This window comes from Telopea speciosissima, chromosome 9 (genome assembly GCF_018873765.1).
Source record: "Telopea speciosissima isolate NSW1024214 ecotype Mountain lineage chromosome 9, Tspe_v1, whole genome shotgun sequence".
NCBI classification, from domain to species: Eukaryota; Viridiplantae; Streptophyta; class Magnoliopsida; order Proteales; family Proteaceae; genus Telopea; species Telopea speciosissima.
Window position 1 is genome coordinate 42,665,029 of NC_057924.1, and position 72,089 is coordinate 42,737,117.

The 72,089-nt window shown below is 42.6% G+C and overlaps 1 protein-coding gene, 1 long non-coding RNA gene and 1 pseudogene across 2 annotated transcripts; 2 read left to right on the forward strand and 1 right to left on the reverse strand.

The window, feature by feature from the left end:
* Positions 1-6,813: 6,813 nt before the first annotated feature.
* On the reverse strand, positions 6,814-20,999 carry LOC122638925 (annotated as a pseudogene).
* A 10,565-nt stretch (positions 21,000-31,564) lies between these two features.
* LOC122639505 lies at positions 31,565-53,659 on the forward strand. The gene is made up of 4 exons (XR_006329520.1): positions 31,565-31,717; positions 48,016-48,018; positions 51,617-51,621; positions 53,649-53,659. It is a non-coding gene; the product is annotated as an uncharacterized LOC122639505 (long non-coding RNA).
* LOC122639504 (putative UPF0481 protein At3g02645) lies at positions 36,174-37,508 on the forward strand. Its single transcript, XM_043832371.1, has one exon. The coding sequence runs from the start codon at positions 36,175-36,177 to the stop codon at positions 37,471-37,473; it is 1,299 nt and encodes a 432-aa protein (XP_043688306.1). The 5' UTR covers position 36,174; the 3' UTR covers positions 37,474-37,508.
* Positions 53,660-72,089: the final 18,430 nt, after the last annotated feature.

Below are 72,089 nucleotides of genomic sequence, written 5' to 3' on the forward strand. Positions count from 1 at the left end.
AATTAGAAGACATAAGCATACACATATAGTCCATGAATGCAATACGCATGGATGCATGAATGAGTTCATTTGAATTATCCACCTAACAACAAATGCTAAGTTTGGGGGTAAAGTACTAGTAGAACACACTAGGTAGTGTGCTTAGTCCCAGAATCGTCCATCGGTCACCCAGCGATATCAAACTCTAGTTGCGAACAGGAGCCTACCGGTCTCCAAATGCGTCATGGGTCTCCCAGCAAGCCCTAACAACCTCGTCTTGGAATTCATTCCCGGAATCATCCATCAGTTACCCAAACTCAGTTCGCCTCTAGCAATAAAATCACATCATACCGTGGAAATGGTATCTCAAAAAATCTCATCAAGTCTACCATAGTAGGTTGTCCAACATCTATCGCCTTGTTGGTAAGGATTTGTAGTACGGGGTTGTTCCATCCTAACCAGCATACATCTATATGACATGAGTCGCATGCATACATATATGTATAAAGGCCGAGATCATAGTACCGGAATCATCCATCGGCCACACCATCCTCCCGTCTCCCCTAACATAGACATACCTATACTAAGAGTGCGACGATTACAGTACTGGAATCATCCATCGGCCACAAAGCAACCTTTGTCCAAGCTTAGTCTAGAATGCAATGTATCTAGCTACCACATCGTAATCACGGGTCTGACATTATTCTCGGCTCCCGGATCCCATTTCTTATACATAATGCATTTTCAACCATAGCATAATTAAAATCACGCATGAATACAACTAAATTAGGCTATCATTCATGTTAAGAAAGCATTTAAAATGATAAGACAACAATAGAGTTCAAGCATGCATAGTTAGTATCATGCAGATCATATGGAATCAAACATAGCCCTATCCCTTAACCAAGATTTGGGCTACACCTTCAAGGTTCTCGGCCTTTCACAACCTAGGTGGCAACTCCCTTTCTTTTATTTTAAAATTTTCATTCCCCTATCACCGGTTAGTAGAACCACATTCAAATATTGAGTCATTAGAAAAGGATACCAATCCCCAGTAAGTCTTGTGGCTCCTGCCAAAAGGTGCTTCATCGACACACGTTGTACCTACAGTGGCGACTCCGCTGGGAAAAGTTTATGGTCAAGCTATCAATACTAGGTGCTTCTTTTGTTTTATATACATAGATTATTCTTTCTCATATACTGGTTTGTGCGATAATGTGCTTGTTTGATAACTTTGTTTGTACCATGATTGTACTAACTGCAACATGCATCATCCTCAGAGTGAAATCAAATGACGAGGGTACACTTTGTTGTGTCTCTACCCCTGGGGAGGTGTGACACATCATAATAGGTACTCTGAGATCAAATGATAGCCGCTTTTTGGACAAGAGTATTTGAAGTGACATTAGGCGACGAGGATGTTCCCAGTGGACATTCTGAGATCAAATGATAGCTGCTTCTGCACTACACTCATTGCACACACACATTGCATGGAAAACACTCAGCCATGTGGTTTATTCATTGGACCCCATGTGAGTCATGAGTATTTCGTGACTAAGTCATACCCCTTGATCTTTATTGTACGAGTTAGAATCATAAGCAAGGATGGTCACTAGTGTGCTGTGGAGTACATTTGATACTCCAAAAAGACACTAGTTTGATCATTCTTAGACTGACTGATCTATTCCCCAGGTATATCAAAGGAACCACGTACCCATGACTCGCTTTTATAAACAATAGGTATATCGGTTCTGTTAAGGGTGACCTTTTATCTCCTATCAGCCTACCTATTTCATGCATCATATAGAAAATTAGACCATACATGAATAGGATTCACCCCAAACTAACTTGATAGATTGTTTATGCGACTCTGATTAGAATCTTTATTGGTAAACTATAGTTATTGTAGCGTGCCTACAAAAGAGAAGCTTGATTAGTCCCGCGGTTAAAGGCACCCTGCAGTAGCATAGAGTTAACCACCAGGATGTTCTTATCAAAGCCACTGGGTGTTCTCGTGTCACACCCTGCCTAGGAGGACTAGTGTGACGGATGTCAACTGACACCCCAACAACCACATGATCACTAACACAGTACTACCACTCAAACAACCATCATAATACAAAATCAAATGCAGTAGAAAGGAAAATTTAGTTACATTTATATATACAGTCTATATTAGAGTTCTATGTGGTATGTCTACCTTAAATACACAAGGTCCAGAAGTTAAGCTTTACATCTCGGTTATAGTAAGGTTAATTACACAAAAGTAAGTAAGTTAAGCTTTATAGACCAACTACAGTAGAATTTATCAACTCAAAAAGATTATCCATATACATCAAAAAGGGGAAGAGGCCTGATCCATCAGGTCTAGTCACGAAGACGCACATTAATTACATACACAAGAGGGGTCATGCCCCTTGGGGTCCATATCTATATAGTCACTATCACCATCAATACTTAGTCTGATATTACTCTCCCGTATAGGGTTAAATTAACCTGGAAAATCATCTAAAAGAGGAATTCCATGAGGGTGAGCTCCACTGAGCCCAATGAATGAAATTAACCATATAAGCAGTCGCATTACATATGAATTCTAATGCATGTGATTTAATTCTGACTTTTTATCCACCTAACAAATAAAGACTAAGTCACTAGGTAAGAATGTTCTACTACAAACCCCAACACATGTATCCTTGGTATGGGCTTCTAACCCTTTCCCGACATACACCCATTGAGTTGTTGGAGAGGACCAGTCGACTCCAGCATACTCTCCATGGTCAGCCTGACCAGCCCTCTAAATTACCACTATGCTACCACCAGCCCTAATGACGGATGGGTCTACGAACCGAGCAGTGCCCTTCCAAGACACTGGCCTCACACATTTTTGTGCTACCACCATGTCCTAATGACTATGATGGGTTTATCGACCAAGCAATGCCCTTCCAAGACATTGGCCTCACACATCTATGGTATCCAACACCTTGACCCCTGTTGATAAGGGTTTGTAGTACGGGTTATGTTATTCCCTAATCGCATGAAATTCTACATGGAATAGTATGAAGTGCACAGTGCTACCACATCCCATACTATGACACACCATACCTTTCATTTCCAAGCCGACTACGACATCTATTCTATCTCTGATCCATTTATGAAATTCAAACAAACAACATTAATCCAACATGACTAATGGAAAAGTAGTCATGCATGAATATAGTAGAATTAATTACAAAATCATGTGTTAATTATGCATGATAGGCATACAGTGAAATAAATCTAACATTCCATAACCTAAACAGTAACATTATTTCTTCTACACCTCATCAGTACACCATAAGCAAGTATAGAGAAAATGGATAACATGCATTTAAATAATAAAAATTATCTCATTATGCATGTATGGCAGATAAGATAGATTATTAACAAACATTCCATAAAAAAAAGATATCAGTGTTAATTCCACTCACCCTGATCTGTCCAGTATTCCAACAAGATTCAAGGTCCGAACCTCGATAAGCCTCTCTGCTTGTAAGTGTTCCTTCCCTAGTTTACTGACATAATAGATTAATTAGGTCATTCATGTAGTTTAGGGTAAATCCCAGTAAGTGTCTATACCTTAGTTTAGTTGTACAGGGGTTAGTTGCCCAACACGGGGTTTAGAACCAAAACCTAGCATGACTGGGTAAAACAGAGCCTACTATGCCCATCGGATTGTTAGGTACATCAGGGACCGGTCAACCACTATGGGTCAGGCCTGATAGCCCGGTGGTGCTACTGAGCTAAGATTTTGGGGTTTTTGCTTTAAAATGCCCTCTTTATGTTCCAAAAATTGAGGCTAACATATGAGGGAGATTTGTAGTATAGTAATTGGGTTAAAATTAACCTAATTGCATGGCCAAAGTGAAAGTTAACAACCTAGATTGATCTATGTCAGAGTTTGAGGTCTAAATGAAAATTGGACAAGAACCTAAGTTGTTCATGCTGTCCCTGAGCTTGAATCTCACCAATTATGTTAGATTAAGCTCAGGTATGGTTATTATGACCATGCATGCATGATCTAGAGTGCTAAGGAGTTGGATCATCACATGAATAAAAGAATTCATCAAGGAAAAAATAGAAACTAGGGTTAGGAGCTCTTACCTAGGGCTGGATTTTCAGTAGGTTACCTAGGTAGCAGCAACACAACAAGATTTTCTCCCAAATCTTGCTTCTCTTCTTATCTTTCACTTCTCCAGAGCAATTCTGATTCTAAGAGTGCAATTGTGAGAATGGGTTTATGAGTTGGATTGTATTATTAGGGTCTGTTTGGTTGGGCTTATAAGAATTAAACAAGGTATATGGCCAATTGTTCCAGGTGGGGCCCACAGTCGTGACCCGGATGAGTGTTTTAGATCATAGACAAAAACCTGATCAAAATGATATATGGGTGGTTGAACACAATGGGGGTTATGCGGGTCCCACCAATAAAATAATATTAAATAAAAAAAGATAGCACTGTGACCCTGTTGGATGGTGACAGTCCTGTGATCTTAAATCCTCTTCAAGTATACTTGTATGATTCAAATCTCATGGGTTAGGTTGCATTTGGTAGACTAGAGGGGGAAGTCACTTACTATAGGTTGTACATCTGGGAATGGACTGTACAGTTGCATAGAGAGGGTACTTGTCCCCTTACTGGTGTGTAAGCCATCACCCCCCCGGGGAATTTTCACCTCAAACCAACACTTGGTCAATACACCACATGGCACAGGCAACCGTGACTTTTGTTTCAAGACCTACAAGGATTCAATATTTATCGAATTTGTAAAACCCACCTCTAAATCAAGCCTAATTTGAACTTGTGTAATGCCTACTTCAAGTTCAACTACTATATATGCCCTCGCAATATGGGCATTGTCTGTTGAGGAAATGGATCAATTCCCCGTCTCACTAATACCAGACTCTGAAGAACCATCTAATATAGCCCTTGTGGAATCTGCAAAGCCTGGAGAAACCTCACACATTACCCTTGCATGCGAAGAATGTTGGATAGAACACATGCTAGGTCTATCCATTTTGGATGCCGAACAATAGGTAGTAACTTTGTTTAAATTATTTCGGTAAACCGTTGATTGTAAACAAGCCTATCAGCCGTACCGACCGGACTGCCACCATGGGATGGTCATACCGGCTTAAAAAGTCATTTCTGCCCCTATGGGACCCACATACTCCAGTTATGTCACAATTACCTGTACTTTACATTGATCGGATTCCCGAACATAACACGGGATATTTTCCTTGGTCTTGGTTCCGACTTCCACTAAGCTAGAATCACTTAAAATTCTAAAATTCATTCCTATCTACCTAAACAAAACGGACCCTAAGGTCTTCACTATATAAACCTAAGACCCGCCTCAAAATTCATTTCTACCAAAACTTGTTATGCTGTTTTGCTCTGGAGAAGAAGGAGCTAGGAGAGTGTCTGGAGAAGAAGAACTGTGTTGCTAGACACTAAATTCTTCTGTACTGGATTACAAGGGTAAGCATACATATCTACACAGTCCTCTTTTCCTTCTTCTCTTGTTGAAATTCTACTATTCAAGCTAATTGTTAAGAATTCAGCCTAAAAACTTGATTTGATCTTAGATTAGGATTTTAATTCTTTGATCATGCATGCAATGGTGTCAAAATGACCCCATTGCAATGCTCACATCTTCCCTCTCTTCAAAATAATTAACCTGTTTTGTTCATAAGATAGAATAAAGAAAATAAACTACAATGTCTAACATCTAAACAACACTCTAAAATCCAAACAACACTCTAAAAATCCATACAATATTCTAAAATCCATATAAAAAAAAATTATGTTTAATAACTGGGGAAGGGGAGAAGGCTAATTCTCGCCGCCAAAGGATGAAGCCTCGCTATCAGCCTCCGAGATGAACTCATCATCATAACCACCATCATCATCATCATCATCACCTTGTGCCGTGGATGGCGATGGAAAGAGTCCTGCACACCCTAGCTGCCTCCAAAGGTGCATGTTCTCCTCAGAATACCGCTGACAGCGATTCTCAAAGTGGTCCCGTGATTCCTTCATCTCATTGAGCTGACCGCTCTAAAAGGGAAAATATATGAGATTACTTCCAAAAGGGAAATGATTCCAAAGAAGGGAAAGGAAACGTCAAAAGACACAGAAGAGGAAGTACTCACCAACCATTGGATGTCACGTATCCGCTCTAAGAACTTGGCATCCATGCTCGCCTGCATCTGGCGCATATCAGCGTATCTTTCAGCACTAATCTGTTATGATGATACCAAGAAGAGGTCAGAGTCAAGACCAAGGAATTAATCATAAAGAGAAAGAGAAAAAGAAGAGGTAACATGCCCAGTCTAGAGACTGATATCAAATTGGGAAGGGATGCTCCATCCCTTGTACCCTGGATGAGGTCACCCATTTGCGGGATAGGCAAGCTAGCACCGGCAGCATGGGAAGGGTGAGAGCTCACACTGCAGTCACATGAAGGAGGCAATCCAAACTCGTCGGGAATTAGACGGCGGCCTAGGTACTGTAAAAAAGAAGGAAGGGAAGAAGAGACTAGATTGTCAATCTCAAAAAAATAGAAAATGTCACAAAGGGAGAGGAGGTTCAAGAAAATACCATGGGACCCTCCCGGGTCAAGCGAACACAGACTGTCTCCCGATAAAGGAAGTCCTGGTAATTTTGATCTACCACAGTCAGCTCCGAAGCTAAGATCCCAGCCCTCATGACCTCGATATCAGGAGATAAGAGAGGAGCATGCATATGAGAAGGAGGAGGTCAAGGCACCATCTGAGCAGAATGCCATTGGAGGGTCACCCTCTCCCCAAGATAGAGCTCAACTCGGAAGGACCCTCAAAGGCTATCCACTTTTGGACAAGCCCAGAGACATACCGATACTCCTCCTGGTAATCAAGATCATCAATCTGCTCCTCATCATAAGGTTGCCAACGGATCTGCCAACAGAATCGATTCAGTTAAACTAAGCAAGGAGAACCAATTCAGAAAAAAGAAGCTTAAAGAAGTTTCTTTGATTACCCGGTAGACTGCCAAATCATTGATGAAATTCAAAAAAATTAGATCCATAACATCTATGTTAGCTTTTCTGTCTGAATGCGTCCAAAACAACTCGCTTTCTAGATGATCCTTCTAGATTATAACAATCCTTCTAGTTACTTTGTTCTCTATTTCTACTTCTAGTTGAGAGAATCCTAAGGAAAAGCATTTTGTTTCCACCGAGCTGAAACAATATGTCAATAGATCTAGTAAACTAAAGTCATCATTTAATAGCTATTTGGCTTCGACAAGCCCAAAGACATACCGATACTCCTCCTGGTCATCAGGATCATCAATCTGCTCCTCGTCGTAAGGTTGCCAGCGGATCTGCCAACAGAATCAATTTAGTTAAACCAAGCAAGGAGAACCGAGTTAGAAAAAAGAAGCTTAAAGAAGTTTCTTTGATTACCCAGTAGACTGCCAAATCATTGAGGTGAAGGCGTACTTGCAGCTCATCGATAAAAAAACACCCGGCCTTCCCCCAACGAGTTGCTCGGGGAGGAGCCGCTTCATCAGGGAGACAAGGGGCATGAATCCCCAAAACCTCATAACACCACACTTGTCAAAAAGAGAAGAGAGTAATATCAAGAACCAAACCAAGATTGAAGGCTAAAAAAAAGGGGCCAGGGGAGTGAAGCATACCCAAAGAACATAGGCACAGCCAATCAAGCCGGGCATGCTAAAAACAAGATGATCTAACATCTTCAAGAAATGGGCGTAAGACCCGCCCCAGTCAAAGGACTTTGCCTCCTCAAAATCTTCAAAGAAACAAGCAAGAAGAGTATCTGTGCGGCCTCGTCCATCACAGAAGAGGACATTGGAGACAAGATAGAGGAGAAAACTCCTAGCAGCCTAATCAAATAACTCCTCAGGGGAGCTATCATCAATCACTCGATTGTCCCACTCTTTCTTCAAGGTGGACAAAAGAATGACGTGGGAAGTCACTATGAAACCTGGGAGATCACTAATCTCCCCAAGGGATTTCGTCTGAATGGAAGGAGTCAACGAAACAGGTCCACTAGAGAAGGGGATCCTCGTAATCATAAAGAAGTCTAAAGGGGTGACGGTTACCTCCTCAGCAGGTAGATGGAAGGTGTGGGTTGACGGCCACCAACGGCCCGTAAGAGCATGAACTACAGGTGTATCAAGCTTGGGTGAAACTACCTGAGCAGTACGACCCAGGCCTGTCAGGTCCACCCTCTCCCTCACAGCAGGATGGAGTCGCTGGTACAATGACAAGACATCATTAGTATGGTAGTATTTCTTATAGCTAGGGGAATACAGCTCCTACAAAATAATGGACAGAAATCAAGTATTGAACAAAACATGCACTGCATAAAAAAGAAGAGAAGGCAAGCACCACTCACCATTTTGAGAGCCTAACCCAAGATGGAACAACATTTGTGGAGGGCAGTGTCCACCAAAATGCTGCCAGGGTACCACTCCACCTTTAGATCGCCGGTCACCTCAGAAGAAGAAGATGATGGCCTACCCCGCTTTGATGAAGACATGGCAGAAGGCCAAACTAAGAAGAAAGCAAGAAAAACACAAATAAGAGAGAGAAAGAGGAGAGAGGACCGACCCCTAATGGAAAACCCAAGCCAAGAAGAGGGAAAGGTAGGAAATGAGCATCACTCGCCCTATTTATAGAAAATGGAAGTCGGCGGTGCCGCTTGACCATGGGTGCGTGCCTGGCGGGGCCTCGCAATAAAGCAGTGACCTCAGCTACGGTCCCACGTGGCACTGCTGCGCAGGCCCGTGGCCCCGCATGCCAATGCCCAGCGCAGAATAGTCGGTCCTGCATGGAAGGGTCGCAAAAAAAAATCTTTTTTTTTGGGTTACGATGCCACCTCACCGTACACTTTTCCGAATGAGTCGCGATGCCATCTCATCATACATTTTTCCAAATTGGTCGTGATGCCATCTCATCGTACATTTTTCAAAAAACTGGTCGCGATGCCATCTCATCATATATTTTTCAAAACGGTTCGCGATGCCATCTCATCGTACATTTTTCAAAAAGTTGGTCACGATGCCATCTCATTGTATGTTTTCAAAAAATTGGTCGCGATGCCATCTCAATGTACATTTCCCAAAAATTTGATTATGATGCCATCTCATCGTGCATTTTTTAAAAACTCGATCACGATGCCGTCTCATTGTACATTTGAGAAATTCAATCAAAATACCTTCCCAGTCGAGCGTTGCTCAAAATAAAAAATTTGTTGAACGTCGCTCAAATTCTAAATCCTTGCTGAGCTTTGCTCAAAATCAGATTTTCAATCGAGCGATGTTCAAAACCAAAAATTCCTGTCGAGCGTTGCTCAAAAACAAATTTCCAATCGAGTAATACTCAAACTCAAAACTTTGCCGAGCGTTACTCAAAGTCAGAACGTCGCTCATAAGTCAAAATCTAAAGAAGCGTCGCTCAAAACTGTTGCCCTTTTTGATTTGTCGATCGCCCATTGTCATTCGATCATTATATCGCCCGTGGCCATTTGATCCGTCGATAGTCCATTGTCATCTGATCTTTGGATCACCCGTTGCCATTTGATCTGTTGATCACCCGTTGTCATCCGATCCTTGGATCGCCCGTTGCCATTATTCGCTGTCATCCGATCTGTTGATCACCCACTGCCATCAAATCTTCGATCTCCCTTGGACATCTGATCCTCTGGACCAGCGGATTAAGCGTCCGTTTCTATCAAACTATTTCTCGAAATAGGTTTTATCATTCAAGATAATAATTTTTCATCGGACAGTTTGCCGAGATAGGATTTATCATTCAAAACAAAAGATTTCATCAGACGATTTGCCGAAATAAGTTTTTCATTCCAAATCCCAAAAGTTTTGCCGAATGATTCACCAAACGATTTTGCCGAATTAGGTTTTATAGTTCAAAACATCGTCACCTATGAGCAAAGTGGTGATAGTAGTTGCTCAACCCGAGGAAGTTTATCGGAAGGTTTACTAAGGGACCTCCATTACCTTTGAACAAAGTGATGGAGTAGTTGCCCAACCCAAGGAGGCTCACTGAAAAGTTTGTCGAGGGAACACCGTCGCCTATGAGCAAAGTGACAGTAGTAGTTGCTCAAAAGATTTATTGAATGGTTTACCGAGACAAAGTTTTATCGTTAAACTTTGCCACCTATGAGCAAAGGGGCAGTGATGCATGCTCCTGGTGACAAAATCAAGCGCTCTTTTGTATCTGCCCTTCGGCTGTTGGCACAGGTCTTGGCCAAAGAGGGGCAAACTGTAGACACTGAATTTTGCCACCCCCCAATGATGACGACAATCTGACACAAAAGATTGACAATGCCCTTTAAATCCTCTTTATCTTTGAAGTGACTCGGACACCCCCTATTCCACCTCGTCTCTACCTACGGTGCCTCGCATCCCCAGTAAGACCCAACACGATGCCCCTGCCTGAAACCATAACTTGACGGCACCACGCATGGCCGTGGCACTTCACGACAGCACTGCGCCCTATTGCGGCACTGTGTGGCAGCACAGAGGCACCGCGCGGCAGAGCCGCGCCAACTGCAATGCCATGTGACAGTGTGCACCCATCTAATCCATGACCCTGCGACGCCGTGAGGCAACGTCCGGTGCTGCAAGGGACCCAAAGTTAAATTTTTTTTATCCGTCAGCGCTGCAGGTTTCGCCGTAGAGCCGCCAGATGGAAATTTTACCTATAAATACCCCCACCCCTCATTTCAGCAAGTTCCAAGTTGAGGAGAGGGGGGACCCCCAAAGCTCCAGTTTTCAATTTTTTCCTCTTTTTCCTAGTTTCAGGGCCTTGCCCCAGTCAAATTTTGGGCTTTCGAGACACGTCCCTCTGTCCGGAGTCCGACTCCCCCGGACTCGCCTTTCCTAACCTGTTTTTGCCCAAAACCTCAAAGCCTCCCATGGCCTAGTCACCCTGCCCGATGTCCTAACCCCTAGTTTCTGAAGCTTTCCAACGTCGTTATTTTGTCTGCAGTCGTAGCACCCGACACCCGTGTGCCTTTACTCTGCCTGATATCTGAGAAGCCTAGTTTCTGAAACTTTTTGACCCCCTTATTCTGTATGAGGTCTTAGCACCCAACACCCGTACGCCGTTACGTTGCCTGACATTCGGGTGCTTGATTTCCAAAAATTTTTTGATGCCATTATTCTGCCTGATATTTAGGCAATTGCTTTTTGACAGTGTTACTCTGTCCAACGAAGGACAAAGCGAGTCTTTTGCCTCCACCTGAGCTGGGGGACGCGATTTGTCCCACATAATTGTATTGATTTAAGGCATACAGGTATTTAATCCTTTCATCGAATTTTAATTCCGTAACAATGTAGACTTTTAAATTATGCCCGTGTAGTGTACAGTAGTTAATTTAATTAAACAATTTGTGCATCATTTTAGCTATATGTGTGGAAATAGGATATATATATGAAGGAAGAATATTCAAAAACCAGCATCTAGTAGAAAAACCGATTTACCCAGGCGAGGTGGGTGGCTAACACCTTCCCACTCTCGTAACCTTATCGCTTACCTCGAATCTCTGACCAGACCAAACGAAGACTTGTATCCCTAACAAGGCTGCACCAATGGGTCCTAGGCCCTAACCCTCGGTGGTGACTCCATTTTATTTAATTGTATGACCCCCATCCCCAGATAAATCCTAACCTTCGAGAAGACGCATTCCTTCTCTATCCAACCGAGGAGCATTGCCCCAACCCCGTCCGAACCAAGCGTTGGAACGCGCAGTTCCGAAAAGGAACGGATTCTCACAGAAGGAAAAAAAGTGACAGAGTAGTTAAGAGATTTAGTCAGTTGACTCACAGATAGCAAAATTAAGGTGATTGGGGAACATGAAGAACAAAAGACAAATTCATAGTGGAGTAGAGGATACTATACCATGACTAGTGACATTAGTAGTGGAACGATTAGAAAGTATGACATGCGAAGAGTTAGACACATGTGATAACAAAAAAAATTAGTTCTGACTTACCAGTCATATGGATAGAGGCACTAGAATCAATGATCCATCGGGTGGAAGAGGATGTAAGGAAGATAGATGTACTTGTGTGGGTCGAAGTGGCTATGGAAGGAGAGACATCAATGAACGGATGGAGATTCTGAATAAGCTTTAATAAGTGACTGTAATTATTGGAGATACTAGAAGATCCTTAGAAGATCCTGCAAATCACATGTTCCACATGTGATAATATAGCTTTTGGATTGATAGAATTCTACAGCTATTAGATTGATAGACTCCCTGATTTTATTCATTCTTTCCATATTCCTTTTATTTGATTTTCTTACCTTGTATAGATTCATTCTATCTTGTATAAATGCACAGTCATATCAATGAAACACATAGGTAATTCACACAATCTGATTCCAATTGTAACATGGTATCAATTACCCAACCTGGAGCCGCGCCATGCGCATGGCTCTTGAGGCCAAACATAAGCTGGGTTTTATTGATGGTTCTATTCCACAACCTGATGCAACCTCCCCTCAGTTTCTTCTCTGGAAGCGTTGCAACAGCATGGTCCTTTCATGGATCGCAAATTCTCTGGACACCGACATTGCACACAGTGCCCTTTATGCCTCTTCTGCCCATGAGGTTTGGGTCGACCTTCACGATCGCTTCTCTCAAAAGAATGCCCCACGCATCTTTGAGATCCGTCGTGCTATTTCCAACCATCGCTAAGGCACGTCCTCCTTGGCCACTTACTACACACTTCTCAAAGGTTTTTGGGACAAGCTTGCGCCCTATGACTCTTATCCAGCATGCACCTGCGGTGTTCTTCAACACCATTCTGAACTACTTCAGCGCGATCGCCTTCTTGAATTTTTGATGGGTCTTAATGATTCATACACTTCGATCCGCAGCCAGCTACTTCTGATGGACCCGCTGCCTTCCATCAACCATGCATATTCTCTATTGCTCCAAGAAGAACGCCAACGCTCCATACTGGCGGCACCTGAACCATCTCTTACTCAATCGGCCCTTGCTGCCCAGGGCCGTCCCAACCATAAATCTGGCCGCCCTAAACCTCATTACCACTGTGATTTTTGTGGTCTTGATGGTCACTCTGAGTCTCGTTGCTTCAAGAAACATGGTTACCCACCGAAGAACTCCGCTAAGGCTGCCGCGCCTACTACATCCAACCCAGTTCGCTCTCTGCAGGCCTCCATGGTCGATGTTCCTACTATGCCTGCTCCTACCTTCACCACGGATCAGTATAATCAGATCCTTGCACTTATTCAATCTGGTAATATGACTCCCTTGGCCAATGCCGCAGGTAATATTGCTCATTCTAATATTTGGATTATCGATTCGGGGGCCACGCACCATATGGCATCTGATTTCTCTCTTTTTTAGTCACACACCATCAAGCCTTATTCCTCTCCGATCACCTTGCCCACTGGGCATCGTGCTTCGGTCACCCATATTGGCACTTGTCTTCCCGTTCCTACATTGCCATTACAAAATGTTCTTTTTGTTCCCACTTTTAATTTTAATCTCCTCTCTGTCAAACAACTTGTTCAATCTCTTAATTGTTCAGCCATATTCACTTCTACTCATTGTTTTTTCCAGGACCTACAAACGAAGGAGACGATTGGACTGGGTAAGGCTCATGGAGGTCTATACATCTTGGATGACGCAAATACCCCACCCCTTGCCGCTTTTACCACTTCCCCCACCCCAAGTCTTTGGCATTATCGCCTTGGACACCCCTCCAACGATGTTTTCCAGCTTTTAAATAACATTGCCCCTAAAATAACTATATCAAATAAACATGTTTGTCATATTTGCCCTTTAGCTAAGCAGACCCGTTTACCTTTTCCAAGGAGTGTGATCTCATCGATTAAATGTTTTGACTTAATACATTGCGATATTTGGGGGCCATACGTTGTTCCCGCCCGATGTGGTGCACGTTTTTTTCTCACCATTGTTGATGATTTCTCTAGGTGCACTTGGGTTTACTTACTAAACCATAAGTCTGATGCTTGGCCACAATTGCAGAATTTTTTCTCAATGATACACACCCAATTTGGGAGCCAAATCAAACAGATCCGATCCGACAATGGTCGGGAATTTTTTAACCATGCTTCCCACCAATTTTTCAACACCCATGGAGTTATCCATCAACATAGTTGTGTTGGCACCCCTCAACAAAATGGGATTGTCGAACGCAAACATCGCCACCTCCTCAATGTTGCTAGGGCCCTCTCTTTTCAAGCCCACCTCCCACCGGAATTTTGGGGTGACTGCATCCTCACCGCCACACATCTTATTAACCGCTTACCCACCAAAGTTTTACACCACAAATCACCCATTCAGGTCCTCACCAACAAACCACCAGTTTACAATCACCTTCGGACTTTTGGGTGCCTTTGCTATCGCCACACCCACAATTCGATCAAAAATAAATTTGATCCACGAGCCTCTCTGTTTGAGTTAAAATAAAACCGCAAGCGTACGGGTCAATCGTAGCTACGGGTCGAACACGAGGAGATATACGTCACTCTATTTAACTAACTTAAAAGTAATGCAAAATGAACCAAATTAAAGTGTTAAATTAAACTAATTAAACTAACGAAAATCAATGCATCCTAACTCATAAGCATCTAACAAAATTAAGGGATTAAATCGGCGTCCTAACACATGAGCATCTAACCTATCAAACTAAAGCGAATTGAAAGGAATAAAAATGCAGCCACACATACTAACCACATAAAAAGAAATAAGGGAATAAAAATGCATCCATAAACCACAACCATATAAAATTAAAATAAAAGAAATAGAGGGGGAAGAAGAAGAAGATAGAGAGAGATAGAGGAGATGGAGAATGAGATTGAGAGTTTAGATAGTAAAACCTGGATGTGCTTGCATGAATGTAAATGAAAAGCTTGAATACTTGCATAAACTTACCATGGCCTCCTCTTCTAAATCTTCAAGTCTTGTCATCAACTTAAGAACTTAGACTAGAAGGCTTAAAACCTAAACTAGAATTAAGAAATTACAACCCAATTGAAGACTTAAATTGAAATTAAAGCATAAACTAAACCTATTATAACCATTAACTAAAAATTATAAAAGCAAACTAGAACTTAGAAAAGCCAAAAATCACAAATTAGAAGGAGAAGAAGAGAAGAAATTTCATTAAGTGAACGAGCAAATTTTTACAAGAAAGGTAGGGGGTATTTATAGGTGGAAGAGAGGAGAAGAGAGAAGATGGAAGTGTAGGAGAAATATTCCCTAAGAAAAATAAACTTCCAATTCTAACAAGTGCTTCCTTTTCTTTGTAGATATCTTCTCCAAGCAATAAAATCAAAGCATCTTTGATTTTTCAACCTTCCATAGATGAGAAAATATAAATCTATCCCAAGTAGAATTCCAGAAGTGCCCTTGAGAAGTTGGAAGAAAGAGAGAGTAAGGGTGATGACTAGGATTCCTTCAAGAATAAATAAAATACCCATTCTGTCCTTCAGAAAACGTGGAGCATGGGGTGCTTATATAGGTCTCACCATTGTCTTCCTCGCAAAAAATCACACAAAATAGACCCAAATTTCATCCAATTCGGAGTTAGGGAGCCCAAGATATCTCAAGTTGAAGTTGGACTGTCCAGAGCCTTCCAAATGGAATCTTTCGGGTACAGTAAAGTAACTTTTGATAATTGCATTAAGGCCCCTAAAATCCGAACTTCCGCTTCACTTTGTCCCCATCCGACTGTCAATAATTATAAATAAACCCCTATAGACCATTTTCATGCGTCGTTACGGAAACGGCCATAACTTCTTCGTTTCAACTCGGAATTAAGTGCCGTTTGAACCATTGCGAAGCTGACTCGATGGGCTATGCATCCATTTACACTTCTAAAAAGCTTAAAAACATCTCCTTAGCATCATCTCCTTCATTTTCACAAGAATTCACCTAAACCCTGAAAAGCACAAGAAAGCACCGAGTAACTCTGTCCAATGTGGTAAAATGTATAATTTATGCCCTAAAATTTCACACATAAATGTGCTCATCAGATTCTCCCACACTTGAACGTTACTTGTCCTCAAGTAAAGCAAAAACAAAAATTAACCTAGAATGCAGAAAATCCTAACTCACTTTCGTAGGAATCACGGTTGCACTTAGCATGTGCAACAAGCCTTTAAACCCCTAGGTTACCCCTATTGGACGAGTTGTGTCTCGTGGGTGTTTGCAGTGAATATACACCCAAAATTCAATTGTAAATAAATGCTGTAAATTTTAATCATGGCATAAGTAGGACAGTGCACATAATCCCAAAAAGTGTTCAACTAAAGATCAAGGAGCCAAAGGTTCCCCCACACTTGAATTTTATCACCCCACATCAATTCAAGTAATAAGCATGCATCAAGTTCAAGGGATCTCCTCATATTTTCTGAACACTACTCACCTTCAAGTAAACCCCCCATAGCATCGATGGAACCAAAGACTTAGGCATTGAGTATTGTTGACCATACTTTTTTTTTTTTCAGGCATTAAGGCAAAAGTTTTTTTCTTTCTCAACCACAAACTCTATTTCTACTCCACTACTATTCTCTGAATGACATGGTGGAGCATACACCAGACACCCAAATACTTGGTAGCTTCGCTTTTTGCATATATCCATAAGACATTGAGACATTGATGCAAGAGTTTTTTTTTTTTTTTTTTTTTTTTTTTTGAGTTTCCTTCCAAGGAATTTCGATCAAGTCACCCCCGCTTCATGAGGCACGTGCCTGTCTAGTCCTAAGGAATTCCACTTTCTTTTCTGTTCCTTGTTTTTTTCTTTTTCTTTTTTTTTCATTCACTTCCACTTTCATGCCTTGCCTTGCCACAAACAAATTGGTCTCAACTACTAGCCAAAAGATCAAAGGGGTCCATAAACACATAGAGGAATCTAACCATCACATGAAGTAGCACTCATATTTTCAAACTCAATCCCCATCACCGGATACAAACCAACTAACATCCTTGAAAAGGGATTTTTTTATTATTTCGCATGCTAGGAGGGCACCTAATTCCCTCTCACTCTTGCTTTTCAATTTGAAGAGACTTATGCACATACCCAAAAACTATCGCCACAATCAAAATTCACAAAATTCAAAATTCACAAAATTCACAATTAAAGTCCAACACACCCCCCCACACTTAATTCATGCAGTGTCCTCAATGCATGCAGAAAAGAAAGAATACGGACAAGGGAGGGGATACATACCAGGATATCAGGGGTCAAGGTAAAGAGGCTCATGGAGATTCATGACCTCTTCGTCAACTGGAGTAGGCATCTCTATGTACGGCTTCAATCTTTGGCCATTGACCTTGAAAGTAGCTCCTGTACTTGGATTGAGGACTTCAACAGCCCCATGAGGATAAACTTTTTGAACAATATAGGGCCCATCCCATCTAGAACGCAGCTTACCTGAAAAGATATGCAAACGAGAATTGTACAACAAAACATTCTGGCCTACCTCAAAAGATTTTCTCAAAATGTGCCTATCATGGAAAGCCTTGGTTTTTTCCTTGTAAATTCGGGCATTCTCATATGCCTCATTCCTAAGCTCTTCCAACTCAGATAGTTGGAGTTTCCTATGGGCACTGCAGGTGCGTAGGCCAAAGTTAAGCTTCTTGATAGCCCAAAAGGCCTTGTGCTCAATCTCTACAGGTAAGTGACATGCCTTTCCATACACCAGACGGTACGGAGATTGACCAAGATCGGTCTTGAAGGCTGTCCTATGGGCCCACAACGCATCTACCAATCGGTTAGACCAATCCTTGCGGTTCGGGTTGATGGTTTTCTCAAGAATTTGCTTGATCTGCCTATTTGAAACCTCAACCTGGCCACTGGTCTGGGGATGGTAGGGTGTGGCCAACTTATGGACGACACCATACTTTTTCATGAGGGCCTCAAAAGGCCGATTACAAAAATGCTTGCCCCGATCACTAATGAGAGCCCGGGGAGTACCAAAACGGGAGAAGATGTTCTCCTTCGAAATTTCACAACCACCTTGTGGTCATTGGTCTTACAAGCAACTACCTCAATCCATTTGGACACATAGTCCACGACAAGTAATATGTACAGTTACCAAAAGAGTTAGGAAAGGCCCCATGAAATCAATACCCCATACATCAAACACCTCAACCACGAATTGGGTTGAGGGGCATCATATTTCTCTTAGTAAGACGCCCTAAGGATTGGCATGAAGAACATGCCCGCAATAAGTAAAAGCGTCTTTAAACGACTAGGCCAATAAAATCCACACCTGTAAAACTTTGGCCTAGTCTTATTAGGCCCAAAATGGCCTCCACAAGCCTCGATCATGGCAAAAGATAAGACAGATTGTTGCTCATGATCGGGGACACATCTCCGGATTACTTGATCCGGGCGGTCTTAAAAAGATAAGGATCATCCCAAAAGAAATACTTAACTTGTGAAAAGAAACGATTCTTATCTTGGGTGGACCAATGTGCGGTGTCACACCAGTAACCAGATAATTAACAATGTCAAGCAAACCAAGGTTCACTAGACACGCCATCGGATACTCATCGGAAAATTCTCGTTGACTGGAGAATCAACGATCAAGGAATTAGGCAGCCGGGATAGATGGTCGCAACCAAATTTTCACACCCTTTCTTATCCCTAATTTCAAGATCAAATTCTTGTAACAAAAGGACCCACCTAATGAGGCGAGCCTTGGCATCTTTCTTTTGCACAAGATATTTGATAGCTGCATGGTCAGTATAAACAATCACATGTGATCCAACCAAGTAGGGCCTAAACTTCTCTAAAGCAAACACAACGACTAAAAATTCTTTCTCGGTGGTGGTATAATTAAGCTGTGCATCATTAAGAGTCCTACTTGCATAATAAATCACATGGGGCAATTTATTGATTCTTTGCCCAAGAACAGCCCCTATAGCAAAATCAGAGGCATCACACATAAGTTCAAATGAAACTGTCCAAATTGGAGCTTGAATAATGGGGGGCTGAAGTCAACGTTCTTTTCAATTGCTCAAAACTATCATGACACTCAGAAGAGAAATCAAATGGGCAGTCCTTTGCCAAAAGAGAGGTGAGAGGTCTAGCTATCTGGCTAAAGTCCTTGATGAATCTTCTATAAAAACCTGCATGGCCAAGAAAAGATCGAATGTCCTTCACACTCTTGGGTGGTGGTAAATTGGCTATAAGGTCCACCTTAGATCTATCAACCTTGATCCCTTCTTTGGACACAATGTGACCAAGAACTATACCTTGCTTTACCATGAAGTGGCACTTCTCCCAATTCAGGACCAAGTTCTTTTCTATGCATCTTTTAAGAACCAAAGAGAGATGATGCAAGCAATTAGAAAAAGTAGAGCCATGAATAGAAAAATCATCCATAAACACCTCTAGGAAGTGCTCTACCATATCAGAAAAGATACTCATCATGCACCTTTGGAATGTAGCAGGGGCATTGCAAAGCCCAAAAGGCATACGCCGGTAAGCAAAGGTTCCATAAGAGCATGTGAAAGTGGTCTTGTGTTGGTCCTCTAGAGCAATAGGAATTTGGTTATAGCCTGCATAACCATCAAGAAAACAATAATATTCATGGCCAGCTAGTCTCTCTAACATCTGATCAATAAAAGGTAAGGGGAAGTGGTCCTTCCAAGTTGCCGCATTCAATTTCCTATAGTCAATGCACACTCTCCATCCTGTTTGGATACGGGTTGGAATCAACTCATTTTTAGCATTCTCAACTACAGTGACTCCTCCTTTCTTAGGCACAACCTGCACAGGACTCACCCATTGGCTATCAGAAATAGGATAAATGATGCCATGATCCAAGCATTTTAGGATCTCTTTCTTGATTGCCTCTTTCATCACAGGATTAGCCCTCCTTTGGGGTTCCCTAGAAGGTGTGGAACTCTCCATCAGATGTATATGATGTTGAACAATGGAGGGGCTAATACCTTTGATGTCAGACATGGTCCAACCTATGGCTTCCTTATTATCCTTTAGAAGCTTAATCAACTCTTCTTCCTGAATAGAAGTCAAATCAGAAGCAATAATAACAGGAAGAGTATGATCATGTCCTAAGAAGACATACTTGAGGTTGGAGGGCAATGCCTTCAACTCTAATGTGGGGGGCTCAATAATAGAGGATTTGGGAATGGAAGTGGATAGGGGTCCAAGGGGCTCCAAAGGTGGTTGGATGCTCCAGACCTCAGATAAGGGAGTATCATCAACACACTCCAATTCTTGCATACATTCTTGAAATCCCGAATCAAAATCAATCTCAAAGAACGTATCAATATCATCGGGAAATCCTTGAAGCATATGCACCTCTTCATCCATGTCAGGCTGCTTGCCCAATCTAAACACATTGAAGTCAACAGAAGTATTGCCAAAAGATAATTTCATGAGACCATTCCTGCAATTGATTAAAGCATTACTGGTAGCTAGGAATGGTCTACCCAATATGATTGGGATTTGGTCCTTGAAGTTGGCAGTGGGTTGGGTATCTAAAACAATAAAATCTACAGGAAAAATAAATTCCCCAACCTTCAACAGGACATCCTCAATCATTCCCTTAGGAACTTTAATCGACCGATCTGCAAGTTGAAGAGTAATTTTGGTCGGTTTCAGTTCTCCCAATCCCAGTTGTTGGTAGACATGAAAGGGTAAGAGGTTCACACTTGCACCAAGGTCCAATAAGGCATGATCAATAGGTAGTATGGCCTATAGTGCAAGAGATGGTGGGGCTTCCCGGATCCTTATGCTTGGCTGCTACAGGCTGTGAGATTAGAGAACTAATGTTAGCAGCCAAGAATGCCTTTTTGGGCACATTGGTGGTCCGCTTTTGGGTGCATAAGTCTTTGAGGACTTTAGCATAAGCGGGGATCTGGGCAATAGCATCCAACAAGGGGATATTCACCTGAACCTGTTTGAACACATCCAATATCTTCTCCACAGAAGGAGACTTCTTGCTAACCAACCTATTTGGGAAAGGGGCAGGTGGGGTATAAATTCTTTCAGGGTTGGTCTTTTTAACTTCCTCAACAGAATCCTCTTTGGTTTCCTCAACCAAATCATCTGGTATATCTTTAGGTTCATCAGATGAACCTGAAACAGTAGGCACTTCAATGGCCTCTTCAGAAGGGGGAGAGTCAACAAGAGTATGAGATGATAAAGACTGAGGTGCACTAGCCTGTTGATACTCACGGCCACTCCTTAAAGCATAAACAACATTTACCTGTCTGGAGGGCCCTTGGTGCTGTTGGCCTTGTGCAACATTGGTTGGAGGAGCTTGGGTACCTTGCTGAATATGAACCTGATGCCTAGGATTTGGCTCAGGCTGGCTAGGTAACTTCCCTGTTTCCCTCTCATGCAGGATTGTGACAAGCTGGTTGAGTTGTTTTTCCATGTTATTGTGGCTTGTCATGAGAAGAGCTATCTTGTTGTCCATCTCATTCAGTCTTGTTGCCTCTCCTATATTGGTAAACCCTGGGGGGTTGCTGATAAGGTGCAAGGAGAGGAGGCCTAGCAGAATTAATAGAAGGTCCTGGATGAGGACGAGGGGGAAAGGGGTTAGGAGACATTCCTTGGCTTTGTGGTGCATAGTTGGTCCTTTGGGCACCAACCTGGCCTTGATGGTTAAAGTTGGATGGGCTTGCTTGGTTCCCTTGATTCCATGAGAAATTGGGGTGATTTCTCCATCCTGGATTGTAAGTATTGCTATATGGGTTATTTTGGTAGAGAGCATTTACATTCTCAGTGCTGGAATTGCCCACCAAGGTGTTGGGGCATTCCTCAGAAAGGTGTCCAGGGGTTTGGCACCAACTGCATACCGACACATGGTTGACCTGGTTGACCGGATTAACTGGTATAGACTCTTTAAGAACTATGGACTCCAACCGTTTTATGAGGCTATCAAGTTTGGCCTCCTTGGCTGGCATACCCTCAATGAGATACCCCTTAGTGGTCCTTTCAGCCTCTTGGGAAGATTCTCATTCCCTAGTCTTATCAGCCAAGTTGATTAAGAATGTCCTTGCATCATTCTCCTCAGAAAAAGAAGTAAAGCCTGCTGGACACATAGACTCTACAAGTTGCTTGGTCTGATAATCAATACCCTCATAAATAATTTGGCATAGCTGCCACAAGTCAAAACCATGGTGAGGGCATTCTAAGAGGAGGTCCTTGAATCTTTCCATGAATTTAGAAAAGGACTCATGTGGTTTCTGCCTGAACTGGAGGATGTCACTTTTAAGCTTATTGGTCTTGTGAAGAGGGAAGAATTTTCTCAAAAAGACAATGGTGAACTCATCCCATGTATTGATGGAGTTTGTTAGCAGTCCATAGAGCCACTTCTTGGCCTGGTCTTTCAGGGCAAAGGGTATAAACCTAAGCCTAACTGCATCATCAGTCAAATTCTGGACCTTAATTAGAACACAGACCTCCTCAAATTCCCTAAGGAAGAGATATGCATCCTCATTAGCCATCCCATGAAAATGGGGTAGCATGCTGATGAAGTTGGTCTTGAGTTCATAGTTATTCCCTGTAACAACAGGCAGGACTAATGCATGAGGGCTGTGCAGCCCTGGTGGGGTAAAACCTATCCTTAAGAGTCTTGGGTTGTTGGTCACCCATGGTCAAAGGTGGTAGAGAAGGTGGTCTTCTAATAAGACGATTACTTGAATCACGAGTCCACACCTTAGCCACCTAAATAGATATGAGGTCTCCTTTAGAAAAATTAAAGAAAAATAAAACACTTAAAAAAAAAAAAAAAAAAAACTAGAAACAAGAGGGACCCCAAGGTAGATAGTGCATCTCTATCCCTAAAAAATCGAAATAATGGTTCAAAAGCTATAAGGATGCCATATAGGTTGACAGCAAGGGAACCCGTATAGTCTTCTATAGCCACCTACGTGCGACTCCAATATGGATTCTGATGTAGAATGGAGGTCTACTATACGTTTATGTTTCCAACACTCTCACTATGTCGCTTTCCTGTTATCAAGAGTGGTCACCTCCAAAGATAAGTCACATGTCAATCCACCCAACCAAGTCAAGATGTAGCGTCATAGGTAACTTAATCCTATGAGGGACACCAAAAGATGGAGGGTTGAAGCATATGAAGAACTTTAGATTGGGCGCACACTATTTGAAACAGAAGAGAAACAAGAAGAGGTTTTCAAAAACTGATTTTTTTTTTATTTATTTTTTTTCAAAAAAAAAAAGAAGAGAAAATAATAAACTAAAACACTTCGAACTACTTAAAAATCAGATAAATAAAATGGACAATAATCTCCCCGGCAACGGCGCCAAAAACTTGTTTGAGTTAAAATAAAACCGCAAGCGTACGGGTCAATCGTAGCTACGGGTCGAACACGAGGAGATATACGCCACTCTATTTAACTAACTTAAAAGTAATGCAAAATGAACCAAATTAAAGTGTTGAATTAAACTAATTAAACTAATGAAAATCAATGCATCCTCACTCATAAGCATCTAACAAAATTAAGGGATTAAATCGGCGTCCTAACACATGAGCATCTAACCTATCAAACTAAAGCGAATTGAAAGGAATAAAAATGCAGCCACACATACTAACCACATAAAAAGAAATAAGGGAATAAAAATGCATCCATAAACCACAACCATATAAAATTAAAATAAAAGAAATAGAGGGGGAAGAAGAAGAAGATAGAGAGAGATAGAGGAGATGGAGAATGAGATTGAGAGTTTAGATAGTAAAACCTGGATGTGCTTGCATGAATGTAAATGAAAAGCTTGAATACTTGCATAAACTTACCATGGCCTCCTCTTCTAAATCTTCAAGTCTTGTCATCAACTTAAGAACTTAGACTAGAAGGCTTAAAACCTAAACTAGAATTAAGAAATTACAACCCAATTGAAGACTTAAATTGAAATTAAAGCATAAACTAAACCTATTATAACCATTAACTAAAAATTATAAAAGCAAACTAGAACTTAGAAAAGCCAAAAATCACAAATTAGAAGGAGAAGAAGAGAAGAAATTTCACTAAGTGAATGAGCAAATTTTTACAAGAGAGGTAGGGGGTATTTATAGGTGGAAGAGAGGAGAAGAGAGAAGATGGAAGTGTAGGAGAAATATTCCCTAAGAAAAATAAACTTCCAATTCTAACAAGTGCTTCCTTTTCTTTGTAGATATCTTCTCCAAGCAATAAAATCAAAGCATCTTTGATTTTTCAACCTTCCATAGATGAGAAAATATAAATCTATCCCAAGTAGAATTCCAGAAGTGCCCTTGAGAAGTTGGAAGAAAGAGAGAGTAAGGGTGATGACTAGGATTCCTTCAAGAATAAATAAAATATCCATTCTGTCCTTCAGAAAACGTGGAGCATGGGGTGCTTATATAGGTCTCACCATTGTCTTCCTTGCAAAAAATCACACAAAATAGACCCAAATTTCATCCAATTCGGAGTTAGGGAGCCCAAGATATCTCAAGTTGAAGTTGGACTGTCCAGAGCCTTCCAAATGGAATCTTTCGAGCACAGTAAAGTAACTTTTGATAATTGCATTAAGGCCCCTAAAATCCGAACTTCCGCTTCACTTTATCCCCATCCGACTGTCAATAATTATAAATAAACCCCTACAGACCATTTTCACGCGTCGTTACGAAAACGGCCATAACTTCTTCGTTTCAACTCGGAATTAAGTGCCGTTTGAACCATTGCGAAGCTGACTCGATGGGCTATGCATCCATTTACACTTATAAAAAGCTTAAAAACATCTCCTTAGCATCATCTCCTTCATTTTCACGAGAATTCACCTAAACCCTGAAAAGCACAAGAAAGCACCGAGTAACTCTGTCCAATGTGGTAAAATGTATAATTTATGCCCTAAACTTTCACACATAAATGTGCTCATCACTCTCCAGGCGTTTTTATTGGTTAACCATATGCTCAGAAGGGCTACAAGGTCTATGACCTCGCCACTCGCAAAGTATTTGTCAGTCGAGAGATCACATTCCATGAAACCAATTTCCCATTTCATACTAACTCTACCCATTCCGACCCCCGCAGCCTTCCCTTACCAGTGATGGATTCCACCACTAATTACCCAATACCCACGCCATCACCTACACCGCCAGTGCCCAACCCTCCACCTGCCCCTGTTGCACCAGTTCCCCAACCCAATCCAGACCCACCTCCACCTGTCCCCCCACCACCCGTACCCACTCTACCCCCAATAATCCCTCTCAGACGCTCCCTAAGAACCCTACAACAGCCATTGCGTCTCAAGGACTACCAGTGTTCAGTCGCTACCCACCCTTCGTTTCCTTCCGCTGCAGGTACTCTCTCTCCCACCGTTTCTCTCATTTCTTATCATATGCTCTCACCCTCTCATTTCCAGTTTATCAGGTCACTCTCTGCCATCAAGGAGCCAACTAGTTTTTCAAAGGCTTCCCTATCCCCAGATTGGAAGGAGGCAATGCAGGCTGAGATCAAGGCTCTTGAGCTTAATAACACATGGACTTTGGTCCCTCTCCCCTCCCATACAAAACCCATTGGTTGCAAATGGGTGTACAAGATCAAGAGGAAGGCGGATGGTACCATCGAGCGTTACAAAGCCCGCTTGGTCGCTAAGGGTTACACACAGACTGAGGGCCTCGATTATTATGAAACATTCGCCCCAGTTGCAAAACTCGTCACTGTTCGGACATTAATGGCTATTGCAGCTGTTTACCAATGGCCCCTCTCACATCTCGATGTACAAAACGCCTTCTTACATGGCGACTTAGACGAAGAAGTTTATATGAAACTACCACTGGGTTACCAGGGACAGGGGAGAACACTTGTTTGTCGGCTCAATCGTTCTTTATATGGCCTCAAACAGGCTTCCAGCAGATGGTTCGCAAAGCTCTCCACGACACTTATCCGCCTAGGTTTCACCCAATCCAAGGCTGATTACTCATTATTTTTCAAGGTCGAGATGCTTCGCTATCTATATTCTAGTGTACGTTGATGACATCCTTATCACCGGCCCAAACACCGTGCCATTGCTGCCCTCAAAGTAACCTTGCATCAGCAATTTCGCCTCAAGGACCTTGGCCCAGTCAAGTACTTCCTAGGCCTTGCGGTGGCCCGGTCTCGCCATGGCATATTTCTAAATCAGCGACAATACACCTTGGACATCCTTTCGGATATGAATTTTACAGAGGCCCGACGCACTGACTTTCCCTATGGAACAACACCTCAAATTCTCTACCTCCGAGGGTGAGTTACTCGCGATGCAAGTCCATACCGCCCTGATTGGTCGGCTGATTTATCTCACTATCACACGGCCCGACATAGTTCATAATGTTACACTATTGAGCCAATTCATGCATCAGCCCCGCCAACCCCACATGGACGCTGCAACTAGGCTTCTTCGGTACTTGCATAGCACGGCCGGGCAAGGCATCTTACTCTCCTCTTCTAGTGCTCTCACATTACGCGCTTATTGTGATTCCGACTGGGCTAGTTGCCCTGAGACCAGACGCTCCACCAGTGGCTATTGCATCTTTCTTGGCTCTAGCCCGATCTCCTGGAAGTCCAAGAAACAACAGACGGTTTCCCGCTCCTCCGCTGAAGCTGAATATCGTTCCATGGCTGTCACCACTTGCGAGCTTATTTGGTTGACTACTCTTCTACAGGACTTGGGCATTGTCCGGACCCAGCCCATACCTTTATACTGCGACAACCAGGCCGCCCTCCACATTGCAGCTAATCCTGTGTTCCATGAGCGTACCAAACACATCGAGATTGACTGCCACATCGTTCGTGATCACATCAACAACGGTCTGCTACGACCGACTTATGTCCCTAGTTCTACTCAAATTGCGGATATTTTCACAAATGCCCTGGGTGCTACTCTATTCACCACTTTGAAGGCCAAGTTGGGTGTTCTCAACATTCACAGCCCAACTTGAGGGGGAGTATTGGAGATACTAGAAGATCCTTAGAAGATCCTGCAAATCACATGTTCCACATGTGATAATACAGCTTTTGGATTGATAGAATTCTACAGCTATTAGATTGATAGACTCCCTGATTTTATTCATTCTTTCCATATTCCTTTTATTTGATTTTCTTACCTTGTATAGATTCATTCTATCTTGTATAAATGCACAGTCATATCAATGAAACACATAGGTAATTCACACAATCTGATTCCAATTGTAACAGTAATCATCTCGAGACACAGAGCCTGATGAAGATACACTGGATGAAGTTGTAATATAGGTGTTGCCCGAGAATACTTTTGCAGTACTACCACCAAAATAGAATTAGCTAACAGTGGGCCCCAATCTGGTCAACCATGTTTAGCCCAACATGTATTAATAATGTGACCTGATATTCAGGGTTGAGTGCTCAAATTAAGTGCTTCTTTATTATTTTGTAAAAAGATCTACAAAATCTTGTAGATCTTTTATCAGATGAAGGGTGTGCAGGTCACTCGTAGTGTAACTAGGGAAATATAGTGGCAGTAGAACAAATATTCTAGACAATAGAACTCAAGTTTCAATTCATCAGTAATCACTAGAATATAGTATTAGAAGCTCAACTATTTAAAAAATTCTCTACAGTATTAAGAGAGGCGGTAACAAAACCGCCTCAAAACGTATTAATGTAAGTTACATATCAAGGTCGTAATTAACTATTGCAAAAAAAGCTTTAGAGCTGGTTATTTTCTGCATCTAAAAGAAATAATGTAAATAAATTTAGAGGCCATTCATTACTGCCTTCAAACGTATAGTTTTGCAGTATTAACAAAAAGCTGTTAAAGAACTGTCTCAAAATGTAACAAACATGGTCCGCGGCCAAAACCATCTCTAATAATTTGCAACGACATATCTAGAGGTGGTTCCATGCAAGTCTTTAATGTGGCGTGGTTAAGAAGTTAAAAGCTATTTTACTCAGTATTAATAACTCAATTTTCAATCCTAACATTGATTTCATCACTCTACGCTTCTCTTATGTCAGCCTCTATAGCTGTTTCAAAATCAGTTCGCTCAACATGACCATAAACATTTTCTTCATATTAACATCAATATTAATATATTTATTACTAAAATCAAAGCGATATCAGAAACACTTGTTTTTTTTTTTAAACTTACCACTGTCCAAGTAATGCACAATCCATTCCCTCTTACGTCCCCTTTTTCTCACCCATGTCGCGATTAAACACAAAGGTCTTGCAATGGAGTCATCCAACATGTGACTTAGAGAAAGTAAAATATATAACAAAAATTTCAGCTACCTGTGGATTAATTCCTCACCGTCTCCTTCAGATCTGAAACAAAAAATTCAGACCGATTATAGTCTCGTCGCCACTCTCTGTTTCTCTACGACTCCGTTCCCTCTATCTCCTTCTCTCCATGTTCCTCTCCTATATGACAACGTTATCTCAACTTGATCACCAAACTCAGTACGCTCTGCTATTCCTTTCTTCCAGGAAGAATGAATAAGGGCGGAATATTTCATTTTTAGATGTAAAATACATACAGTACTTTAGAGTAATGATGGTATGTTATATATATATTTTACATTAATTTCTAATGTGTGTCCATATGTACTTCCACTGTATATAACATTATCACAATACAACCACGTGTAATTGATTTCAATGATCAACATATAATGATTCTAATCTAACCCCCTACCAAAAAAGTGGCTGAACTGATGCTCGGTTGACCGTGGATGGAAGGAAACTCGATCCTTTAATCTATATCTATTGTGATATTTTCTACCCAAACTTCCTCAAATGTAGTTCACTTATTTCTAATTCCCCAATAATGCAAATTTTTACTTCTCCTATGATGGCTTTTTAAAATATTTAGGCTGAGTTTGGTATGCATTTTTGAAATGCATCCTAGGTTGATTTTGCATTTTCGGACCATAAAACAGAACCTCCGAATAAGATCACCCGCACAATGATCCTACTATATTATGTAATGTTTTCCTAATAAAATAAAGGGAAAAAGTTCTCTGTCCGGGAGTGTGGCCTACGCCAGCACTCCCATGAGTCTATCTCTCTCCTCCCCATGTGAAAAGACACCTCTGCCCCCTTGTTTTAAGGAGAGAGATAGACACATGGGAGTGCTGGTGTAGGCCACACTCCCATACAGAAAACTGCTCCCCTAAAATAAAAGGGTTAATTCCAAATGCCCCCCTGAAAATGGCCAAACGTACGGTTGCCCCCTTGAACTTTCACTAATGCAACATGCCCCCCTGCTTTCCAAACTAAATACCAATATAGTCCCTCCCGTTAGTCTGAGACATTAAGTGATAACATATCCCAGTTTTTTAATATTGATGGACCATTCTGCCCCTTAATAGGGTAGAATGACAAAAATGCCCTTATTTAAAAATTAAAAAAAAAAATCCTGTAACTCATCTTCCCCAAATCGATTTGGGGAAGATGAGTTGCAGGTATCTTTCAACAACTGAGAACTCATCTTCCTTGTCTTCCACACCATTAATGTTCTCGGTCTCCACCATGGGAACAGACATTCCCTGAGAATTTATTATCTGGATTTTCCCCATTCTTAGCTAATAAACCTCCTTCAGGCTTAAGCATGGTGTTATTAACCCCGCAGCTCTTATCATACGCCTCACAGGAACCATGAATCTCTATGACAAGCGGTACACCGTCCCCTGATACTTCAATCTTCGTAGTAGATTCACCACCATTCAACTCAATAGAGACATCCCCATTTAACACGATTTCTGGCAATATCTGGGGAACACTACCCTCCTTGGTTTCATTCATTGTTGAACTAGACTCTGCAACAGTAACACTAACATTTCCCTCCACAATCTTCTTGTCATTCTCATGAGGAAAACCAAACTCCTTACCATTCTCTTCCAACTCCACTGCTGTCACCCGGCTTCCATCATCCAAGACCGCATAACCAATCCCGGTTCCACCTGTCTCCTTGTCAAGCACAGATGTCACCCCTTCCATCCAAGTCGTTGCGTCACTGTCAATACCTTCCATATTGTTTATAGAAACCCTAACACCATTTTCTTGAATTCCGTCACCTGACACATCCGATGGCAAATGTCCGGTCAGGGTCTCATTGGGAACCCCAGATTCAACTTTGATGGTCTCTTCTTCCATGGTTTGAGCTTTACCTGATTCCAACGCAACCCTGCTGCCCGCCCAAGATTCAACTTTGATGGTCTCTTCAACCATAATTTGAGCTTTAGCTGATTCTGACGCCCTGCCGTCCGCTAGGGTTTCTGGGTTTTCCATTCTAAGGGAAATGTTTTAGAGTATCACTCTGATTTCACCACTGGGTAAGATTGAGAGAGAAAAATGTATTGTTTAGTCATCTCAGGGCTTTGATTTTCATGGATAGGTTCAGAAGAAATCATTAAATGGTTTCAAGGGATGATTGCAAATGGGTTCAATCAAAGGGGTTTGCAGGGATGATTGCAAATGGGTTGAAAGATACCTGCAACTCATCTTCCCCAAATCGATTTGGGGAAGATGAGTTGCAGGTTTTTTTTTTTTTTTTTAAATAAGGGCATTTTTGTCATTCTACCCTATCAAGGGGCAGAATGGTCCATCAATATTAAAAAACTAGGATCTATTATCAATTAACGTCTCAGACTAACGGGAGGGACTATATTGGTACTTAGTTTGGAAAGCAGTGGGGCACGTTGCATTAGTGAAAGTTCAGGGGGGCAACTGTACGTTTGGCCATATTTAGGGGGGCATTTGGAATTAACCCAAAATAAAATACCAACAGGTACAGCGCAGGGATGTAATACTACCAACTTTGTATTGTATGTTTTTGTTGCCCGTTTTTGCCATGCTCGTATGGATCAACGGATGCTCGACCAGAAATTAGGGAGGGGAGGAATTAGATTAACGAAACGAAAAAGAAATGGAGGAAGAAGAAGAAGAAGCCCAATTAAACAGGAGACAAAAAAAAAAAGGAAAATTTACGAAACACCCCCTGAAAATGGGTCGAAACTCAGATCACCCCCTGAAATTTGAAAATACTCAGATCACCCCCTCTACACTAACGGAGTTAGTCTGCGGTTAGTTATTGATGTAAAAAGACTATTTTACCCTTGTACTAAATCATAGAATTAAATTTACAATACTACCCTTTCCTTCATCTTCAACCTAATTTCATCCTCTTCCTCACACCTGTAAGTTCACCGGAGAGTCGCTGGAGAGAAGGAAAAAAAACAAAAAAACAGGGGTTTTAACAACCACCACCGCGGCCCCTTGCAGCGACCGAACCAGAGGCCAGCGGCCAAGCTCAGACACGGCGAACGACTATCAGAGTCCGACGGTCATAACCCTAGCCTCAGATGCCAATGAAACCCCAAAAAAAAAAAAAAAAAAACAAAAAAAACCCCGATGATGTTGAAGTTCTCTCTGCTTAGAGAATGAATGCCTCCGAGGCTTACTTGAACAGAACATTAGCCTTCTCCAAGAGATTTCCCAAATCTCCTTCTCTACTGAAAGATTGCCCTCCCAATCTGTACAAGCGTCTTGTAGCTACTTTGGATTCTAAAAAGTTCTTGAGCAAACTTGAGTCACTCCATCAAGAATCATTGGATGTGGCTAGCAATAATTTTCCTTTCAAAGAAGTCACAGGTGCTGATTTGCAAACAGTGAAAATTCTGGGTATTTACCAAAAAAAAAAATAAATTCTGGTTGGTCTTGATTGTGAGGAACCCAGTTGGTGGGTGTGGGTCTCAGATGAAAAGATTAGTGAAGGGTGGAGTGGATTAGATAATGAAAATTACGTGATTGTTGGTGAGGAACATGGGGTGGAGGTAGGTTTTTTTTTATTTTTATTACCTGCGGAGGCTCTGGTTTTAGGTCTAATTTCAGATCTTCTTCTTCTTTAATTACTTTTGATCCTCTTATTAGATCAGAAATCTGTTTTGAGGCTTTTCTTACCCTCTCTCATGGGATTCTTTGACTGCAATTACAGACCTATCCAACCTCAGATTTTTGGTAATTTGAATCTAAAGGTAACTAAATGTTCTTCCGCAGCTGATTTTGTGTTGTCACTGCTGCAGTGTGGTACTCAAGAACTCAACATGGTGAGGAAGAGAAAGGAGAAGAAAAAGAGAGGGTGATTGCAGGTAAAATTCCAAAAGGGTCTTGCACCAAACACAACTTTTATCTTCTTTTGAAGATTTTTGAGATTTTCAGGGATTGAAGCCATACGATTGGTCGCCGGCCTATCACCACCCTTCGTCGGGATTATTGGGCCACCGTCACGGTGTTTTGGCCACCATTCACAGCGTTTCCTTGAGGTAGAACCCTAAGGGTTTCATTTGTCTTTGTGTTGATTTGGGGAAGAAGAGGGAATATTCTCCTCTGATTCCCCTCATCCTTGTAAACTAAAAAAAAAATTGGGGTTTTTAGATCCAAGGGTAAAAAGTAACTTCACATTAACCACAGGGTAGTTTAGGGTTTTCAAAAAAATTAACTAGCTGACTTCATCACTTAACTAACAGTAGGGTGTAATCTGAGTATTGGGCTCAAATCCAGGGGGTGATCTGAGTATTTTCAAATTTCAGGGGGTGATCTGTGTTTCGACCCATTTTCAGGGGATGTTTCGTAAATTTCCCAAAAAAAAAAAAGGGAGTGTGGGCTAATGGGATCGTTCTCCTCTCAGGTTCCCTGCCCGGTCAGGTTCACAGGTTCTTCTAATAGGGGGGGGGGCAAAATGACGACCTCATCCCCTGCCTGAACACACTGCCCGGATGGGGTGAGGTCGTCATTTCCGCCCCGTATGAGAGGAACCTACGAACCTGAACAGTCAGAAAACCTGAGAGGAGAAAAATTCGGCCTGATCCATCATCCATGTAATATCTTGTAAAGGAAATAAAAATGATAATAAATGAGAAGAGGAAGCATAGAGACTGGTAGGTTTGACCAGGGAAGAGGAAGAAGACAATTAGGTTTGACGTACTTTCCACCAGAGAGTTTCATGTTGCTTTTATTACTTTTACAAGGGAAAGTTATCCTTTAACTGTTTCTGTTTCGTCTACTTTGGATTGGAGGCTTTCCTTATCAGATACCATCACAGAAGTGCTCCGTAAGTATTCCACTCCATCCCTTGTTGTTCCGTGTTGGGAAGAACTTGCTGTTTTCTTCTCTTTCATAGTCGATGTTTGGCATATAGGTACTATGTGAAACGACCTTGTTTGCTTAATTTGGTTGCTTGTAAGATATATTCATATTGTTTTGATTTCTAATTATTTATTTTCACCCTTTGAATTCTTTTCTAATTTTCCCAATCTTGCTTTGCTTTATTTGGTTGATTTTAGTTATTGTTTTCGGTGATGAGTTTAATTATTACTTGCATTGGGCCACTTTCTATATATTGTTGTTGTTGCCTCTTTTTCTGCTGCTTTTTTTTTTTTTTTTTTTCTGTTTTCCAGTTCTTCTTCTACTTGAGGTAATTCCAAATATGATATATACCGAGTTTCCGTGCATCTTCGCTAGATAAATCCAGAAGCCGACACACCTCAAGTCAATCCCAATTGGTCCTTTGCACTATAATGAAAACGCTTTCCATCCATAGAAATTGTTGGCAGTGGCAAGTGGAAATAGTCCTGCATCAAACTGGCCTTCCATGTATTCCATGTTTCATTGTTATAGTCCTCCAAATCCCTGATAACACCAAAAAAACTAAGGACCCTTGACGGTAACATGTTTGCAAATGTTGTTAATGTCACATCCCACATCTTCCGGGTTGCCATGGAAGTTTCTAATAATTCCCATCTTTCACATTGGTACTGTTTCTCTGTCTTCTCTTTTGGGAGACTACCAACTCCTAGAGACTTCACCCACCTTGGAAGACTCTATCTCCTTCTACTCTTTTGAGAGATACAACTCTTCAGACTTCATCTACCTTGGAAGACTCTACTTCCTTGGGAATCTACATTAATTAAATAACTACCCATGGGCTTGGACTGATCCATCAACTAAATATAAATCTAAAATAATTAGAAATCCTAAAACTATGCACAATTACATTAAACAATTAATCATAAATCAAAATAAATAAAAAGATGCAATTCTGACCTTGCATCATTCTCCCCAATGAAAGCAAACTCCTCCTCAAGTTTTAGGAATCGTTTTGACACGTTGCTCAATCAAATCTGTTATTAAACGAAGAAGATTCCAATCCTCACTTCAGATTCGTGGATGGTACAACTATTGCAAAACTTGGCCGAATCTAATCCATTGGTGATATTCATGGCTTGGATAAGATGATTTTGATACCGTAGAACAGAGATACTCAAATAAGGATTATCAAACTCATTGTAGATGTCAATCCAATGGGGTGTATGCATCTCACACCACACACTATCATACACCATAACAAACAATATAATTATGCAACTATTCAATGCATTCTTCCTTTGGAAATCTTAAATCACATATTCATAAGTTGGAACGTATGGAATCAGCTTTCCATGTGTGACCACTTTCAAAAACCTTGAACTTGGAGGCAAAGCTTGGCATAAAAGGCAAACTCGACTTCTCTAAACTCTTCTTGTGCATTAAGTTTGTTGCAATCAAAGAAGAAAAGTTCAGATTTTGCAAATAAAGAACCAAATAAAAGATCTCTCTCAATTTTAAGAACTCTATGCCTCGTAATTCTATTATTTCACCAAGAGGCTCTTCTATTCGATAGAGAGTTGCTATATCGAAGTGGTTGTAACTGAGTTGGATTGCAAGAGGAGACATAATGGGCAACCTACTTGACTGACTTACCTTAGGGCGAGCTATCTTCATCTCGGTCGGTATGATGTTGCCATTGATCAATAAAAGTACTGCTACCATGCCGCAATGTGAAACTCTTGTGGTGTTTCTGAAACAAAATCTAGTTCAAGCCTTTCAAAACAACCGTGCTCGTCGACTTCCTCACCTGGGTATTCGTCAAACATTGGAGGTTTGTTAAAATCAACAAGTGTAACGAATCGATCATCAACAACATTGTATTTCATTGACTCATGATCTAAAGTCAATTCGAAAACTTGTTGGCGAAGTTGTTGATTCTCCTCTCAGAGGTTGATTATTTCAACTAGAGCTGTATGGTCGCCTCTACGCATGGGTGCCATAGTAGTTCTCCAACCAACTCTGATACCAAATAACACATGCTTCGAAATGTGAAACCGACTACCGTACTCTTGAAGGAACGATAGAGGTGGGGATGTGCTCAGTCGGCACGATACAAGCTCTTCTAGGCCTGTCTTCAAGCTCATCAAGACTTCAAAAGGAGAAACTCCAAAATCTATCCAATATTCATCTGCCTTACATTGATCTCTCTTTACATATTTAAAGAAACTATTAAAACCTAAACAAGTTCTAATCAATCTCAACTACCCACTAAATTGAATCCTACGGCCGAGATTGCGTAGAGAAAAATAAGCTTAATCAAGATAACCTCGATTAAAGATAATTTCCTTGGTACAATGTAGTGCTTTGTTAACCACCTCTTCCGTTCTTTTGGGAGACTACCAACTCTTGGAGACTTCACCCACTTTGGAAGAATCTACCTCCTTCAACTTTTTTGGGAGACTACAACTGATGGAGACTTCATCCACCTTGGAAGCTCTCCCTCCTTGGAAATCTACATTAATTAAATAACTACCATGGGTTGAGACTGATCCTTCAACTTAATAAAAATCTAAAATAATTAGGAATCCTAAAACTATGTCCAATTACATTAAACAATAAATGATAAACCAAAATAAATAATAAGATGCAATTCTGAGCCTGCATCAACCATCCCTTAGACCTACCAAAACCTTAGATTTGGCATTGTAAAATCTGCTAGAATCAGTACCTATTTTGATTATTGACATGATGTATATATAACTTTTCTAAGGTTTAAATGTTACTTCTGTATGGACATTTGCTATATATTGTTGTAGCCCTTTTGGCTTTTTTATTTTATTTTTTTCTTCCTAATTTTTCATCTGGTTGAAGCCATTCTAAGGTATACAATTGTGATCTTGTAGTTTTGAATTTTGGTACGACTGTTGATCAACTATATTGCTCATGATATCCTCTACTAATTGAAAAGATCCGTTAGGGGCCGGCTTCACTCAATGGCCACTGGTGCTAGTTCCCTAAACGACGATGAAATCAGGACATTGGTCGAGTCCATGGAGGAAGAAGTAGGAAATGTTGATTCCTTGCAATCCGATTATGATATATTTCGAGTTCCCAGTCGGTTTCACAAGCTAAATCCAGAAGCTTACAGACCTCTGTCAGTCTCAATTGGCCCTTTGCACCATAACGAGGAACACTTGCGGACTATGGAAACACATAAGTTGTGCTATTTAAACCGCTTTCTAAATCGATCCAATGGGAAAACCTTAGATGTTTATGTCAAAGCTGTGAGTAATTTGGAAGAAAAAGCTCGCAAATGTTACTCTGAATCCATTGGCCTTGGAAAAGAGGAGTTTGTCAAGATGATGGTGATAGATGGTTGCTTTATACTTGAGTTCCTCAAGACCATTTTATCAGTGGAGAACGATCATTTTGTATCAAATTTGCCATGGCGTTTTGAAATTATTGCTGACCTGATTAAGCTTGAAAATCAGCTTCCCCTCTTTGTTCTTGAGCTTTTACATGGCTTAATCGAACCGTTGCCCATGTTCACCTTAAGTAATGACATTTACTTGGGACTCTTCGTTAACTTTGGACAAGGGCTCCATGGCCCTTGTAGTTATGAAGAAGTAAGATCATTACGATTGCCAGAGGGAAAGCATTTTCTTGATCTTTTACGACATGTCCTCGTCCCATCTTCTCGTAGGAGATATACGGCAAATTTTTTGCCGCTTACGTGTTGTGCCTCAGAACTTAAGAAAGCCGGTGTCAAGTTTCAGAAGAAGGAGAGGTCTGATTCTCCAAAGACTTATTTATTTGACATAACATTCGACATGAACAAAGGAGTACTGACAATCCCAACTATCATGATCGATAATGAGACAGAACTCATCCTTAGAAACCTCATTGCCTTTGAGAAAGCTCAAGACTATACTTATTATTTCACTGCTTATTTCACAGCCTACGCATGCTTTATGGAGTTCCTCATTCACACTCCTAAGGATGCAGAGTTGTTAATGCGGAAGGGAATTATTACAAACTACTTTGGCAACTCAAAAGATGTGGTGACCTTATTTAACAACCTTGGCAAATATACTCGTCTCCAGAGTTCCTATTTATCTGATGTTACTAAAGATTTGGAGGACTATCACAGGAAAGCATGGAATAAATCAAAGGCAAGTTTGTTGCAGAACTATTTCAACACACCTTGGGCATCAATTTCAGTCGGTGCTGCGGCGTTGCTCTTCATCTTGATGATAGTACAGACTATTTGTTCCATCTTACAAGTTAAATGAACAACTCAATTTGTTATGAATCTATTTATATATTAGATTGTTGTTGACATGTTGTAATACTTAGCTTGCTCGCTTTTCGTTTTTCTTAAGATGGCTAGAAATTTGACAGTATATTCTTTCATTCCTAGAGTTTGTTATTGAAGACTCAGCCATACTAGTGCCTTCTACTTCCTGCATCACTTCCTCTTGCTGCCTAGTCCGTACTCTCTAAGAATATGGTTATGGAAACTGCCATTTAATTAAGGCAATAACGAAGCCATGAAGACAGATCCCTCTCCCTTCTTTAATTAGCAATTGCAGCTAACATAATTGAAGGGAAATTATCATTGCCACCCCCTGAGTTACACCCTTATTTTAATGCAACCCCACTAAGTACCCAATTATCAAATCCAACCCAAAAACTAACGGGGTTAACTATGTGAAATACATATGACTAAAATACCCTCTACACTAAAACAAAAAAACCCAGCCCTCACTTTCCCTCCCCCTTTCTTCTCCGTCTCCGGGTACCAGCTACCATGGCATCCTTCTCCCCTTTCTTTTTCTTATCTCAGGGATGCTCAAACGGCGTATTTCTTGGTAATCTCTTTTGCTTCTATCTTTATTTGATATAACTGTTCTCTTGTTTCGATTGATCGACCTTTTAAATATTAGAAACCCTAATATGTCTCGTGTCTGATGAGTTTCAATTTCTACTGCGTTCGTTGTTTCTTTCTCTGATTCGTGCTCATCAGAGCTTCTGTTTGCCGTGTTCTTGTGATTGTCACGGTTTAGATTGTGTTTCTCCGATCCGTGCTGATCAGACCTTCCGTCTATTCATTGACCTTTGATGAGTTTCAAAACTCCATGGGTGGCCTTAGGAAGGATTTTGGATTGATGAACATGGATAAATTCCTCAAGAACATCTGGACTGCTGAAGAGACTCAAGCCATGGCTTCTTCCTTTGGTGGTGATATACATAAAAATATACTTGTACATGTGGCAGCATAACAAAAAGGTCCTCTGGCGATGTATGACCAAGTGGATCCCCTATCATTAATGCACCCGAGATATTACATCTTCTAATCTCTTCCAAGACAACTCAATACAATCACCTAACTCAGTCGGCCATAACAACTCACCATCCACTCAGTCAGATCGTAATACAAACTAACCCGAACTATAAAAGGAACAATGTCTAACGGAGGTAGGTATTCACATTTATTACTCTTACCGTATTTCACATTTATTTATCGATTGCGCAGTTCTAACTTTATCATCGGAGTTACCACGAGTGAACCTCTGGTTCATCTAACCATTCTGTATCTCTTCTACTGGCCATCCACCTCAGCAAGTTCAAGATTAAGCAGCAACAGGTGGTGCTGAAGGTGTTCCCTTAGGGAATCTCCAGAGGAAGGGTTCTCTAACTCTGCCTCAGACGCTCAGTCAGAAGACCGTTGATGAAGTTTTGAGAGACTTGTTTAAGGATAGTAACAGTGGCAAGGACGAGAGCAACACAGGGTTATCAAATTTTCTACAAAGGAAGTAGACTTTAGGAGAGATGACTCTAGAGGAGTTCTTGATGAGAGAAGAGGCTCAGATTGCTGCAAGACTGAATGACAATGGGTTTGGAGGTGAATTTTCACATTCTAATGGCGACACCGGTCTTACTCTCGGATTTTCACTGCCGCATCGGACCAATGGAGCTATCGCAATCGAACAGTTGAGAATAACAACTGTCAAACCTGCCCCTGACTGGCTGGGAATTCGATTGAAGAACATTTCTTTAACCCCTGACATGGCATCCAAACACACTGTGGAGCATCACTCCAGTGATTGAATTTAATGGAGAACCCCCGATGATGTCCTCCTACATACCTGTCAGAAGATGGATTGCAGACCCTTGCAGTTGTACAGCCCACTGCATAATGTACAGCTTGGACTCCAGGTATTCTCTCTCCTCCTCATAAATGTGAGGCCCACACCTAAAAAAGGGTGCAAATTACCCTGCGCAAGGTGTAGGTGTAAGGCCTAAGCCCTGGGCCAAGCCCCTGTGCAAGCCCCATTGAGATACAACTTTGTTGTATTCTCTGGGTGATGCACTGCGCGATGCACACATCACCCAGTGAATCACCCAGAGTGGGAAAAAGTGATTTTTTAATCAGCAGATGTGTGGGAACCACCCATACTGGCCATGGGCACTCTCCATAGGTTGAAAGGAGTCTTGGGAACCACCACATACCCCTGGACCCCTGTGGACCCCACCAAGGTGCTCAGAATGACTGAGAATCAGTCTAAAAAGGCATTCTTGGAATGGACCTAAGCTGCTAAACAGACCTCAGTAGGGGGCTGGTCTATAAATAGGGGACCGCAACCTCATTTTAGAGGTTTCAAACACTGTTGAAACAGTAGGAGAGAAAGAAGAGAGAAAAGAGAGAAAAGAGAAGGAGAGGGAGAAGGAAGGAAGGAGAAGGAAGGGAGAAGAAGGGGAGGATCTCACCCTTGCATCCAATCTATTCCAGCAGCCTACCCAACCTGATTCAGGTATAAAAACTATACCCATACCTGCTGCTATACTGCTGTTACTGTTCTTCTCCATGAATCTCTGGTGTTTTTTAAGCATATCTGGTTATGGACAGCCCAGAACACCTGGGGACTGCCATGTACTGCTTCAGATCCAACATGAAAATCAATTGCATGGAGGATCTAAGCTTTTTAATGAAGTTTTTAATGCTGTTTTGTTCCTGATACTGAAGCTTGTCTCTATGCCAGACTGCACTACACTGTTGCACCAAGAACAGGCAGTCTGGGCTTGGATCTGTGCACACAGGCTGCTCTCAGCCTAACTCTATGTTGCAGCAGCCTCAGACCACCCTATTACACATGGGATAACCCTTGCATGCAGCTCAATCCATGCCCATATGCTGGAACACAATCGGTTACTATTCACTAGGTCATCGCGCTCCTGGCTGCCAAGCGGTGGGCCCAGGTCATGATCCATGTGGACCATGGCAAACTACCCCACATGAGGGCCACAATGACCCAACATGCATAGGGGGTCGACCATGGCACTGCCTATGGTGCAAAACCCAAGAAAATGGACCTGTTCACGTTCTGAATAGGCACTGGGTGATGCATTGGGCGATGCACGCATCACCCAATGCAAAGCCCAGAGAATTAATCAAGGCTGATATGCAGAGCTGACCATGGGGGTTTTCACCCATGGAATATAAACAGTGTAAGGAGGTGGTAAATGACTGAAATACCCCTCTCACATCTGTCCATAATTATGAACACCTTGGGTACCCAAGTGGGCCCCGTAGGGCTTGTAAACCCTGTCTGTGTTGGTCCTGCAGCATTGCTGGCCTAGGGACTGTGTTGTAAGACTGTTGGGACCTAGAATCATGTACTACAGTGGTAAAATATCATACTGACCCTAAACCACATTCTTCAGATGATGCACCAGGACATAGGCCTAAAGCCCAATGCAAGGCCCAAAGAATTCCAAGTGATCTCCGACTAAGCACCGAGTTAGACCAGTGACTCTAGATCAACACTAGGACATCCAAGAAAAATTTTAAATATTAAACAACATGTCTTATTTGACACTTTAGGATCTGACCCTGTGCTTGATGTGCACTGCCAAACTGCAGCCGGAATTGAAACTGCAACTAATCTTATAGAACCAGGCCAAGGTGAGTGGAATGTCATCGTGTATGCACTTGTAACATGAATAACATGCTGAAATTAAACCTTCATGATATTAATGTTGTGATACAAATTTAATTCCACTTTTACAAATTCATTAAAGTACTGTGTGACTGTTGATCAATTCTGCTTGAATATTCCATGCTGATTGTGAATGCTAGACTAGATGCCATAGCTGGCTTGGAAATGAGGCATGTGGTAGCCCGTAGAATGGGCTGCGGTTGACACCACCTGATTCATACGATGTCATATAGACATGGGGTTAGAGTTTCATCACCCGTGCTACGTACCCTTGCCAACAGGGGTTAAGGTGTTGGATGCTTGTGGGAGCGACCGTATATATATAAGCTATATGCCGGGCTTAAAGCCAGAAAAGAAAAGAAAAGAAATATGAGCTATATGCCGGGCCTTGAGCCAGAAACGAAAATAAATGTGATTATTGAGCTAAATGCCAACGGTTACCTCACAAGTAAATCACAGAGGGCTGGTCGGGGGTGACTTTGGTGAACGAATGCGGGAGCTGACTGGTCCTCTCCGACAACTCAATGGGTGTATCGCGGGAAGGGGTTAAAAGCCCACACCAGGGATACATGTATTGGGGATTGTAGTAGCACTAACTTGCCCTAGTTGTGATGTTAGGTGGCTAATAAATAACTGGACTGCATTTCATGTAGGTTTCATATGAATGTGGTTGCATATGCATGCATGACAATATGTTTTACTCACGGGTTCAGCGGGGCTCACACTTTGTTATATATGCTTTTCTATTAGATGATTGTATAGGTGGATGTCACTATGGCGGGGAGGCTCATTACTCGAAGGAGAGCCTTGGTGGTTATGACCATATTGGTGTGGAATCCGATGGAGATTGTGTTGATGGTCTGAGTGTTCTCGGTGACTACTAAGGATTGACCCGTGAAGGGTATCGACATGGATACGGATGCTATTGCTTTTTGTCTTAGGGACTCCTTTTTGACTTTGTCAGGAGTTTATCCCCGTTTTTGCTTTTAGTTTTTCTCTTTCTTTTTGGGGCTCAAGTTGTCTCGCCCTGTATACATATTTTCCTTTTTATTTCAGTTGATGTATTTAGTATCTTTTATAGTTCTATGTGTGGGTGTGAGAGAGGGAATGATTCAGCTTACTTATGTATATAACAATCATTTCCTGTACTGCTACGCTTCTTTTACTCTTAATGTAATTATAGTTCTGCAGCACTCTGAGTTTACATGTGGTAATACTGTGGATGTGTGTTTGTGAATGTATTAACAACTTCTAGATCCGTGGGATTTGGCGGGTTGTCGTTATACAATTTGGGTCACCTACCTAATCCTCCAAGGGGGTGGTTTGTGGTGTGACAGAGCTTGGTATCAGAGCGTGAGGCTCTTTTTACATTCACAGACGGTAGAATAGGAAATAATAAATTAAAAATAATAAAACATGCAATAATTAAAAGCTACAGGGGGGTAACTATAAATAAAAAGACAAAATGCATATTTACATTAGTAAAAAGGTTGATTGTGGCCGGAGCCAGTACATCAAGTTTAACTGGAAGTACTACTTCCAAAATACATAAGCTGACAAAAAAAAAAAAAAACTGGTACATAAGCCATGAAAAAAAAAAGGAAAAGAAGTCAGAACTACATCAACAAGTCAGACTAAACATAGGAAACTCGAGCTGGAAAGCTACTCCTAAGGGAGAATGTCGCTCGACGGAGGCTGAGACTGTCGTGAGTCGACGCGATAGTAAGTATCCCAGAAATCCAAGCGTCACTCTACGGAACCCACTCTCCCTTCCAAGGACAAGAAGCCCTGATCCATCATCGTGGACATATCTATGAGCTGCATGTGGAGACTCTGAAACTGAGACATCATATCGGACCACCCATAGGACTCCGACATCTGTGAACTCGTAGCACCAGTCGGCACATAAGAGGCAAAATCAGTAAACTGCACACCGGTCCCCTCTATGTCACCCTGCTCCTCTAGTCCAATCTTCTGGTCCTGCTTCTATCCCTGCTCCATCTCATCACCCTCCTCTGGATCGCCTTCAGGTTCCCCTTGCACTTTCATCTTTAGGATCAAGGTCTTACTGATAGGTCTAGACCTATCCCTATCCATGGACTCTCCATCCAGGGGATCATCAAAGTGTCTAAACACCAAGGTTGGGAACTTCCCGTATGGTAGGTTCCCATCAGAAGGGTTTTGTGCATGGTATAACATGGCCTGTAGCAGTAGATATGGGAGGTTGATCATTGGACCCCCCTTACCGGCTCCCAGTAGATAGTAGGTGATGTAGGCCCTCAACATAGAGATGCTACCCCTGTTCCCGCCCTTTGGGTAGATGTTATATGAAATGCATCTACTAATAATCCGGGCACTAGGATTATATTCTGCCTCAGACTTAGGGACCCTCTCCGAACCAGTCAAGGCCTTGAAGACCCTCCTCCTGGTCTCCAAGGAAAATATATCTGAGATATCTATTCTGGGCTTGTAGTAACATCTCTCACCCGTGTCAGGCAGCCCTAGGATCTCTGCCAAGATGGCAATGGTAAGTCTAATGTCCACACCCTTCACCCTACTTTCCAAACCAAATTCCCGTGCCCCAGATGGCACTAGATTATAGTAGAAATATCGAACCAGGTTTGGGTAACTTGGCTCGGTGGGCGACAACATGGATGCCCAACCTAGGGTATTAAACCTAGAATACAAACTGTATTGGTGGAAGTCATTCACCTGTACCAATCTCCCGTTTACTATGCTTTTGCAACTGAACTTGACCCAGTCTCTGGGGTGCTCATACCTAGAAAACCAAAACCGGTCAAATTCTGGCTCCTCTGAGGAAAAATCCTCTCTGGGTGAGGCCGGTTGCACTGTAGAGGATGAAGAAGGCTCGGGATCTTACCGCAACCTCTTGCGTGCCACGGATTTCCTTGTCATGCTATGCTTGGTAGACATAGTACGGTAAAAAGAAAAACATAAAAGAAATTTGGGCAAGTGAAATCTGTAAAATCCAAGCCAAGGAGAGAAAAATAGTGGACAATAGTCTAAAATGGGAGAAAATCCAAAGAAACTTACCCTAGATCGTGTAGGAGCGCGGGGGACCCGTGAAAATGGGTGGATTTGGTGTGGAAATGGTCACACTTAGCCTTGGAGCACTACCCTGGGTGTTTGGGGGACTGTAGGAAACAAATGGGGTGAAAATGACATGTTTCGGATTGATATAGACTGGGCCCCGATTCTCTAGGCGATGTGCCTAATGCCTAGAGAATGTTTTTATGCAAGTTTTTGCTGTAAGAATTTATGGGCATGTAGGTTTCATCTAAAAACAACATATTAAACCTAAAAACAGTAATTAAATAAATAGGTGAATATAAAAAAAAAAAATAAAATAATAATAATATATTAATTTAAATAATTAAATAAGGATACACATTCTGGCTAAAGAGGACAAGAGTAGGTTATTTCATTTTAGTAGACTGTCAAAGTGAGAATAAGATGCATAGGGATTTAAAATATTTCTTTTATTGGTTGAGAATAAATAAATAAATATATATATATATATATAAGAAAATTAATAGTGTTTGCTTTTAATGTTAAGTAATATGTGCCTATTGTCATGTGTGTACGAACCATGGTTGAGTGATGCTATGCAAACTCGAACATAGGTATGTAGGTATGTTGTATTATGTAATTATGGAACCTTAGGGAGCGTGGACCTTACCACACCCGTAACCTAGATCAACTAAGAATAGAACCTAATAGGCTGTCGAGTGAAATTTGAACCCTGTAGGTACCAAGACACCTTGTGCAACCTCGAGCTAACCTATTTACTACCTACTCATGCCATTTAATTTACCTATAGCACTGTACTTAATTCTTGTGATTAAGTGACTATAGTGGCCTGATGCCTAGTACTTTTCCCTGGCAGGACCCTGCTACGTTGTTCGGGCTTGGAGACCTCAACAACATGCGATATATTAGGCGACTGAGGAGGAAACTGATCCGGATACGTGAGATACAAGCTTGTGCTGAGAACCAGTTGGTAGTTTACTTAGCTCTTGCAGACACTAGTGGACCTGTGGGTCAAGCCGTTTACCTATCCCTAGCAGACGAGGTTAGAAGTGACATAGCCTATCTTTACGTGCAGACTGTTATCACCAGTTGGCAATTGCAGAGGCTCGCCTACTAGACATAGGTACATAATTAGGTAGTTTATTATTTAAATTAAATTAAAGATAATATCATGCATAACATGGCATAAAACACCCCTCTAACATAAAACAAATAAAAAGAACAAGAACAGAATAATAAGCAAATAATACATCTTGCTGGGATGATAACATGATGTTCACTGAAATTGTGGAATAGGTAATGTACATGTGTTAACTAGGAACTGCTTGTTGACCCCAATAAGAAGTGATGGATTATTAAACGAGTTGCTTTTCCCAGAAAATCAACCATGGTCAACACAAGAACTAACCAAGGTGGTCGTCGAGGAAGACGCCCTTGAATTGTTCCTAATGTTGAGCTGCCGGATGGAACCGAAGCTCAAAATATTGAAGTGTCAGCTACTTCGCCGAGGGCACCAATGGCACCTCAGCCAAGTACAGCAGCCGGTGAGGTGAATGACTTCATGACCACTATGATGGGGACCATGCAGCAACAACAAGAACTATTGGGCCAAATGTCTACACAATTTACGGCTATGATGCAAGAGCGCGCAACACCACCTCCACTACCCAATTGGCCAATACTGTTTCCACCACCTGTACCTTAACACCTAGCGGAAAACTCCACAACCAAGGTGATGGAGAGATTCAAGAAACTCCAGCCACCCGTGTTTTCCAAGTTGAACTCGGAGGCAATGCCGCCAGAACGATGAATTAGTGCCCTGGAGAAGGCATTTAATGTGCTCGAGTGTACGGATGCACAAAAGCTGATTTGTGCGGGTTATCAGCTACAGAAGGAGGTTGAAGCCTGGTGGAAGGCCACCAAGCCGAACCTTGAAGCCACTCATCCAAATCCTACTTGGGAGCAATTCAAGGAGGTTTTCTTCAAGAACTACTTCCTAGAGAGCTTTAGGGATAGAAAGGAAGCTGAGTTTTCTGCACTTGTGCAAGGAACCAAGTCAGTGTTGGAGTATCAGCAGCAATTCGAAGATCTGTTCCATTTCATTCCGAAACACTTGAAGGGGGAAGTAAGCAAGATGAAGAAATTTGAGAAGGGACTTAAGCCTAAGATCGGGTCAGTGTTGTCAATTATGGACATTCAGGATTATGCTCAGATGGTCAACAAGGCGAAGAGTATGGAAGACAGGTTGAAGGAGAAGGAAAAAGAGAAAGCTGTGTGTAGACACTGATTTTTGTCACCACCTATGGCAAGGATGACAATGGGACACGGACAATGGGCGACACATTTTCCCCCTCTCTGGACCCCAAATTACCTAGCTTATGAGCCTAAATACCTTTTAGAACCCAAAAATGGCCCATTTAGGCCCAATACTTGAAATGAGGGGGACCACATTGTCCACGGCACCGTGGACAGTGTCCCACAGCACTGTGGAGGGCCCCCACAATAAGGGTGTACTTTTCCACGTCGCCGTGGGGGTTTTTGACGACAGCCTGTTGACGTCGCCCATGGCGCCGTGGAAATTCCTCCATGGCGCCGTGGAGGGCTTTTTTGGCCCAGGCTGTGGGGTACCCTCCCCTATAAATAGGAGGGTCCCCCTCCCCTCATTTCATGGTTTTTTCGGGCAGGGATACCCTCCAGGTGCGGATTTCACCCCTATTTGCCCTCTTTCCCCTGATTTCCTCTCTTGAGAATGCTCGAGTAAGTGAGGTCTTCAAATGTGGGTAGATCCTTCGATTAACCGTCCGATAATAGAGCGATCCCCGTTCTTAGAGTTTGTTATCCCGTCAGTGAATGGATAACAATCGAAATCCCCCATTATAGATGCTATTCTATCCATTTGCTTGCCGCTAAGCTACTTTAAAGAGTCGTTATTCCGTCAAAAGAAATCAGCGTTGGTCCATTTGTCCGTCTCCCTTGAACCAAGGGAGTACCCCCATATAGGTATAATTTCTACATTTGTATTAATACAATGCAGTCATTAGTATTTTCTCATTTTAATGTACATATTGTAGATATAATGTAGCGTGTAATGTGACCCCATCATAGTAAAAAGAGAGAGAATATTTGTCATTTTAGTAGCATCTATAACGGAGAGACTGGCTTCGGCCGAGCAAGGTGGGTGCCTAACACCTTCCCATGCTTGTAACCTGACCCCTTACCCGAGCCTTTGGTCAGACCATATGGAGTCTCGTAGCCTAACTCCGTTCACAACAGACAGGGCTACACTTAATGGGTCCTAGGCCCTAACCCTAGGTGGCGACTTCACATTGTTTTAATATATTTTGATGTATGACCCCAACCCCCTTATGACACCATTGTACATAAAAGTTAATAAACCATGTCGCCAGAGAGAGGCTGCGGAAACCTCGTCCCGAGGACCACGGTACTTACAGTGGCGACTCCACTGGGGAATGAGTGGATGAACGTCCACTTGAGGTCAAGCTTTCTAAAATAGATGCTACCAATAAATGCGAGAATATTCACTTCGAATTTTGTGTAAAAAAAATGACAAAAAAAAAACTGTGTGGCTAACCCTTGTGTGTACTAACCGCATCATGCATAGTACTCGAAGTGAAATCAAATGGCGAGGGTACTCCCTGTCGTGCCTTTACCCCCAGGGAGGTGAGGCACGTCATACTAAGTACTCTGAGATCGGATGATAGCTGCTTCCTGTACCACTTTCTTGCACCCACACACAGCTTGGGAACACAATTACCCCCGTAGTTAGTCGTTGGACCCCAGAAGTAGTCATGGGTAATTCACGGTGAAGCTACAGCCCTTGATATTTACCGTACGAGTTTAGAATCACCAGCGAGGGTATTCACTAGTATGCTATGGGGTGCTTCAGCCGCTCAAAAAAGGCACTAGTACGATTACTCTGAGATTGTGTGACCTATTCTCCAGGTATATTAAAAGAACCACGTACCCGCGATTCACGACCATGAGTGATAGGTATATTGGTTCTGTCAAGGGTGACCTGTTTCTGTCATATCAAGCCTACCCATTGCATGCATCATGTAGGAAAATAGACCATATATGATTAGGGAACGACACAAAGTAACCCTTGTTAGCTATAAGAAGGACTGAGTTTAAGGTCACCTGACAATTAATCTGGCTTCAATACAAGATGCTACCCAAAGTAAGGAATTCCATAGCCCCGCGATTGTCCCTTGAAGAAAGAAGGGAGTCCATTCCCCTATAATGGAACTTTACATGTCCTTCGAAATAAGGGCACCTCGTGTTGACTCAAGATATAATCATCAGGAACCTGAGACTAGGCTCTTTTCTTTGTTTATTTGTTTATTCTTCTTTCTAAAAAAATGCTTTGGCAATGATGGCATTCGAAGTATGGTCTTAGAGAAATTCTACAATATTGGAAACTCTGATGACAGCTTCGATTACTTGAGCCAAACAAAATGAATAAAAAATAAATAAAAATAATGAAACAAAAAAAAAATGGCATAAATAAAATGCAAATAAAAAAAATAATAATAAAAGTGATAAAATAAAAAAAAAATGATAAGAACAAAACACACTAAAAAAAAGAAATCATTTGTATAAGCTCTCTTCATTCTTAGGATCTAAACTAGGTCTTCTTCTCTTTTTCGTAGAAGCACAATTCCACACCCAAAAAGATCACTCCTGCCTATCTGGATCTGGCAAGAAGGAAGACTGATTCGAGCCAGTTCTTCACCCTTCCCAAGCTCTTTGTCTTCTTCTCATTCTTCCAATTCTTCAATTGAGGTATCACTTGAGGACAGCATGGATCCGACAGATGACCACTTATCTAAAAGTCATGTGGAGCACCGAGTGGATAGATTGCAAATAGACATGGCCAAAATGCGACAACTCATGGCACAACTGGTGCAATCAGTTAATGAAATTTCTAAGGGCAGATCTACACCTGGGCCAGTGGAGCAAGAAGTCAGGAGAACCATCCCTACAATCCCCAAGACTCTAATCACCATACTGGTAGAAGAGGGGGATGATAGTGGTCCTTTGGATCCTCCTAAAACTGAAAGGGAGAAGAAAATGAGAGAAAAAGTGGCTGAACTAGAGGTGGCTATCAAGGGTAAGGTTAAGGAGAAAGATGAAGAGGATTTGGTGTTTTTCCCTGAAGGAAAAATTCCTAAAGACTTCAAGTGAAAATTGGACAAGTTTGATGGGTCAGGAGACCCTAGACCTGATCTCAAGATTTTTGCCACCATCACTAGATCGTGGGGGCTCTCTGAGAATCAAATGGGACAAGCATTCTTGTATTCCTTGGTCGGATCTGCACTAAGATGGCTGACCCAATTGGACCATACTCAAACCCAATCCTAGGCTTCCATGGTAAAGGCGTTCACGAAACAGTATTCATATAATACTGAGATGGATATCACCCGGAGAGAGTTGGAGACTCTAAGGCAAGAACCAAATGAAGAATTTTTAAACTTCATCATGAGGTTTAGGGAAAAGGCCGCAAAAATGTGGAATCGCCCTACAGAGGAGGAGCAAGTCAAGATACTGCTGGAAAACCTGTATGGAGAATATCACGAAAAGATATATTACCAGCATATCAAGATGTTTGATGCCCTCATGACCATTGGAAAGAAGATTGAAGACAAGATCTTCAAAGAAAAGGAAGCCCAAGGCGTGACCCGTGAGGCCACAGGAAGCTACCCTGTAAGGAAGAGTCCAAGGGCAAAAGCGGGAAACACAACAGGAACAAGTCACCAAGCAGCCGAAGTACAAGTGGTGGCCGCTGAGACCACGCCTCTCGTAATCCAAGCCGAACCTGAACCTCCTAAAAGGACTTTTAACTTCGGAGGAATAGCACCTACGTAGTTATTCACCAAGCTCAAGAAGGAAGGGATGATCAAGTTGGTCCCCCCAAGGCCTGTGGACTTCAATAACCCACTTGCATGGTACAAGTCCAATCTCTACTGTCATTACCATGACCAGAAGGGCCATCACATGGACAGGTGTATATTTCTCAAGCATGCAATCCAAGACCTGATTGACGAGGGCAAAATAGAACTCCAGGTGAAGCAGCAACCAAATGTTACCTCAAACCCCCTATCCACTCATGGAGTAAACATGCTCTAAGAAGATGCTAAGCATGTGGATCCCACATTGATGATCCAACCAATCGAAAAAAGGAAGAAGTTGATGTAGGCACATGTTTATAAGGCAATCTTGGCAAAAAGGCACAAAGGAGAACAAAAGCATCCAGTTCAGAAGGAAGTTTCCCAAGAGGTGGATCGGCTAGATTCCCCTTTCTATAACCCAAGGTCACCTGGCACTACTTGAGTAGAATATCCAATACCGGTATGGAAAGCACCGTAGGCGCTCTTAAAAGGAACCTATTCTCCAGAGTCCTCCACTGGATCGATAAACATGCTGCAAGATGAAACTCCGGTCATAGATCCGACAACACTAATCCAGCCTATCCCTTGGTATTTAGGGAAAGATGAGTAGGCACGCCAAGAAAGGGCTGAGAGGATGCAAGTCTGCGTCCATTGTGCAAGGACGAACTGTGATGGAAATGTCCGAACAGGTGGACAACTATGTGACTATGGCAGGGGCATGGCATCTAACAAATGGCTTCACAAGGTGGATTTCTTAGAGTTTGAGCTGGAAGGCCTTGATATAAGGGCACCTCGATGTAAGTATGGCTTCTCACCTTTTGAAATCTGTCACCTGATCCCTGAAGAAGTAGAGGTGAATGAGTTCACCAGAGTCACGCCCAAGCTTCTCAAAGCAATGTCGGAATTGGCTATAGGTCAAGTTGTATCGAAAGAAATCTCTCTTATCCATATGGGGGGAGACACTGATGATAGTACGGATGAGGCAGATGACCTAGAAGTCCATGAAGAGTGGATGAAATATGCTGAAGAAGAGAAAAACCCTACGACAGTTGAAGAGGGATTATGTACAATGGAGTGGGTAAACAACATTGGGAATGATGATGATGATAATCCAACCAATCTCATCCAACCTATTCTACTAAGCGACGATGAAAGCAGAGATGATGAGGAGGTGTCATCCCCAGAAGCTCCAAGAGGGGAGTGGACTGTGGCTAGAGAAGATTTCGAGGGCTGGAGCATGAGTGTCTTCTATCAGGTAGTAGACATACTAGACATCTCCACTAATACTTAGGAGATCCTCTACAAGGCTACTTCTTTATTTCCAGATATGGTGTGCAGCATCTTTGTAGCACGTTGTGAAAGGTTGGTGATGCTAAATGAGAATGACGTGCTCACTCGGACCCTCCATAAGTTGAAAAATATGACCTGGTTGGCTAATGCGTTGGCCCATGATCTATTCGGAGCCCCTCCTGAAGATCTTGTCTTATATTCAGATACCTTTTCTTACCTTGAACCACCCAGGAGAAGTGAAACATGGGAAGCATGGGTTAATGACATCAACCTTGAAGAATCTCACATTGACCCAATCGATAATATCCATCCTATGGACGTCGATGATGGAGAGGATTCAAGAGGAGGAGCATCATCTAAAGAAGATGAGAGCAAGCAAGAACTTGTGCCAAGAGAGTCAGAAAGTGAAGAACCCGATCGGGAAGAGGAAACCAAAGATGAAGAACCTTGGCAACCAAGGACGCGTCTCAAAAAGTATGAGAATATTTGTGGGTTGGCACCATGGGCTTTACAATTTTAGGTGAACAAGATCCACAGGGATGTTGACAAAATTTAAGAAATGCTTGTAAGAATGGTGGTCATAGATGACAAATACCAAGAGGAACTCCAAAAGTTGGAACCTGTCAAGGAGCAGTGGTCACTCCCTCAAGTAATCCACTACTTGGAGAACGCTGTAAGATTGACCCTAGCCTTAACACGGGATTTGTGTGGAACTCCTCCACCTTCTCCCAACTGTGGAAGCAGGGAGCATTATGCATGGATAAAGGCACACGATGAGTTCCTTCTCTGTCATGTCAATGAAGAAAAAGCAGCCCATGATCCGACAAGGAACATCCACCCGATCATTTCAAGTCCCGAAGAAAGCTCAAAAAGTTCTAATTCACAAGAGAAAGAGAAGAACTGCCGTTTCTATAAATCCTTGGCAGAAGCAAAGAAAATGTACCTAGCTTCCCTAGAAGCTTTCCAAGCCATAAGCCAGCTGATCCCTGAGGATTCAATAAGCCCTGATCATCACCTCATGATCCAACAGATTACCAAAAAGCAAGAAACTCTGTCTGAAATCCTAGGCCAAGCTCAGAGATCTATTGTAGCCTTGACAGATAAGGAAGAGGTTAGCCAAGGAGCAAAAAGGCAGGGTCGTCCCAAAGCCCCTATCATCATCACAGACAGTGATATGGAAGATGATAGCCCTTGTTCAGTTGAACTAATCATCAAAGAGAGGGTTTCAGAAGTCGCCGAAACCAAAAGTGGCAAGAATTTCAAGAATAAGGGGTTAGCAGTGGAAAAAGACCAGTCCAACCAGCCAAGGCCGAATGTTGAACCAAAAAATCGAGTATTGGACCAACTAAAGAAGGCTCAAGCCAACATCTCAATCTGGGGATTGTTGATGGCCTCCCCAACTCATCGAGAAGCTGTTTTGAAAGCTCTCACCAAGGTGCAAGTACCCATAGAAATGGGGCCAGAAGAATTATCTCACATAGTAGGGGCAACTTATGCCATCCAGTCACTCTTTTTCTCAGAGGAAGACTTACCCCCCGGAGGGAGGAACCATAATAGGGCACCTTATATTACTGTAGAGTGTAACAAAAATCAAGTCCCCCAAGTTCTGATTGACAATGGATCCGCTCTCAATGTGATGCCTCTAAGGGCCATAAGGTGCATGGGTTTACCCCTCGACAATATGAAGCCATCCAGCCAGACCATCAGGGCATATGATAATTCCAAGAGGGAGGTGATCGGGATTCTTACCACCAATATCAAGGTAGGGCCTGCCTATTTTGCTATAGATTTTCAATTCATCGACATTCAAGCATCTTTCAATATACTGCTTGGAAGGCCATGGTTGCATTCAACAGGAGCCCTAGCATAAAGTCTCCATCAGAAGCTGAAGTTCATACATGACCAAGAAGTGATCACCATCTTCGGAGACCCAGAAATGGTGCATACTTTGGCTAACATAGAGGTGGGACGCTTGCCCTTATCGGAGGTACAATTGGGAGGATTTGAAATCGGTAACATCTGCATTACTTCTGCAAGTGAAGAAGATTTAATCCCAGCAAAGCTTCAAACGACCTGGAGTCAGACCTCTTTGAAAATCATGAAGAACATGAAGTATTTCCCAGGGCTAGGGTTGGGCAAGAATCAGCAAGGAGTCCCGACATTTCTAAAAATACAAGCCAATGCCAACCTCCACGGTTTGGGCTTCGATCCAAAAAGGAGCGTGAAGAAGAAAGCTCAAGGACTGAGAAACAATGCAGCAAGGAGCGTTCCTTACTTCAAGACTTTGAATGGATACTTCATAAAGGAAGGGGAGGACTTTTCGTATTGTGGAAACCGTGAGCCATGGTTTGATCAAGAGAAAGGTCAGCTTCAGCCGAGGTTTGAGATATTCTTTGTGGATAAAGTAGACTGGATGGCCATGGAACTAGACCAAGCAAGCAAGGATAGTACCCAAGGAGATCAAGGGATTGACGGGCTATTCGAAGTGGCAATCATCATCGAGGAAGAAGAAGAAGGGCCAGCACCACAGATCCTCATACAACCTCTTCAAGGATCCATAGCAAATTGGGCAAGGATGATGGAGAATTTCCATATCAAAGGGTCTGAAGTTGTAGCCAGTTCTAGCTTAGTCCTGTCTGAGTCTGCTTCTGAGTCTGTATCTATTTTCCCAAAAGAAATTGGAAACTTCCACTTTGTTGAGTCTGTCTGTACTCCTCCTTTTATCATGAATGAAATTGTTGATTTCGAGTATGATTCATCTTCTTCCTCTTATTCCTTTGAGGATGATAACATTCTCAAACATCGTAACATGTTAGAATAGTTAGAGCAAAGAAGAGCTCAGCCCATCCGAGAGGACACAAATCTCATAAATCTGGGAACTGACTAATGCCCTTGAATGACCAAAATTGGTTCTTCTCTCAATAAAGATAAAATATCCCAAATGGTCTCTCTCCTCAGGGAATTCGAGGAAGTATTCGCCTAGTCCTATAAGGACATGCCTGGCATTGACCCAAAGATCGTGTAACATAGGCTACCTATGTATCCAGACGCCCGCCTGGTAAAGCAAAAACCAAGGAGGATGTGACCAGAATGGAGTGAAAAGATCAGAGAAGAGGTCATCAAACAATAGAATGCAAGATTTCTCCAAGTGACTCAATACCCTCAGTGGTTGTCCAATATTGTCCCAGTCCCCAAGAAGGATGGGAAAGTCTGAATGTGTGTTGATTTCTGTGACCTAAACAAGGTCAGCCCTAAGGATGATTTTCCACTACCCCACATCGACATCCTAGTCGACAATACTACAAGCCATGCCCTACTATCCTTCATGGATGGTTTCTCAGGCTACAACCAAATAAGCATGTGCCCAAAGGATAGGGTAAAGACAACATTCACCACACCATGGGGGACGTTTTGCTACAAGGTGATGCCCTTTGGATTAAAGAATGCTGGGGCAACATACCAAAAAGTGGCCACGGTTATACTGCACGACATGATACATAAAGAAGTAGAGGTGTATGTCGATGATATGATAGTCAAATCCATCGATCGACAAGGTCATTTTGCAACCCTAAGAAAATTCTTTGAAAGAATAAAAGAATACAAGCTAAGGTTGAACCCTCAGAAGTGTGTATTCACGGCAAGAGCAGAAAAATTGTTGGGTTTCCTTGTTAGTGACAGAGGGATAGAAGTAGACCCTAACAAAATAAAGGCCATCACAGAAATGCCACCACCAAGGATGGAAAAGGAAGTGCGAGGATTCTTAGGTCACATCTAATACATTAACAGCTTCATATCCTGCTTAATCGCGACGTGTGAACCCATCTTCAAACTTCTAAGGAAGAAGGAACCAAAAGAATGGAATGGTGAATGTCAGGACGCCTTCATGAAAATTAGAGAGTATCTTCTTTGTCCCCCTATACTGGTCCCTCCTGTGTTGGGTGAGCCTTTACTCCTGTACCTGTCAGTAGGGGAAGCATCGATTGGATCGATGATGGCACAAATTGACAAGAGAGATGGAGAAGAGCATGCAATTTGGTACTTAAGCAGGAAATTGCTAGAGTATGAAACTCGCTATACTCTGGTGGAGAAAACATGCACTTCCTTGGTGTAGGTAGCTAAAAGGCTGAGGCATTATATGGTATCACATCCAGTTAAGTTGCTCTCGAGGATGGACCCAATCAAGTATCTCTTTGAGAAACTAGCATTGATTGGAAGAATGGACAGGTGGTTATTGTTACTATCAAAATTTGACATAACTTATGTCAATCAAAAGTTGGTGAATAGGGCGAGCCATCTCGGACCATTTGGTGGCATTTCCTGTGAAGACCAATTCACAACCCACGGAGGATTCCTTCCTAGATGAAGATTTACATTTTATGGAAAGCAGTCAAAATGGAGAATGGAAATTATATTTTGATGGAGCTGCAAATCAAAAAGGGTTTGGGGCAGTAGTATTACTCATAACTCCAGAGGACTTTTACCTACCCATGGCATTTCAGTTAGAGTTCAGTTGCACCAACAACGTAGCAGAGTATGAAGCTTATGTCATTGGTTTGGAAATGGCCTTGTCTGTGGGAGTGAAAAAAATCAAAGTTTACGGAGATTCTTCTGTTGTGATCTGTCAAACTCAAGTGAAGTGGAGGACTAAGGATGAAAAGTTGAAACCCTACCAAGTATACTGGAATCAGTTGACCCGATGCTTCAAGGAAGTTTCCTTTGAATATCTACCCCGAGATAGCAATTGATTCGCGGACGCCTTGGCTACTTTAGCATCCATGGTGGAATGCGATCCTTGGGATAGGATCCAACCTTTTCTGATAGAAAGAAGGACTAGCCCAGCATATGGAGAGCCAGTCAATGCGCTCACCAAAGATGGAAGACCTTGGTATGCCCCAGTAGTTGATTACATCAGGGAAAGGAGGTACCCCAAACACTTTCAGAAAGAGAGAAGAGGCATTTGTGGAAATACGCTACTCAATTCATCCTCCAAAGAAGCCTATTGTATAAAAGATCTTATGATGGCATCCAACTGTTACGTGTAGATGAGGAGCAGGCTCAAACCATTATGAAGGAAATTCACCAAGGAATATGGAGACCACATATGATTGCAAAGATGCTTGCCAAGAAAATCCTCAGAATGGGATATTATTGGGCAACAATGGAGGCCGAGTGTGCCACCTTTGTAAGACGGTGCCATTAATGCCAGATAATTGCCAATATTATCCATATTCCTCCGACAGAGTTACATTCGTTGAATGCCCCTTGGCCATTCTCTACTTGGGGAATTGATGTGATTGGGAAGATAGCCCCCAAAGCCTCTAACGGGCATGAGTTTGTTCTAGTCGCCATTGACTATTTTACAAAGTGGGTGGAGGCTCAATCCTATCCAGTTCTGACTGCTGCAAAGGTGGCAAAGTTCATAAAAGAAAATATCATTTGTAGATATGGTGTGCCTCAGCAATTGATTTCAGATCAAGGCTAGCATTTCCAAGAGAAAGTGGAGGAACTTTGTACCAAATTTGGCATTAGAAGGCATAAGTCCACTACCTACCGACCCCAAACTAATGGAGCAGTTGAAGCAGCCAATAAGAATGTAAAGGCCATATTGCAAAAGATGGCTGACGCACATAATGATTGGGCAGAGAAGCTCCCATTGGCCTTGTGGGCATATCGGACATCAGTCCGAACCTCTACTGGGGCAACTCCGTACTCTCTTGTTTATGGGGTAGAGGCTGTACTGCCCGTAGAAATTCAAGTCCCCTCCCTTCGAGTCTTGCTCGATAGTCAATTACGGAAGGAAGAATGGGTGAGGGTTAGATATGAAGAGCTCAACCTCTTGGATGAAAAAAGGATGAAAGGCATGGATAACCTCAAGAAATACCAATAAAGAATGGCTAGGACATTCAATAAAGGCATACACCCTCGAAACATTGAAAATGGGGATCTGGTCTTGAGAGAGTTAAGGGCCCCAATTCATGATCCAAGAGGAAAATTTTGGCCCAATTGGATCGGTCCTCACAAATTAAAGCCATATTGCCAGGCAAGGTGGTTCAACTCTCTGATCTTGATGGAGAAGATCTTTGGGGATTAGTCAATATGGGCCAATTAAAGAAATATTTCGTCTGAGTCTCTTGAAGTAACTTGAACTACGTTTGACCTGATTCCTCCCGAGGGATACATAGGCAACTCGATATATTCGGGTGCGATCTCAGAAAAAAAAAAGAGATATATAATAAGAGGGGGCATTGTGTTAATCCATCCTATAATCATGCCATCCGGCATCCCCTGCAAATATGGATAAATCCCGCCATTTGGTCTTCAAGTCATTTCTTGGATGTATACTAGGTATAGGGTTGCTCAGAACTGGCTATTAATGGAAGACATATCCATTCCATGTCCAAAGTACTAACAGGATCCTTAATGCAGGTAGCATGCGAGGACCAAAGAAAGAAGGGTTAGACGAACAGTTACACCAATGGACTCTTCGTATGCATATGGACGGTCCTACGCTTCTGGAAGATCTCCACCTGACGGTACTAGGAAGGATCAGATGTCTCAAGCTTCATCATAAGTTACTCAGGAAAGTTTCAAGGTGCTGGGATCCTCAGTGGCACACCTTCCATTTTGGAGAGGTCAAGATAACCCCGACTATCGAAGAATTCTAGGCTTGTATGATGATGCCTCACTAAGGAAAGTTGTTCCTCCCGATCATGTAGAAAGATCAACTTTTTCGAACACTAGAAGAATTCTTCACCATGGACAAAAAGGGGTTGAAGCAAATTCTTAACTATGACAAGGTTGATGCATTGAAAGTAGTGAGAATCTTTGGTAGCAACTGGGCCAAAGAAGAAGCACAAGTCTGATGCAGAAAGTGAGCGTATTTGTTCTGTATGATTGGAAAATACCTTGTAACAACTCTAGGGAAAGGGATGCCTCCAATAATTGCAGAGGTTGTCAATTAGATAAAAGAAGGTTGTGACATTGTTCCCACAGTTCTGGCAGAAACTTTCAAAAGGTTAGACTTCATGAGTCAATCTCGGAAGTTAGGAACAGATTTCTTCTACAGATCCCTGGGGATCTTCCAAATATGGTTAATGGAGAAGCTAAGATTAGTGGAGTCGATTTCATGCCCTCAACTCCGGCCAATGCATTATCAGTTGAAAAGAGAGATGCAGGAATTCTACAAGATCCAAAATTAGAAAGAATACCTGGATGAGAGGACTATTCAAGAGATACAATGGGATTGTCCTTGGATGAAAACCAAGGCGGGCTTATCAAAACCAACTGGAGGCGACTATGTGAGACTCATGGGTCTAACCAACACTAGCTTCTACATCCCTTCATTAGCATCCCCAGGGCATGAATTACCTAAGCTAAGGGATTTTTGGGCACTAGAGGTTCTGACCCAGGAAGTGGTGATTGTACTCTCAGAAAACTGGAAAAGGAAAATGCTGTAAACAAGTGATACCCAATTGATCCATCTTCTGTAATCAAATCTATCATTAATAAAATTTGTGCTTCTATGAGAAGAGAAGAAAGAAAAGAGTCACTTTGGTATTGAATGCATAAAATAGTATGTACAAAATTTGCTTCAATAAAAAACAAAGTATATAATAATGTAGAATCTTTTGTAACTATACATAAAATAAAAATAAAAAAAGAGGGAAGAGAGTAAGGTCAGTTGTCGCGGCAGTAATCATCTACAGAAAGGCAACCCCCAGTGCCATCACGACTCATATGAAATGCATCGATCTCAACTCTGGCCTGGGCTAACTCAGCCTGACATCGGTCTAACTCGGCTTGACGAAGCCTGTTCTCCTCTCTCTGAAAAAGAAAAGAAACAAAGAATAAATAAAAAATAAAAAAAGGGAGAAAATAAAAAATATATATAAAAACAAACTCACTAAGTGGTCGATCGTCTCCCCTTGAGAAATGATGACCTCGTCAAGGCTGGACATCATACGCTGTATATTGGCATACCGGTTCATGGATACCTACGAAAAAATAAGAGGGTAAGGGACTTATTCAGTACAAAAGAGAGTCAATGTGGATATACAATAAGTAATTGGACTTACCCCATCATAAGGAATGGGAAGGCCTAGGGCCTGGTCCGATGCCCTGGGGGGCGACAGTATGACGTCAGACATCCGTAGGTCATCAGGTCTGACGAACCAACCACGATAGCCGGGGATGTGATCGTCCATCCCTACCAATTGTATATGAGGTACACCACCAGTGGTCTCTACCTCGGGATCCACCCCACCGCCCACAAGGAGTGAGAGGACTGCCCTCGCCCGAAGCTCCCAGGAATGAGAGGGCGAACGGGGTACTGCAAAAGAATGAGAGCTGGTTAGTACAATTTCTTTATTAATAAAAAAAAAATGAAGAAAAAGTAATAAAGACTTACCCGCGGACCCTCAGGAGTCAAGGGGACACAGACTGTCTCCTGATAGAGAAAGTCCATATAGTCCCCTACAACGGTCAACTGATCTGCCGGCTCACCTGCCCGTAGGTGCTAGATATCTGCCGGCTCCAACAAGTGGGGGGAGTGCATTTGAGCCAGAGGGAGAAAGGGAACCAGCCTCTCCGTGGACCATTGCAGGGACACCCGCTCTCCCAAATAAAAGGAAAACCCCCACGGACCCTTGAAAAGGATCCGGTAGGAGCAGAGAGCAGATGCCCGAGCAAAAAGCTCTGGCTTATCAGGATACTCTGAGAACCAGGAACGAAGGGAGATCTGCCAAACACAGAAGGTGTTAGCAAACAAAAATGTCAAAAACAACATAATAATAATGAAGGTAATGTAATTTCAAACTTACATCCTTAAGCCGCAGCTCGTTCAGGAGACCCTGAACGGCCGGCAGATCCTTGTGGCGCCCACTCTTCAACAGAATCCCTGTAGACCAGCGCCGTGCCCGAGGGAATGTAGTGCCCTCATCCTCTCCTCCCTTGAAGATGGGAGCCCGGAAGGAGAGGATCTCATAACTCCATGTCTGTAACCAAAACAAAAGCAAAAGAAAAAAAAAAGAGAGGGTTAGCTAGCTTGCACAATAATAAAGATAACTTAAAAATAAAAGGGAAGAGAAAATATACCCATATGGCATAGGACCACCCGATGAGGTTCGGGGAACCCAGGACTAAGAAGTCCATCATGTAGAGGAGGTGGGCGTAAGCCGAACCTCCCCAATCAAATCCTGCCGCTACGTCAAAATCCTCAAAAAAGCGGCATCCACAACCACCTTGTTGATCATGTCGCTAAAAACGACCTTGGCTAACAAGTAGAGGAGGAAGCACCTCGCCTCTTGGTTATGCTCCACTGAAGGTGACTAGTCAATCACCCTCTTGGCCTTCTAGAATCGCCTCATAGAGGAAGCTGGAATGCCTCGATGGGTAACCACCAGTCCGGTCATACTGCTTCAGTAATCAAGGCGGTCGGTCTGGTCCTCTGGAGTCAATGCCACGGGCGCCCCTCCAAACGGTAACCCCGTGATCATAAAGAAATCGATAGGTGTGATAGTCACCTCTCCTAGTGGGAGATGGAATGTGTGGGTGTTAGGCCACCATCTCTCCAGTAGCGCCTGGACGGTCTAGCTCTCAGATGGGGCAGGTGGCAATATACCCCAATCTGGTACGCCTGACCCAGGAAGCGACCTCCGGGCAAAGCTTTACGTTCCACTCCCTCACTTCTACGTACCGCAGTACTTTTTTGATGTAGGGATGGCCTTATCCTGCAAAGAAAAAACCAATAAAAAAAGAGAAGTGTTAGTCAATTGATAACAAGAAATCATAATAAAATAAATAAGTAATAAAAAATATATATATATACATAAAATATAAATTTACAAATGACTAATCTGGTTTTGTATCAATTTACGTCCCTAAAAAAGCCTAAATGGGTGTTTTCGGACTTTGCCACAATTTATGTGCCAAAAGGCTGCCGATGTGGCGCCCGATGGCCTCGCCTTAATTTTTGGGCCAAAAGATTACCGATGAGGTATCTGATGGCCTTGTACCAATTTGCGTGCCTAAAAATGCCTAAATTGATATTTTTGGGTTTCGCCTCGATTAGCATGCCAAAAGGCTGCCAATGTGGCGCCCAATGGCCTCGCCTTAATTTCTGGGCCAAAAGATTACCGATGAGGTATCTGATGGCCTTGTACAAATTTGGGTGCCTAAAAATGCCTAAATTGGTGTTTTTGGGTTTTCCCTCGATTTACGTGCCAAAAGGCTACCGATGTGGTGCCCGATGGCTCGCCTTAATTTCTGCGCCAAAAGATTACCGATGAGATATCTGATGGCCTTGTTCCAATTTGCATGCCTAAAAATGCCTAAATTGGTGTTTTTGGGTTTTGCCTCGATTTACATGCCAATAGGCTACCGATGTGGCACTCGATTGCCTCGCTTTAATTTCTGGGCCAAAAGATTACCGATGAGGTATCTGATGGCCTTGTACCAATTTGCGGACCTAAGAATGCCTAAATTGGTGTTTTCGGGTTTTGCCTCAATTTTTGTGCCAAAAGGCTACCGATGTGGCGCCCGATGGCCTCGCCTTAATTTCTGGGCCAAAAGATTACCGATGAGGTATCTGATGGCCTTGTACCAATTTGCGGACCTAAGAATGCCTAAATTGGTGTTTTTGGGTTTTGCCTCGATTTGTGTGCCAAAAGGCTACCGATGTGGCGCCCGATGGCCTCGCCTTAATTTCTGGGCCAAAAGATTACCGATGAGGTATCTGATGGCCTTGTACCAATTTGGATGCCTAAAAATACCTAAATTGGTGTTTTTGGGTTTTGCCTCGATTTACATGCCAAAAGGCTGCTGATGTGGCGCCTGATGGCATCGCCTTAATTTCTGGGCCAAAATGTTACCAATGAGGTATCTGATGGCCTTGTACCCTTTCGTTGGCCTAAAAATGCCTAAATTGGTGCTTTTGGGTTTTACCTCGATTTGCGTTCCAAAAAGGCTGCCAATGTGGCGCCTGATGGCATCACCTTAATTTCTGGGCCAAAAGATTACCGATGAGGTATCTGATGGCCTTGTACCCTTTTTGAGTGCCTAAAAATGCCTAAATAGGTGTTTTCAGGTTTCACCTCGATTTATGCACCAAAAGGCTGCTGATGTGGCGCCTGATGGCCTCACCTTGATTTTTGGGCCGGAAAATTACCGGTATGGTATCCGACGACCTTGTACCATTGTGTGTACCTAAAGGAACCTAGGAATGAGTTCTTAGGACTTGTCTCGTTTGGTGCACCTCGGTTTGCATGTCTAAGGGATTCACCTCGGTTTGCATGTCTAAGTATTTTGAAAAAATAAATAAATAAATGAAATAAATAGAAAAGTACAAGATAAAGTGGAACACTTACCGTAGGCAGCTGCCCCCAAATGCCACAGTAGATATGACGAGACATGTCTCAAAGAGTCATGCTGACCGGGTACCAGTATGCCTGATCGTCTGTCTTTGAAGTCCCTAGCAGTGGACCGTGCGAAGACTGTCGCGGGCGTCTACGGTAGGCCATAGCAACTCGAAATGCAAAAAAACGCAAAAAATAGGCAGAGTTTGGGATAAAAAACAAGGTGAGAAACGAGGGTGGGGTCTCTCCTATATATAGGGGAGGCCTACCGTGACCACGGCGCCGTGGAGATCTCCACCGCACCCTAAGATGCCCCCCACGGTGCCGTGGAGGTCCCCATGGTGCCGTGGCCACGACACCCAATGGCGCCATGGTCAAAAGGTGCCACCCAGCCACGGTGCTGTGGAAACCCCCCGGTGCCGTGGAACCCAAAAAAAAAAAAAGTGAGAGAAGGAAAGAAGAAGAAAAAAAAAAAGAAGAAAAGAAGAAAAGAAATAAAAAAACAAAACAAAGCAATAAAAAATAAAAAATAAAAAATATAAAAATATAATAAACAAAAAATAATATACAATGAAAATAAAAAAATAATATTAATAAAATAAATAAACAAAAATAAAGAATAATGATGTACTCCTCTTGCTCCTAATCAAGATCAATCGAGTCCTCTTGCTCCTAATCAAGATCAATCGAGTCCTCTTGCTTCTAATCAAGATCAGTCGAGTTGTTTGACTCTCAATCGAGGTTTTCATGAGTTCTTTTGCTCACCCTCAAGATTGTTTTCAGTAAAGGATGAGCAGGCATAGGCCAACGGTGGCCAAGCCGCCATGAATCCCTGCAATAAAGAGTTAGTCTTTCCGAATTTTCTTTTGAACTTTATCGTGATTGACCATCTGTTCTAGTAACTCTGCCGCCTTTGAGCAAAGCGTCAGCAGTATATGCTCTTGGTGACAAAATTAGTTAGTCTTTTGTCTTTACCTTTTGGTTGTTTGCACAGGCCTTGGCCAAAGAGGGGTAAACTGTAGACACTGATTTTTGTCACCACCTTTGACAAGGATGACAACGGGACACGAACAATGGGCGATGCGTTTTCCCCCTCTCTAGACCCCAAATACCTTTTAGAACCCAAAAATGGCCCATTTAGGCCCAATACTTGAAATGACGGGGACCACACTGTCCACGGCGCCGTGGACAGTGTCCCACGGCACTGTGGAGGGCCCCCAAGGCAAGGGTGTACTTTTCCACGCCGCTATGGGGGTTTTCGACTTCAGCAGGCTGACGTTGCCCATGGCGTCGTGGAGGGCTTTTCTGGCCCAAGCTATGGGGTACCCTCCCCTATAAATAGGAGGGTCCCCCTCCCCTCATTTCATGGTTTTTTCGGGCAGGGAGACCCTTTAAGTGCGGAATTCACCCCTATTTGCCCTCTTTCCCCTGATTTCCTCTCTTGAGAATGCTCGAGTAAGTGAGGTCTTCAAATGTGGGTAGATCCTTCGATTACGCGTTCGATAATAGAGCGATCCCCGTTCTGAGAGTTTGTTATCCCGTCAATGCACGGATAACAAGTGAAATCCCCCATTATAGACGTTATTCTGTCCATTTGCTTGCCGCCAAGCTACTTTAAAGAGTCGTAATTCCATCAAAAGAAATCGGCGTCGGTCCATTTGTCTGTCTCTCCTGAGCCAAGGGAGTACCCCCATACAGGTATAATTTCTACATTTGTATTAATCCAATGTAGTCATTAGTATTTTACCATTTTAATGTACATATTGTAGATATAATGTAGCGTGTAATGTGACCCCATCATAGTAAAAAGAAGGAGAATATTTGTCATTTTAGTAGCATCTATAATGGAGAGACCGACTTCGGCCGGGCAAGGTGGGTGCCTAACACCTTCCCATGCTTGTAACCTGACCCCTTACCCGAGCCTCTGGTCAGACCATATGGAGTCTCGTAGCCCGACTCCGTTCACAACGGACAGGGCTACACTTAATAGGTCCTAGGCCCTAACCCTAGGTGGCGACTTCACATTGTTTTAATATATTTTGATGTATGACCCCAACCCCCTTATGACACCATTGTACATAAAAGTTAATAAACCATGTTGCCAGAGAGAGGCTGCAGAAACCTCGTCCCGAGGAGTATGGTACTTACACTATGACATCGCCCGGATTGGGCAAAAGGCCAAATAACTACCAGAACATCGGTTGGCCGAACAAGGTTTTTCGAGGAGCAAGTTCGAGCCCCAATCCGACTCCGTACCGCAGGCCAGATGTGGGTCAGAACCCTTTCTGCCCCAGTTTTAATCGGCCTACTCAACCAACTGTGAGCCAAGCGATAACAGCAGCTTTGCCACCCCGACCAGCCACAAGCCAAGTGAGCCAAGCCTCATCACCAGCCATTCTGCCCAACAAATGCTAGGTGTGCAACAAAGTGGGACATATGGCTAGGGAATGTATGCACCGCAAATACAACACTTACTTGCCAAATCAGTCCTACGCTAGACCTTTTCAGCCACAGGACAATCGAACGCGAGGAAAGGTATTTACGCTGACAAACGAGGAAGTGGAGGCGAACCTCGATGTAATGACAGGTAAGTCCACTGAACACTACTAAATTGTAGGGAATAGCCTATGGAATGTGAAACCTAAATATTATACAAACCCTAGGTACCCTGAATGTCTCAACCATTCCCGCACGAGTACTATTTGACTCAGGCGCATCCCACTCTTTCGTTTCTGCTACCTTTGCGAGTAGGATGATTGATCAACCGAGGGACATCGGGCACAATTTAGTAGTCAGCATGCCGACGGGTAGTGTCGTTAGCCTGAAGGAAGTCTATGACCCCTGTCAGGTAGAAATTTGTGGGAAGAACCTGACCGCACGTCTGATTAAGTTCGATATGAAGGACTTTGACGTGATACTAGGCATGGATTGGCTATCTGCCTATGGAGCAAACGTCATGTGTGCAGAGAAAAAGATTATATTCAAGTTAGATGATGGGTCAATTTTTGCATACCAAAATGAACCGATGAGGAAGCCCAGAAGGATAACCTTATCCACCCTCCAGGCGCGGAAATTGTTGGATGAAGGATGTTAAGGCTTTTTGGCCACTGTTATGGACACCAAGGCTAAGATAAAGCCTTTGGAGGAACTTGACATCATCAGAGAATTTCCTAATGTTTTCTCAAAAGATTTGACTCAGCTACCGCTTGATCGCGAGATGGAGTTCGCGATTGATCTAATTCCTGGTGCAGCACCGGTATCCAAGGCACCGTATCGAATGGCACCTATCGAACTGAAGGAACTATAGGTCCAACTATAAGTCTTGCTGAAGAAATGTTTTATACGACCTAGCGTGTCTCCCTGGGGAGCACCCGTGCTATTCGTGATGAAGAAGGATGGTAGTATGCGGCTGTGTATCGACTATCGTGAATTAAATAAACTGACGATTAAGAATCGATACCCATTGCCACGCATTGATGACCTATTTGATCAGCTACATGGAGCAAGGATTGTTCCACGATCGATCTTAGGTCTGGGTACCACCAGTTGAAGATCAAAAGTGGCGATATTCATAAAATGGCGTTTAGAACTCGATACGGACATTATGAGTTTCTAGTCTTATCATTCTGGCATATCGTCACCAAGGATGGCATCAAAGTAGACCCAGACAAAGTAAAGGCGGTTCTCGAGTGGGAGACTCTGAAGAATGCGACTGAGATCCGAAGTTTCTTGGGTTTGGCCGGATATTACCGTCGATTCATTAAAAATTTCTCACGCATCTCAGCGCCCATGACGAAGCTAACGAAGAAGGGCGCAAAGTTTGAATGGAATGAGGCTTGTGAGAAAAGTTTCCAGGAGTTAAGAAATCGATTGATGATGGCACCAGTTTTGACTATTCCGAATGGCACCGGAGGAATGGTGGTATATACTGACGCATCCAGAACAGGATTGGGTGGAGTCTTAATGCAGAGAGGTAAAGTGGTTGCCTATGCCTCAAGACAGCTGAAGGAACATGAAAAGAACTACCCCACTCATAACTTAGAGTTGGCAGCGGTAGTCTTCGCGTTGAAAATATGGCGTCATTACCTCTATGGTGAAAAGAGTGAGATCTTCAGCAATCACAAAAGTCTGAAGTATTTCATCACCCAGAAGGAGCTGAATATGAGACAAAGATGATGGTTAGAACTGGTAAAAGACTATGACTGTGAGATTCAATACCACCCTGGCAAGGCCAATGTTGTGGTGGATGCATTAAGCAAAAAATCACAAACTGCATCTCTCGCTTCTTTGGTTGTAAACGAGCAACTGCTAGAAGAAGCGTGGAAGTTTGACCTAGAGCTCGTGATCGAAGGAACGACTATGTAGCTAGCAACCATGGATATACAGCCGTCGATACGAGAAGAGATAATTGAGAAGCAGCCTCTTGACCCCGAATTGGCCAGGATAATTTGGGAAGTGCAGCATGGTGTCCACAAGGACCCAGACTTTTCACTGGCCCATGACAGGGCATTGAAGTTCAAAGATAGACTGTGCGTGCCTGATGATTACGAGGTACAAGACCGAATCCTTAAAGACGCACACAGCTCACCCTATTCAATCCACCCTGGTAGCACAAAGATGTATAAGGATCTGAAGAATTACTACTGGTGGATCGGGATGAAGCAAACTATAGCAATATACATGTCTGAATGCCTCACCTGCCAGGAAATAAAGGCAGAGAGACACAGACCGTATGGATTATTGCAGCCATTCCCTATATCTGAATGGAAATGGGAAAGAATTACTATAGATTTTGTGACAAATTTACCCAACACCAGGAAAGGGATGAACGCAATCTAGGTGATTGTAGACGGACTGACAAAATCGGCTCATTTCATTCCCATCAGAATAAACTATTCGATGGAGAAGCTCGCTCAACTATATATTGAGAACATAGTCCGCTTACATGGCATGCCTGTTAGCATTGTATCTGATAGGGATCCTCGATTTACCTCAAGGATTTGGAGAAGTCTACAGAAGGCACTGGAATCTCAACTAAATCTCAGTACGGCTTTCCATCCTTAGAAGGACGGACAGTCCGAAAGAACAATTCAGACTCTGAAGGACATGCTCAGAGCCTATATATTGGAAATGAACGACAGTTGGGATGCTCACATACCTTTGGTGGAATTTGCATACAACAATAGCTACCACTCCACCATTGGCATGGCACCATATGAAGCTCTTTATGGTTGGAAGTGCCGAACCCCGTTGTATTGGGACGAGGTTGGAGAATGGAAGTATCTTGGGCCGGAGATAATATAAGCAATCTATGAGAAGGTAGATATCATTAGAGAGAAGATCAAAGCGGCCCAATCAAGATAGAAGAGCTATGCCGATATTCGGAGGAAGAATATTGAATTTAGAGTCGGAGAGAAAGTATTCCTTCGAGTGTCTCCATCAAAGGGATTCCTACGCTTTAACAAGAAGGGCAAGCTGAGCCCAAGATTCATTGGTCCCTATCAAATCCTCAATAGAGTGGGACTCATAGCTATCGGCTGGCATTACCACCCTCCTTGCAAGGCATCCATGATGTTTTCCATGTGTCGATGCTAAGAAAGTACATAAAAACCCGGCACATGTGCTCTCAGCTGAACCTAAACAGTTAGATGTGGATATGACCTATGAAGAACAGCCTACGGAGATATTGGACAGAAAAGAACATAACCTCTATAACCGCATGGTCGCATTCGTCAAGGTTCGATTGGGAAACAGTCCCATAGAGGAAGCATCGTGGGAATGCGAAGAGGAAATGCAGGAAAAGTATCCCCAACTTTTTGAGCTGCAAGGTAATCAAATTTTGAGGACAAAATTTTTGTAAGGTGGGGAGAAATGTCAAACCTGCCCCTGACTGGCTGGGAATTCGATTGAAGAACAAGAACCCTTGACATGGCATCCAAACACACTGTGGAGCATCACTCTAGTGATTGAATTTAATGGAGAACCCCTGAGGATGTCCTCCTACATACCTGTCAGAAGATGGATTGCAGACCCTTGCAGTTGTACAGCCCACTGCATAATGTACAACTTGGACTCTAGGTATTCTCTCTCCTCCTCATAAATGTGGGGCCCACACCTGTAAAAGGGTGCAAATTACTCTGGGTGAGGTGTAGGTGTAAGGCCTAAGCCCTGGGCCAAGCCCCTGTGCAAGCCCCATTGAGATACAGCTTTGCTGTATTCTCTGGGTGATGCACTGGGCGATGTACACATCACCCAGTGAATCGCCCAAAGTGGGACCACCCTTACTGGCCATGGGCACTCTCCATAGGTTGAAAGGAGTCTTGGGAACCACCACATACCCCTGGACCCCTGTGGACCCCACCAAGGTACTCAGAATGACTGAGAATCAGTCTAAAAAGGCATTCTTGGAATGGACCTAAGCTGCCAAATAGACCTCAGTAGGGGGCTGGTCTATAAATAGGGGACCCCAGCCTCATTTTAGAGGTTCCAAACACTGTTGAAACGGTAGGAGAGAAAGAAGAGAGAAAAGAGAGAAAAGAGAGAAAAGAGAAGGAGAGGGAGAAGGAAGGGAGAAGAAGGGGAGGAGCTCACCCTTGCATCCAATCTATTCCAGCAGCCTACCCAACCTGATTCAGGTATAAAAACTATACCCATACCTGCTGACTGCTGTTACTGTTCTTCTCCATGAATCTCTGGTGTTTTTTAAGCATATCTGGTTATGGACAGCCCAGAACACCTGGGGACTGCCATGTACTACTTCAGATCCAACATGAAAATCAATTGCATGGAGGATCTAAGCTTTTTAATGAAGTTTTTAATGCTGTTTTGTTCCTGATACTGAAGCTTGTCTCTGTGCCAGACTGCACTACACTATTGCACCAAGAATAGGCAGTCTGGGCTTGGATCTGTGCACACAGGCTGCTCTCAACCTAACTCTATGTTGCAGCAGCCTCAGACCACCCTATTACACATAGGATAACCCTTGCATGCAGCTCAATCCATGCCCATATGCTGGAACACAACTGGGTTACTATTCACTAGGCTGTCTGGCAGCTCCTGGCTGCCAAGCGGTGGGCCCAGGTCATGATCCATGTGGACCATGGCAAACTACCCCACATGAGGGCCACAATGACCCAACATGCATAGGGGGTCGACCATGGCACTGCCTATGGTGCAAAACCCAAGAAAATGGACCTGTTCACGTTCTGAATAGGCACTGGGTGATGCATTGGGCGATGCACGCATCACCCAGTGCGAAGCCCAGAGAATTAATCAAGGCTAATATGCAGAGCTGACCATGGGGGTTTTCACCCATGGAATATAAACAGTGTAAGGAGGTGGTAAATGACTAAAATACCCCTCCTCACATCTGTCCATAATTATGAACACCTTGGGTACCCAAGTGGGCCCCGTAGGGCTTGTAAACCCTGTCTGTGTTGGTCCTGCAGCATTACTGGCCTAGGGACTGTGTTGTAAGACTGTTGGGACCTAGAATCATGTACTACAGTGGTAAAATACCATACTGACCCTAAACCACATTCTCCGGATGATGCACCAGGACATAGGCCTAAAGCCCAATGCAAGGCCCAAAGAATTCCAAGTGATCTCCGACTAAGCACCGAGTCAGACCAGTGACTCTAGATCAACACTAGGACATCCAAGAAAAATTTTAAATATTAAATAACATGTCTGATTTGACACTTTAGGATCTGACCCTGTGCTTGATGTGCACTGCCAAACTGCAACCGGAATTGAAATTACAACTAATCTTATAGAACCAGGCCAAGGTGAGTGGAATGTCATCGTGTATGCACTTGTAACATGAATAACATGCTAAAATTAAACCTTTATGATAATAATGCTATGATACAAATTTAATTCCACTTTTACAAATTCATTAAAGTACTGTGTGACTGTTGATCAATTCTGCTTGAATATTCCATGCTGATTGTGAATGCTAGACTAGATGCCATAGCCGGCTTGGAAATGAGGCATGTGGTAGCCCGTAGAATGGGCTGCGGTTGTCACCACCTGATTCATACGATGTCATATAGACATGGGGTTAGAGTTTCATCACCCGTGCTACGTACCCTTGCCAACAGGGGTTAAGGTGTTGGATGCTTGTGGGAGCGACCGTATATATATAAGCTATATGCCGGGCTTAAAGCCAGAAAAGAAAAGAAAAGAAATATGAGCTATATGCCGGGCCTTGAGCCAGAAACAAAAATAAATGTGATTATTGAACTAAATGCCGACGGTTACCTCACAGGTAAATCATAGAGGGCTGGTCGGCGGTGACCTTGGTGAACGAATGCGGGAGCTGACTGGTCCTCTCCGACAACTCAATGGGTGTATCGTGGGAAGGGGTTAAAAGCCCACACCAGGGATACATGTATTGGGGATTGTAGTAGCACTAACTTGCCCTAGTTGTGATGTTAGGTGGCTAATAAATAACTGGACTGCATTTCATGTAGGTTTCATATGAATGTGGTTGCATATGCATGCATGACGATATGTTTTACTCACGGGTTCAGCGGGGCTCACACTTTATTATATATGCTTTTCTATTAGATGATTGTATAGGTGGATGTCACTATGGCGGGGAGGCTCCTTACGCGAAGGAGAGCCTTGGTGGTTATGACCATATTGGTGTGGAATCCGATGGAGATTGTGTTGATGGTCTGAGTGTTCTCGGTGACTTCTGAGGATTGACCCGTGAAGGGTATCGACGTGGATACGGATGCTATTGCTTTTTGTCTTGGGGACTCCTTTTTGACTTTGTCAGGAGTTTATCCCCGTTTTTGCTTTTAGTCTTTCTCTTTCTTTTTGGGGCTCAAGTTGTCTCGCCCTGTATACATATTTTCCTTTTTATTTCAGTTGATGTATTTAGTATCTTTTATAGTTCTGTGTGTGGGTGTGAGAGAGGGAATGATTCAGCTTACTTATGTATATAACAATCATTTCTTGTACTGCTACGCTTCTTTTACTCTTAATGTAATTATAGTTCTGCAGCACTCTGAGTTTACATGTGGTAATACTGTGGATGTGTGTTTGTGAATGTATTAACTACTTCTAGATCCGTGGGATTTGGCGGGTTGTCGTTATACAATTCGGGTCACCTACCTAATCCTCCAAGGGGGTGGTTTGTGGTGTGACAGAGCTTGGTATCAGAGCGTGAGGCTCTTTTTACATTCAGAGACGGCAAAATAGGAAATAATAAATTAAAAATAATAAAACATGCAATAATTAAAAGCTACAGGGGGTAACTATAAATAAAAAGACAAAATGCATATTTACATTAGTAAAA

Bases quoted from the DNA above. Each gene is read 5' to 3' on its own strand.
- LOC122639504 (XM_043832371.1), top strand. From the start codon at position 36,175: ATGGCCACTGGTGCTAGTTCCCTAAACGACGATGAAATCAGGACATTG.